Source organism: Pan troglodytes, chromosome 15 (genome assembly GCF_028858775.2).
Source record: "Pan troglodytes isolate AG18354 chromosome 15, NHGRI_mPanTro3-v2.0_pri, whole genome shotgun sequence".
Classification (NCBI taxonomy): Eukaryota; Metazoa; Chordata; class Mammalia; order Primates; family Hominidae; genus Pan; species Pan troglodytes.
Genome location: NC_072413.2, coordinates 6008691 through 6080779, shown reverse-complemented (window position 1 = coordinate 6080779; position 72089 = coordinate 6008691).

Below are 72089 nucleotides of genomic sequence, written 5' to 3'. Positions count from 1 at the left end.
AGAATATCAAAAATTACACCCAATGTATATTATATACTGTAAATATAATATCAAAAAGGACGGTAAATATATATGACACACCCCATGTAAAATATCAAAAACTACACCAAATATATATTATATAATTTACATAAAATATCAAAAGGACACCAAATATATCTTATATACTGTACATAAAATATCAAAAAGTACAGTAAATATATTTCATATATTGCACAAATAATATTAACTAAAGTACACCAAATACATTTTATATACAGTAAATAAAATAACAAAAAGTACAGTAAATATATATTACATACTGTACATAAAATATCAAAAAGTACACCAAATATGTGTTATATATACTGTAAACTCTCAAAACTACAGTAATTATATTTAATACACAGTACATAAAATATCAAAAATTACACCAAATGTATATTATGTACTGTAAATAAAATATCAAAAAGGACAGTAAATATATATGACACAATCCACGTAAAATATCAAAAACTACACCAAATATATATTATATAATTTACATAAAATATCAAAAGGGCACCAAATATATCTTATATACTGTACATAAAATATCAAAAAGTACAGTAAATATATTTCATATATTGTACATATAATATTAACTAAAAGTAGACCAAATACATTTTATATACTGTAAATAAAATATCAAAAATACAGTAAATATATATTACATACTGTACATAAAATATCAAAAGTACACCAAATATGTGTTATATATACTGTAAATAAACTATCAAAAACAACAGTAATTATATTTAATATACTGTAAATTGAATATCAAAAATTACACCCAATGTACATTATATACTGTAAATATAATATCAAAAAGGACGGTAAATATGTATGACACACCCCATGTAAAATATCAAAAACTACACCAAATATATATTATATAATTTACATAAAATATCAAAAGGACACCAAATATATCTTATATACTGTACATAAAATATCAAAAAGTACAGTAAATATATTTCATATATTGTACAAATAATATTAACTAAAGTACACCAAATACATTTTATATACAGTAAATAAAATATCAAAAAGTACAGTAAATATATATTACATACTGTACATAAAATATCAAAAAGTACACCAAATATGTGTTATATATACTGTAAACTCTCAAAACTACAGTAATTATATTTAATACACAGTACATAAAATATCAAAAACTACACCAAATGTATATTATGTACTGTAAATAAAATATCAAAAAGGACAGTAAATATATATGACACAATCCACGTAAAATATCAAAAACTACACCAAATATATATTATATAATTTACATAAAATATCAAAAGGGTACCAAATATATCTTATATACTGTACATAAAATATCAAAAAGTACAGTAAATATATTTCATATATTGTACATATAATATTAACTAAAAGTAGACCAAATACATTTTATATACTGTAAATAAAATATCAAAAATACAGTAAATATATATTACATACTGTACATAAAATATCAAAAGTACACCAAATATGTGTTATATATACTGTAAATAAACTATCAAAAACTACAGTAATTATATTTAACATACTGTAAACAGAATATCAAAAATTACACCAAATGTATATTATATACTGTAAATAAAATATCAAAAAGGACGGTAAAAATATATGACACACCCCATGTAAAATATAAAAAACTACACAAAATATATATTATATAATTTACATAAAATATCAAAAGGACACCAAATATATCTTATATACTGTACATAAAATATCAAAAAGTACAGTAAATATATGTCATATATTGTACATATAATATTAACTAAAAGTACACCAAATACAGTTTATATACTGTAAATAAAATACCAAAATACAGTAAATATATATTACATAGTCTACATAAAATATCAAAAGTACACCAAATATGTGTTATATATACTGTAAATAAACTATCAAAGACAACAGTAATTATATTTAATATACTGTATATAGAATATCAAAAATTACACCCAATGTATATTATATACTGTAAATATAATATCAAAAAGGACGGTAAATATATATGAAACACCCCATGTAAAATATCAAAAACTACACCAAATATATATTATATAATTTACATAAAATATCAAAAGGACACCAAATATATCTTATATACGGTACATAAAATATCAAAAAGTACAGTAAATATATTTCATATATTGTACAAATAATATTAACTAAACTACACCAAATACATTTTATATACAGTAAATAAAATATCAAAAAGTACAGTAAATATATATTACATACTCTACATAAAATATCAAAAGTACACCAAATATGTGTTATATATACTGTAAATAAACTATCAAAGACAACAGTAATTATATTTAATATACTGTAAATAGAATATCAAAAATTACACCCAATGTATATTATATACTGTAAATATAATATCAAAAAGGACGGTAAATATATATGACACACCCCATGTAAAATATCAAAAACTACACCAAATATATATTATATAATTTACATAAAATATCAAAAGGACACCAAATATATCTTATATACTGTACATAAAATATCAAAAAGTACAGTAAATATATTTCATATATTGTACAAATAATATTAACTAAAGTACACCAAATACATTTTATATACAGTAAATAAAATATCAAAAAGTACAGTAAATATATATTACATACTGTACATAAAATATCAAAAAGTACACCAAATATGTGTTATATATACTGTAAACTCTCAAAACTACAGTAATTATATTTAATACACAGTACATAAAATATCAAAAATTACACCAAATGTATATTATGTACTGTAAATAAAATATCAAAAAGGACAGTAAATATATATGACACAATCCACGTAAAATATCAAAAACTACACCAAATATATATTATATAATTTACATAAAATATCAAAAGGGCACCAAATATATCTTATATACTGTACATAAAATATCAAAAAGTACAGTAAATATATTTCATATATTGTACATATAATATTAACTAAAAGTAGACCAAATACATTTTATATACTGTAAATAAAATATCAAAAATACAGTAAATATATATTACATACTGTACATAAAATATCAAAAGTACACCAAATATGTGTTATATATACTGTAAATAAACTATCAAAAACAACAGTAATTATATTTAATATACTGTAAATTGAATATCAAAAATTACACCCAATGTACATTATATACTGTAAATATAATATCAAAAAGGACGGTAAATATGTATGACACACCCCATGTAAAATATCAAAAACTACACCAAATATATATTATATAATTTACATAAAATATCAAAAGGACACCAAATATATCTTATATACTGTACATAAAATATCAAAAAGTACAGTAAATATATTTCATATATTGTACAAATAATATTAACTAAAGTACACCAAATACATTTTATATACAGTAAATAAAATATCAAAAAGTACAGTAAATATATATTACATACTGTACATAAAATATCAAAAAGTACACCAAATATGTGTTATATATACTGTAAACTCTCAAAACTACAGTAATTATATTTAATACACAGGACATAAAATATCAAAAACTACACCAAATGTATATTATGTACTGTAAATAAAATATCAAAAAGGACAGTAAATATATATGACACAATCCACGTAAAATATCAAAAACTACACCAAATATATATTATATAATTTACATAAAATATCAAAAGGGCACCAAATATATCTTATATACTGTACATAAAATATCAAAAAGTACAGTAAATATATTTCATATATTGTACATATAATATTAACTAAAAGTAGACCAAATACATTTTATATACTGTAAATAAAATATCAAAAATACAGTAAATATATATTACATACTGTACATAAAATATCAAAAGTACACCAAATATGTGTTATATATACTGTAAATAAACTATCAAAAACTACAGTAATTATATTTAATATACTGTGCATAAAATATCAAAAATTACACCACATGTATACTATATACTGTAAATAAAACATCAAAAAAGACAGTAAATATATATGACACACCCCATGTAAAATATCAAAAACTACACAAAATATATATTATATTATTTACATAAAATATCAAAAGGACACCAAATATATCTTATATACTGTACATAAAATATCAAAAACTACAGTAAATATATTTCATATATTGTACATATAATATTAACTAAAAGTAGACCAAATACATTTTATATACTGTAAATAAAATATCAAAAATACAGTAAATATATATTACATACTCTACATAAAATATCAAAAGTACACCAAATATGTGTTATATATACTGTAAATAAACTATCAAAGACAACAGTAATTATATTTAATATACTGTAAATAGAATATCAAAAATTACACCCAATGTATATTATATACTGTAAATATAATATCAAAAAGGACGGTAAATATATATGACACACCCCATGTAAAATATCAAAAACTACACCAAATATATATTATATAATTTACATAAAATATCAAAAGGACACCAAATATATCTTATATACTGTACATAAAATATCAAAAAGTACAGTAAATATATTTCATATATTGTACAAATAATATTAACTAAAGTACACCAAATACATTTTATATACAGTAAATAAAATATCAAAAAGTACAGTAAATATATATTACATACTGTACATAAAATATCAAAAAGTACACCAAATATGTGTTATATATACTGTAAACTCTCTAAACTACAGTAATTATATTTAATACACTGTACATAAAATATCAAAAATTACACCAAATGTATATTATATACTGTAAATAAAATATCAAAAAGGACAGTAAATATATATGACACACCCCATGTAAAATATCAAAAACTACACCAAATATATATTATATAATTTACATAAAATATCAAAAGGACACCAAATATATCTTATATACTGTACATAAAATATCAAAAAGTACAGTAAATATGTTTCATATATTGTACATATAATATTAACTAAAAGTACACCAAATACATTTTATATACTGTAAATAAAATATCAAAAATACAGTAAATATATATTACATACTGAACGTAAAATATCAAAAAGTACACCAAATATGTGTTATATATACTGTAAATAAACTATCAAAACTACAGTAATTATATTTAATATACTGTACATAAAATATCAAAAATTACACCACGTGTATATTATATACTGTAAATAAAACATCAAAAACGACAGTAAATATATATGACACACCCCATGTAAAATATCAAAAACTAAACCAAATATATATTACATAATTTACATAAAATATCAAAAGGACACCAAATATATCTTATATACTGTACATAAAATATCAAAAAGTACAGTAAATATATTTCATATATTGTATATATAATATTAACTAAAAGTACACCAAATACATTTTATCTACTGTAAACAAAATATCAAAAATACAGTAAATATATATTACATACTGTACATAAAATATCAAAAAGTACACCAAATATGTGTTATATATACTGTAAATAAACTATCAAAAACAACAGTAATTATATTTAATATACTGTACATAAAATATCAAAAATTACACCACATGTATACTATATACTGTAAATAAAACATCAAAAAAGACAGTAAATATATATGACACACCCCATGTAAAATATCAAAAACTACAACAAATATATATTATATAATTTACATAAAATATCAAAAGGACACCAAATATATCTTATATACTGTACATAAAATATCAAAAACTACAGTAAATATATTTCATATATTGTACATATAATATTAACTAAAAGTAGACCAAATACATTTTATATACTGTAAATAAAATATCAAAAATACAGTAAATATATATTACATACTGTACATAAAATATAAAAGTACACCAAATATGTGTTATATATACTGTAAATAAACTATCAAAGACAACAGTAATTATATTTAATATACTGTAAATAGAATATCAAAAATTACACCCAATGTATATTATATACTGTAAATATAATATCAAAAAGGACGGTAAATATATATGACACACCCCATGTAAAATATCAAAAACTACACCAAATATATATTATATAATTTACATAAAATATCAAAAGGACACCAAATACATCTTATATACTGTACATAAAATATCAAAAAGTACAGTAAATATATTTCATATATTGTACAAATAATATTAACTAAAGTACACCAAATACATTTTATATACAGTAAATAAAATATCAAAAAGTACAGTAAATATATATTACATACTGTACATAAAATATCAAAAAGTACACCAAATATGTGTTATATATACTGTAAACTCTCTAAACTACAGTAATTATATTTAATACACTGTACATAAAATATCAAAAATTACACCAAATATATATTATATACTGTAAATAAAATATCAAAAAGGACAGTAAATATATATGACACACCCCATGTAAAATATCAAAAACTACACCTAATATATATTATATAATTTACATAAAATATCAAAAGGACACCAAATATATCTTATATACTGTACATAAAATATCAAAAAGTACAGTAAATATGTTTCATATATTGTACATACAATATTAACTAAAAGTACACCAAATACATTTTATATACTGTAAATAAAATATCAAAAATACAGTAAATATATATTACATACTGAACGTAAAATATCAAAAAGTACACCAAATATGTGTTATATATACTGTAAATAAACTATCAAAAAGTACAGTAATTATATTTAATATACTGTACATAAAATATCAAAAATTACACCACATGTATATTATATACTGTAAATAAAACATCAAAAACGACAGTAAATATATATGACACACCCCATGTAAAATATCAAAAACTACACCAAATATATATTATATAATTTACATAAAATATCAAAAGGACACCAAATATATCTTATATACTGTACATAAAATATCAAAAAGTACAGTAAATGTATTTCATATATTGTACATATAATATTAACTAAAAGTACACCAAATACATTTTATCTACTGTAAATTAAATATCAAAAATACAGTAAATCTATATTACATACTGTACATAAAATATCAAAAGTACACCAAATATGTGTTATATATACTGTAAATAAACTATCAAAAACTACAGTAATTATATTTAATATACTGTAAATAGAATATCAAAAATTACACGAAATGTATATTATATACTGTAAATAAAATATCAAAAAGGACAGTAAATACATATGACACACCCCATGTAAAATATCAAAAACTACACCAAATATATATTATATAATTTACATAAAATATCAAAAGGACACCAAATACATCTTATATACTGTACATAAAATATCAAAAAGTACAGTAAATATATTTCATATATTATACATATAATATTAACTAAAAGTACACCAAATACATTTTATCTACTGTAAATTAAATATCAAAAATACAGTAAATATATATTACATACTGTACATAAAATATCAAAAGTACACCAAATATGTGTTATATATACTGTAAACTATCAAAACTACAGTAATTATATTTAATATACTGTACATAAAATATCAAAAATTACACCACATATATATTATATACTGTAAATAAAACATCAAAAAGGACGGTAAATATATATGACAGACCCCATGTAAAATATCAAAAACTACACCAAATATATATTATATAATTTACATAAAATATCAAAAGGACACCAAATATATCTTATATACTGTACATAAAATATCAAAAAGTACAGTAAATGTATTTCATATATTGTACATATAATATTAACTAAAAGTACACCAAATACATTTTTTCTACTGTAAATTAAATATCAAAAATACAGTAAATATATATTACATACTGTACATAAAATATCAAAAGTACACCAAATATGTGTTATATATACTGTAAACTATCAAAACTACATTAATTACATTTAATATACTGTACATAAAATGTCAAAAATTACACCACATATATATTATATACTGTAAATAAAACATCAAAAAGGATGGTAAATATATATGACACACCCCATGTAAAATATCAAAAACTACACCAAATATATATTATATAATTTACATAAAATATCAAAAGGACACCAAATATATCTTATATACTGTACATAAAATATCAAAATGTACAGTAAATATGTTTCATATATTGTACATATAATATTAACTAAAAGTACACCAAATACATTTTATATACTGTAAATAAAATATCAAAAATACAGTAAATATATATTACATACTGAACGTAAAATATCAAAAAGTACACCAAATATGTGTTATATATACTGTAAATAAACTATCAAAAACTACAGTAATTATATTTAATATACTGTACATAAAATATCAAAAATTACACCACATGTATATTATATACTGTAAATAAAACATCAAAAACGACAGTAAATATATATGACAGACCCCATGTAAAATATCAAAAACTACACCAAATATATATTATATAATTTACATAAAATATCAAAAGGACACCAAATATATCTTATATACTGTACATAAAATATCAAAAATTACAGTAAATATATTTCATATATTGTACATATAATATTAACTAAAAGTACACCAAATACATTTTATCTACTGTAAATTAAATATCAAAAATACAGTAAATATATATTACATACTGTACATAAAATATCAAAAGTACACCAAATATGTGTTATATATACTGTAAATAAACTATCAAAAACTACAGTAATTATATTTAATATACTGTAAATAGAATATCAAAAATTACACCAAATGTATATTATATACGGTAAATAAAATATCAAAAAGGACAGTAAATATATATGACACACCCCATGTAAAATATCAAAAACTACACAAAATATATATTATATAATTTACATAAAATATCAAAAGGACACCAAATATATCTTATATACTGTACATAAAATATCAAAAAGTACAGTAAATATATTTCATATATTGTACAAATAATATTAACTAACGTACACCAAATACATTTTATATACAGTAAATAAAATATCAAAAAGTACAGTAAATATATATTACATACTGTACATAAAATATCAAAAAGTACACCAAATATGTGTTATATATACTGTAAACTCTCTAAACTACAGTAATTATATTTAATACACTGTACATAAAATATCAAAAATTACACCAAATGTATATTATATACTGTAAATAAAATATCAAAAAGGACAGTAAATATATATGACACACCCCATGTAAAATATCAAAAACTACACCAAATATATATTATATAATTTACATAAAATATCAAAAGGACACCAAATATATCTTATATACTGTACATAAAATATCAAAAAGTACAGTAAATATGTTTCATATATTGTACATACAATATTAACTAAAAGTACACCAAATACATTTTATATACTGTAAATAAAATATCAAAAATACAGTAAATATATATTACATACTGAACGTAAAATATCAAAAAGTACACCAAATATGTGTTATATATACTGTAAATAAACTATCAATAAGTACAGTAATTATATTTAATATACTGTACATAAAATATCAAAAATTACACCACATGTATATTATATACTGTAAATAAAACATCAAAAACGACAGTAAATATATATGACACACCCCATGTAAAATATCAAAAACTACACCAAATATATATTATATAATTTACATAAAATATCAAAAGGACACCAAATATATCTTATATACTGTACATAAAATATCAAAAAGTACAGTAAATGTATTTCATATATTGTACATATAATATTAACTAAAAGTACACCAAATACATTTTATCTACTGTAAATTAAATATCAAAAATACAGTAAATCTATATTACATACTGTACATAAAATATCAAAAGTACACCAAATATGTGTTATATATACTGTAAATAAACTATCAAAAACTACAGTAATTATATTTAATATACTGTAAATAGAATATCAAAAATTACACGAAATGTATATTATATACTGTAAATAAAATATCAAAAAGGACAGTAAATACATATGACACACCCCATGTAAAATATCAAAAACTACACCAAATATATATTATATAATTTACATAAAATATCTAAAGGACACCAAATACATCTTATATACTGTACATAAAATATCAAAAAGTACAGTAAATATATTTCATATATTATACATATAATATTAACTAAAAGTACACCAAATACATTTTATCTACTGTAAATTAAATATCAAAAATACAGTAAATATATATTACATACTGTACATAAAATATCAAAAGTACACCAAATATGTTATATATACTGTAAACTATCAAAACTACAGTAATTATATTTAATATACTGTACATAAAATATCAAAAATTACACCACATATATATTATATACTGTAAATAAAACATCAAAAAGGACGGTAAATATATATGACAGACCCCATGTAAAATATCAAAAACTACACCAAATATATATTATATAATTTACATAAAATATCAAAAGGACACCAAATATATCTTATATACTGTATATAAAATAAAAAGTACAGTAAATGTATTTCATATATTGTACATATAATATTTACTAAAAGTACACCAAATACATTTTATCTACTGTAAATTAAATATCAAAAATACAGTAAATATATATTACATACTGTACATAAAATATCAAAAGTACACCAAATATGTGTTATATATACTGTAAACTATCAAAACTACATTAATTACATTTAATATACTGTACACAAAATGTCAAAAATTACACCACATATATATTATATACTGTAGATAAAACATCAAAAAGGACGGTAAATATATATGACACACCCCATGTAAAATATCAAAAACTACACCAAATATATATTATATAATTTACATAAAATATCAAAAGGACACCAAATATATCTTATATACTGTACATAAAATATCAAAATGTACAGTAAATATGTTTCATATATTGTACATATAATATTAACTAAAAGTACACCAAATACATTTTATATACTGTAAATAAAATATCAAAAATACTGTAAATAAAATATCAATAATACAGTAAATATATATTACATACTGAACGTAAAATATCAAAAAGTACACCAAATATGTGTTATATATACTGTAAATAAACTATCAAAAACTACAGTAATTATATTTAATATACTGTACATAAAATATCAAAAATTACACCACATGTATATTATATACTGTAAATAAAACATCAAAAACGACAGTAAATATATATGACACACCCCATGTAAAATATCAAAAACTACACCAAATATATATTATATAATTTACATAAAATATCAAAAGGACACCAAATATATCTTATATACTGTACATAAAATATCAAAAAGTACAGTAAATATATTTCATATATTGTACATATAATATTAACTAAAAGTACACCAAATACATTTTATCTACTGTAAATTAAATATCAAAAATACAGTAAATATATATTACATACTGTACATAAAATATCAAAAGTACACCAAATATGTGTTATATATACTGTAAATAAACTATCAAAAACTACAGTAATTATATTTAATATACTGTAAATAGAATATCAAAAATTACACCAAATGTATATTATATACTGTAAATAAAATATCAAAAAGGACAGTAAATATATATGACACACCCCATGTAAAATATCAAAAACTACACAAAATATATATTATATAATTTACATAAAATATCAAAAGGACACCAAATACATCTTATATACTGTACATAAAATATCAAAAAGTACAGTAAATATATTTCATATATTGTACATATAATATTAACTAAAAGTAGACCAAATACATTTTATATACTGTAAATAAAATATCAAAAATACAGTAAATATATATTACATACTGTACATAAAATATCAAAAGTACACCAAATATGTGTTATATATACTGTAAATAAACTATCAAAGACAACAGTAATTATATTTAATATACTGTAAATAGAATATCAAAAATTACACCCAATGTATATTATATACTGTAAATATAATATCAAAAAGGACGGTAAATATATATGACACACCCCATGTAAAATATCAAAAGCTACACCAAATATATATTATATAATTTACATAAAATATCAAAAGGACACCAAATATATCTTATATACTGTACATAAAATATCAAAAAGTACAGTAAATATATTTCATATATTGTACAAATAATATTAACTAAAGTACACCAAATACATTTTATATACAGTAAATAAAATATCAAAAAGTACAGTAAATATATATTACATACTGTACATAAAATATCAAAAAGTACACCAAATATGTGTTATATATACTGTAAACTCTCTAAACTACAGTAATTATATTTAATACACTGTACATAAAATATCAAAAATTACACCAAATGTATATTATATACTGTAAATAAAATATCAAAAAGGACAGTAAATATATATGACACACCCCATGTAAAATATCAAAAACTACACCAAATATATATTATATAATTTACATAAAATATCAAAAGGACACCAAATATATCTTATATACTGTACATAAAATATCAAAAAGTACAGTAAATATGTTTCATATATTGTACATATAATATTAACTAAAAGTACACCAAATACATTTTATATACTGTAAATAAAATATCAAAAATACAGTAAATATATATTACATACTGAACGTAAAATATCAAAAAGTACACCAAATATGTGTTATATATACTGTAAATAAACTATCAAAAACTACAGTAATTATATTTAATATACTGTACATAAAATATCAAAAATTACACCACGTGTATATTATATACTGTAAATAAAACATCAAAAACGACAGTAAATATATATGACACACCCCATGTAAAATATCAAAAACTAAACCAAATATATATTATATAATTTACATAAAATATCAAAGGGACACCAAATACATCTTATATACTGTACATAAAATATCAAAAAGTACAGTAAATATATTTCATATATTATACATATAATATTAACTAAAAGTACACCAAATACATTTTATCTACTGTAAATTAAATATCAAAAATACAGTAAATATATATTACATACTGTACATAAAATAACAAAAGTACACCAAATATGTTATATATACTGTAAACTATCAAAACTACAGTAATTATATTTAATATACTGTACATAAAATATCAAAAATTACACCACATATATATTATATACTGTAAATAAAACATCAAAAAGGACGGTAAATATATATGACAGACCCCATGTAAAATATCAAAAACTACACCAAATATATATTATATAATTTACATAAAATATCAAAAGGACACCAAATATATCTTATATACTGTACATAAAATAAAAAGTACAGTAAATGTATTTCATATATTGTACATATAATATTAACTAAAAGTACACCAAATACATTTTATCTACTGTAAATTAAATATCAAAAATACAGTAAATATATATTACATACTGTACATAAAATATCAAAAGTACACCAAATATGTGTTATATATACTGTAAACTATCAAAACTACATTAATTACATTTAATATACTGTACACAAAATGTCAAAAATTACACCACATATATATTATATACTGTAGATAAAACATCAAAAAGGACGGTAAATATATATGACACACCCCATGTAAAATATCAAAAACTACACCAAATATATTTTATATAATTTACATAAAATATCAAAAGGACACCAAATATATCTTATATACTGTACATAAAATATCAAAATGTACAGTAAATATGTTTCATATATTGTACATATAATATTAACTAAAAGTACACCAAATACATTTTATATACTGTAAATAAAATATCAAAAATACAGTAAATATATATTACATACTGAACGTAAAATATCAAAAAGTACACCAAATATGTGTTATATATACTGTAAATAAACTATCAAAAACTACAGTAATTATATTTAATATACTGTACATAAAATATCAAAAATTACACCACATGTATATTATATACTGTAAATAAAACATCAAAAACGACAGTAAATATATATGACACACCCCATGTAAAATATCAAAAACTACACCAAATATATATTATATAATTTACATAAAATATCAAAAGGACACCAAATATATCTTATATACTGTACATAAAATATCAAAAAGTACAGTAAATATATTTCATATATTGTACATATAATATTAACTAAAAGTACACCAAATACATTTTATCTACTGTAAATTAAATATCAAAAATACAGTAAATATATATTACATACTGTACATAAAATATCAAAAGTACACCAAATATGTGTTATATATACTGTAAATAAACTATCAAAAACTACAGTAATTATATTTAATATACTGTACATAAAATATCAAAAATTACACCACGTGTATATTATATACTGTAAATAAAACATCAAAAACGACAGTAAATATATATGACACACCCCATGTAAAATATCAAAAACTAAACCAAATATATATTATATAATTTACATAAAATATCAAAAGGACACCAAATACATCTTATATACTGTACATAAAATATCAAAAAGTACAGTAAATATATTTCATATATTATACATATAATATTAACTAAAAGTACACCAAATACATTTTATCTACTGTAAATTAAATATCAAAAATACAGTAAATATATATTACATACTGTACATAAAATATCAAAAGTACACCAAATATGTTATATATACTGTAAACTATCAAAACTACAGTAATTATATTTAATATACTGTACATAAAATATCAAAAATTACACCACATATATATTATATACTGTAAATAAAACATCAAAAAGGACGGTAAATATATATGACAGACCCCATGTAAAATATCAAAAACTACACCAAATATATATTATATAATTTACATAAAATATCAAAAGGACACCAAATATATCTTATATACTGTACATAAAATAAAAAGTACAGTAAATGTATTTCATATATTGTACATATAATATTAACTAAAAGTACACCAAATACATTTTATCTACTGTAAATTAAATATAAAAAATACAGTAAATATATATTACATACTGTACATAAAATATCAAAAGTACACCAAATATGTGTTATATATACTGTAAATAAACTATCAAAAACTACAGTAATTATATTTAATATACAGTAAATAGAATATCAAAAATTACACCAAATGTATATTATATACAGTAAATAAAATATCAAAAAGGACAGTAAATATATATGACACACCCCATGTAAAATATCAAAAACTACACCAAATATATATTATATAATTTACATAAAATATCAAAACGACACCAAATATATCTTATATACTGTACATAAAATATCAAAAAGTACAGTAAATATGTTTCATATATTGTACATATAATATTAACTAAAAGTACACCAAATACATTTTATATACTGTAAATAAAATATCAAAAATACAGTAAATATATATTACATACTGAACGTAAAATATCAAAAAGTACACCAAATATGTGTTATATATACTGTAAATAAACTATCAAAAACTACAGTAATTATATTTAATATACTGTACATAAAATATCAAAAATTACACCACGTGTATATTATATACTGTAAATAAAACATCAAAAACGACAGTAAATATATATGACACACCCCATGTAAAATATCAAAAACTAAACCAAATATATATTATATAATTTACATAAAATATCAAAAGGACACCAAATACATCTTATATACTGTACATAAAATATCAAAAAGTACAGTAAATATATTTCATATATTATACATATAATATTAACTAAAAGTACACCAAATACATTTTATCTACTGTAAATTAAATATCAAAAATACAGTAAATATATATTACATACTGTACATAAAATATCAAAAGTACACCAAATATGTTATATATACTGTAAACTATCAAAACTACAGTAATTATATTTAATATACTGTACATAAAATATCAAAAATTACACCACATATATATTATATACTGTAAATAAAACATCAAAAAGGACGGTAAATATATATGACAGACCCCATGTAAAATATCAAAAACTACACCAAATATATATTATATAATTTACATAAAATATCAAAAGGACACCAAATATATCTTATATACTGTACATAAAATAAAAAGTACAGTAAATGTATTTCATATATTGTACATATAATATTAACTAAAAGTACACCAAATACATTTTATCTACTGTAAATTAAATATCAAAAATACAGTAAATATATATTACATACTGTACATAAAATATCAAAAGTACACCAAATATGTGTTATATATACTGTAAACTATCAAAACTACATTAATTACATTTAATATACTGTACACAAAATGTCAAAAATTACACCACATATATATTATATACTGTAGATAAAACATCAAAAAGGACGGTAAATATATATGACACACCCCATGTAAAATATCAAAAACTACACCAAATATATATTATATAATTTACATAAAATATCAAAAGGACACCAAATATATCTTATATACTGTACATAAAATATCAAAATGTACAGTAAATATGTTTCATATATTGTACATATAATATTAACTAAAAGTACACCAAATACATTTTATATACTGTAAATAAAATATCAAAAATACAGTAAATATATATTACATACTGAACGTAAAATATCAAAAAGTACACCAAATATGTGTTATATATACTGTAAATAAACTATCAAAAACTACAGTAATTATATTTAATATACTGTACATAAAATATCAAAAATTACACCACATGTATATTATATACTGTAAATAAAACATCAAAAACGACAGTAAATATATATGACACACCCCATGTAAAATATCAAAAACTACACCAAATATATATTATATAATTTACATAAAATATCAAAAGGACACCAAATATATCTTATATACTGTACATAAAATATCAAAAAGTACAGTAAATATATTTCATATATTGTACATATAATATTAACTAAAAGTACACCAAATACATTTTATCTACTGTAAATTAAATATCAAAAATACAGTAAATATATATTACATACTGTACATAAAATATCAAAAGTACACCAAATATGTGTTATATATACTGTAAATAAACTATCAAAAACTACAGTAATTATATTTAATATACTGTACATAAAATATCAAAAATTACACCACGTGTATATTATATACTGTAAATAAAACATCAAAAACGACAGTAAATATATATGACACACCCCATGTAAAATATCAAAAACTAAACCAAATATATATTATATAATTTACATAAAATATCAAAAGGACACCAAATACATCTTATATACTGTACATAAAATATCAAAAAGTACAGTAAATATATTTCATATATTATACATATAATATTAACTAAAAGTACACCAAATACATTTTATCTACTGTAAATTAAATATCAAAAATACAGTAAATATATATTACATACTGTACATAAAATATCAAAAGTACACCAAATATGTTATATATACTGTAAACTATCAAAACTACAGTAATTATATTTAATATACTGTACATAAAATATCAAAAATTACACCACATATATATTATATACTGTAAATAAAACATCAAAAAGGACGGTAAATATATATGACAGACCCCATGTAAAATATCAAAAACTACACCAAATATATATTATATAATTTACATAAAATATCAAAAGGACACCAAATATATCTTATATACTGTACATAAAGTAAAAAGTACAGTAAATGTATTTCATATATTGTACATATAATATTAACTAAAAGTACACCAAATACATTTTATCTACTGTAAATTAAATATAAAAAATACAGTAAATATATATTACATACTGTACATAAAATATCAAAAGTACACCAAATATGTGTTATATATACTGTAAATAAACTATCAAAAACTACAGTAATTATATTTAATATACAGTAAATAGAATATCAAAAATTACACCAAATGTATATTATATACAGTAAATAAAATATCAAAAAGGACAGTAAATATATATGACACACCCCATGTAAAATATCAAAAACTACACCAAATATATATTATATAATTTACATAAAATATCAAAACGACACCAAATATATCTTATATACTGTACATAAAATATCAAAAAGTACAGTAAATATATTTCATATATTGTACATATAATATTAACTAAAAGTACACCAAATACATTTTATCTACTGTAAATTAAATATCAAAAATACAGTAAATATATATTACATACTGTACATAAAATATCAAAAGTACACCAAATATGTGTTATATATACTGTAAATAAACTATCAAAAACTACAGTAATTATATTTACCATACTGTAAACAGAATATCAAAAATTACACCAAAAGTATATTATATACTGTAAATAAAATATCAAAAAGGACGATAAAAATCTATGACACACCCCATGTAAAATATCAAGAACTACACCAAATATATATTATATAATTTACATAAAATATCAAAACGACACCAAATATATCTTATATACTGTACATAAAATATCAAAAAGTACAGTAAATATATTTCATATATTGTACATATAACATTAACTAAAAGTACACCAAATACATTTTATCTACTGTAAATAAAATATCAAAAATACAGTAAGTATATATTACATACTGTACATAAAATATCAAAAAGTACACCAAATATGTGTTATATATACTGTAAATAAACTGTCAAAAACTACAGTAATTATATTTAACATACTGTAAACAGAATATCAAAAATTACACCAAATGTATATTATATAATGTAAATAAAATATCAAAAAGGACGGTAAAAATATATGACACACCCCATGTAAAATATCAAAAACTACACAAAATATATATTATATAATTTACATAAAATATCAAAACGACACCAAATATATCTTATATACTGTACATAAAATATCAAAAAGTACAGTAAATATATTTCATATATTGTACATATAATATTAACTAAAAGTACACCAAATACATTTTATCTACTGTAAATTAAATATCAAAAATACAGTAAATATATATTACATACTGTACATAAAATATCAAAAGTACACCAAATATGTGTTATATATACTGTAAAGAAACTATCAAAGACAACAGTAATTATATTTAATATACTGTAAATAGAATATCAAAAATTACAACCAATGTATATTATATACTGTAAATATAATATCAAAAAGGACGGTAAATATATATGACACACCCCATGTAAAATATCAAAAACTACACCAAATATATATTATATAATTTACATAAAATATCAAAAGGACACCAAATATATCTTATATACTGTACATAAAATATCAAAAAGTACAGTTAATATATTTCATATATTGTACAAATAATATTAAATAAGTACACCAAATACATTTTATATACAGTAAATAAAATATCAAAAAGTACAGTAAATATATATTACATACTGTACATAAAATATCAAAAAGTACACCAAATATGTGTTATATATACTGTAAACTCTCAAAACTACAGTAATTATATTTAATACACTGTACATAAAATATCAAAAATTACACCAAATGTATATTATATACTGTAAATAAAATATCAAAAACGACAGTAAATATATATGACACACCCCATGTAAAATATCAAAAACTACACCAAATATATATTATATAATTTACATAAAATATCAAAAGGACACCAAATATATCTTATATACTGTACATAAAATATCAAAAAGTACAGTAAATATATTTCATATATTGTATATATAATATTAACTAAAAGTACACCAAATACATTTTATCTACTGTAAATAAAATATCAAAAATACAGTAAATATATATTACATACTGTACATAAAATATCAAAAAGTACACCAAATATGTGTTATATATACTGTAAATAAACTATCAAAAACAACAGTAATTATATTTAATATACTGTGCATAAAATATCAAAAATTACACCACATGTATACTTTATACTGTAAATAAAACATCAAAAAAGACAGTAAATATATATGACACACCCCATGTAAAATATCAAAAACTACACCAAATATATATTATATTATTTACATAAAATATCAAAAGGACACCAAATATATCTTATATACTGTACATAAAATATCAAAAACTACAGTAAATATATTTCATATATTATACATATAATATTAACTAAAAGTAGACCAAATACATTTTATATACTGTAAATAAAATATCAAAAATACAGTAAATATATATTACATACTGTACATAAAATATCAAAAGTACACCAAATATGTGTTATATATACTGTAAATAAACTATCAAAGACAACAGTAATTATATTTAATATACTGTAAATAGAATATCAAAAATTACACCCAATGTATATTATATACTGTAAATATAATATCAAAAAGGACGGTAAATATATATGACACACCCCATGTAAAATATCAAAAACTACACCAAATATATATTATATAATTTACATAAAATATCAAAAGGACACCAAATATATCTTATATACTGTACATAAAATATCAAAAAGTACAGTAAATATATTTCATATATTGTACAAATAATATTAACTAAAGTACACCAAATACATTTTATATACAGTAAATAAAATATCAAAAAGTACAGTAAATATATATTACATACTGTACATAAAATATCAAAAAGTACACCAAATATGTGTTATATATACTGTAAACTCTCTAAACTACAGTAATTATATTTAATACACTGTACATAAAATATCAAAAATTACACCAAATGTATATTATATACTGTAAATAAAATATCAAAAAGGACAGTAAATATATATGACACACCCCATGTAAAATATCAAAAACTACACCAAATATATATTATATAATTTACATAAAATATCAAAAGGACACCAAATATATCTTATATACTGTACATAAAATATCAAAAAGTACAGTAAATATGTTTCATATATTGTACATATAATATTAACTAAAAGTACACCAAATACATTTTATATACTGTAAATAAAATATCAAAAATACAGTAAATATATATTACATACTGAACGTAAAATATCAAAAAGTACACCAAATATGTGTTATATATACTGTAAATAAAGTATCAAAAACTACAGTAATTATATTTAATATACTGTACATAAAATATCAAAAATTACACCACGTGTATATTATATACTGTAAATAAAACATCAAAAACGACAGTAAATATATATGACACACCCCATGTAAAATATCAAAAACTAAACCAAATATATATTATATAATTTACATAAAATATCAAAAGGACACCAAATATATCTTATATACTGTACATAAAATATCAAAAAGTACAGTAAATATATTTCATATATTGTATATATAATATTAACTAAAAGTACACCAAATACATTTTATCTACTGTAAATAAAATATCAAAAATACAGTAAATATATATTACATACTGTACATAAAATATCAAAAAGTACACCAAATATGTGTTATATATACTGTAAATAAACTATCAAAAACAACAGTAATTATATTTAATATACTGTACATAAAATATCAAAAATTACACCACATGTATACTATATACTGTAAATAAAACATCAAAAAAGACAGTAAATATATATGACACACCCCATGTAAAATATCAAAAACTACAACAAATATATATTATATAATTTACATAAAATATCAAAAGGACACCAAATATATCTTATATACTGTACATAAAATATCAAAAACTACAGTAAATATATTTCATATATTGTACATATAATATTAACTAAAAGTAGACCAAATACATTTTATATACTGTAAATAAAATATCAAAAATACAGTAAATATATATTACATACTGTACATAAAATATAAAAAGTACACCAAATATGTGTTATATATACTGTAAATAAACTATCAAAGACAACAGTAATTATATTTAATATACTGTAAATAGAATATCAAAAATTACACCCAATGTATATTATATACTGTAAATATAATATCAAAAAGGACGGTAAATATATATGACACACCCCATGTAAAATATCAAAAACTACACCAAATATATATTATATAATTTACATAAAATAACAAAAGGACACCAAATATATCTTATATACTGTACATAAAATATCAAAAAGTACAGTAAATATATTTCATATATTGTACAAATAATATTAACTAAAAGTACACCAAATACATTTTATATACAGTAAATAAAATATCAAAAAGTACAGTAAATATATATTACATACTGTACATAAAATATCAAAAAGTACACCAAATATGTGTTATATATACTGTAAACTCTCAAAACTACAGTAATTATATTTAATACACTGTACATAAAATATCAAAAATTACACCAAATGTATATTATGTACTGTAAATAAAATATCAAAAAGGACAGTAAATATATATGACACACCCCATGTAAAATATCAAAAACTACACCAAATATATATTATATAATTTTCATAAAATATCAAAAGGACACCAAATATATCTTATATACTGTACATAAAATATCAAAAAGTACAGTAAATATATTTCATATATTGTACATACAATATTAACTAAAAGTACACCAAATACATTTTATATACTGTAAATAAAATATCAAAAATACAGTAAATATATATTACATACTGAACGTAAAATATCAAAAAGTACACCAAATATGTGTTATATATACTGTAAATAAACTATCAAAAAGTACAGTAATTATATTTAATATACTGTACATAAAATATCAAAAATTACACCACATGTATATTATATACTGTAAATAAAACATCAAAAACGACAGTAAATATATATGACACACCCCATGTAAAATATCAAAAACTACACCAAATATATATTATATAATTTACATAAAATATCAAAAGGACACCAAATATATCTTATATACTGTACATAAAATTTCAAAAAGTACAGTAAATGTATTTCATATATTGTACATATAATATTAACTAAAAGTACACCAAATACATTTTATCTACTTTAAATTAAATATCAAAAATACAGTAAATCTATATTACATACTGTACATAAAATATCAAAAGTACACCAAATATGTGTTATATATACTGTAAATAAACTATCAAAAACTACAGTAATTATATTTAATATACTGTAAATAGAATATCAAAAATTACACGAAATGTATATTATATACTGTAAATAAAATATCAAAAAGGACAGTAAATACATATGACACACCCCATGTAAAATATCAAAAACTACACCAAATATATATTATATAATTTACATAAAATATCAAAAGGACACCAAATACATCTTATATACTGTACATAAAATATCAAAAAGTACAGTAAATATATTTCATATATTATACATATAATATTAACTAAAAGTACACCAAATACATTTTATCTACTGTAAATTAAATATCAAAAATACAGTAAATATATATTACATACTGTACATAAAATATCAAAAGTACACCAAATATGTGTTATATATACTGTAAACTATCAAAACTACAGTAATTATATTTAATATACTGTACATAAAATATCAAAAATTACACCACATATATATTATATACTGTAAATAAAACATCAAAAAGGACGGTAAATATATATGACAGACCCCATGTAAAATATCAAAAACTACACCAAATATATATTATATAATTTACATAAAATATCAAAAGGACACCAAATATATCTTATATACTGTACATAAAATAAAAAGTACAGTAAATGTATTTCATATATTGTACATATAATATTAACTAAAAGTACACCAAATACATTTTATCTACTGTAAATTAAATATCAAAAATACAGTAAATATATATTACATACTGTACATAAAATATCAAAAGTACACCAAATATGTGTTATATATACTGTAAACTATCAAAACTACATTAATTACATTTAATATACTGTACATAAAATGTCAAAAATTACACCACATATATATTATATACTGTAAATAAAACATCAAAAAGGACGGTAAATATATATGACACACCCCATGTAAAATATCAAAAACTACACCAAATATATATTATATAATTTACATAAAATATCAAAAGGACACCAAATATATCTTATATACTGTACATAAAATATCAAAATGTACAGTAAATATGTTTCATATATTGTACATACAATATTAACTAAAAGTACACCAAATACATTTTATATACTGTAAATTAAATATCAAAAATACAGTAAATATATATTACATACTGAACGTAAAATATCAAAAGTACACCAAATATGTGTTATATATACTGTAAACTACCAAAACTACAGTAATTACATTTAATATACTGTACATAAAATGTCAAAAATTACACCACATATATATTATATACTGTAAATAAAACATCAAAAAGGACGGTAAATATATATGACACACCCCATGTAAAATATCAAAAACTACACCAAATATATATTATATAATTTACATAAAATATCAAAAGGACACCAAATATATCTTATATACAGTACATAAAATATCAAAAAGTACAGTAAATGTATTTCATATATTGTACATATAATATTAACTAAAAGTACACCAAATACATTTTATCTACTGTGAATTAAATATAAAAAATACAGTAAATATATATTACATACTGTACATAAAATATCAAAAGTACACCAAATATGTGTTATATATACTGTAAATAAACTATCAAAAACTACAGTAATTATATTTAATATACAGTAGATAGAATATCAAAAATTACACCAAATGTATATTATATACAGTAAATAAAATATCAAAAAGGACAGTAAATATATATGACACACCCCATGTAAAATATCAAAAACTACACCAAATATATATTATATAATTTACATAAAATATCAAAAGGACACCAAATATATCTTATATACTGTACATAAAATATCAAAAAGTACAGTAAATATATTTCATATATTGTACATATAATATTAACTAAAAGTACACCAAATACATTTTATATACTGTAAATAAAATATCAAAAATACAGAAAATATATATTACATACTGTACGTAAAATATCAAAAAGTACACCAAATATGTGTTATATATACTGTAAATAAACTATCAAAAACTACAGTAATTATATTTAATATACTGTAAATACAATATCAAAAATTACACCACATGTATATTATATACTGTAAATAAAACATCAAAAACGACAGTAAATATATATGACACACCACATGTAAAATATCAAAATCTACACCAAATATATATTATATAATTTACATAAAATATCAAAAGGACACCAAATACCTCTTATATACTGTACATAAAATATCAAAAAGTACAGTAAATATATTTCATATATTGTACATATAATATTAACTAAATTACACCAAATACATTTTATCTACTGTAAATTAAATATCAAAAATACAGTAAATATATATTACATACTGTACATAAAATATCAAAAGTACACCAAATATGTGTTATATAGTGTAAACTATCAAAACTACAGTAATTATATTTAATATACTGTACATAAAATATCAAAAATTACACCACATGTATACTATATACTGTAAATAAAACATCAAAAAAGACAGTAAATATATATGACACACCCCATGTAAAATATCAAAAACTACAACAAATATATATTATATAATTTACATAAAATATCAAAAGGACACCAAATATATCTTATATACTGTACATAAAATATCAAAAAGTACAGTAAATATATTTCATATATTGTACATATAATATTAACTAAAAGTAGACCAAATACATTTTATATACTGTAAATAAAATATCAAAAATACAGTAAATATATATTACATACTGTACATAAAATATCAAAAGTACACCAAATATGTGTTATATATACTGCAAATAAACTATCAAAGACAACAGTAATTATATTTAATATACTGTAAATAGAATATCAAAAATTACACCCAATGTATATTATATACTGTAAATATAATATCAAAAAGGACGGTAAATATATATGACACACCCCATGTAAAATATCAAAAACTACACCAAATATATATTATATAATTTACATAAAATATCAAAAGGACACCAAATATATCTTATATACTGTACATAAAATATCAAAAAGTACAGTAAATATATTTCATATATTGTACAAATAATACTAACTAAAGTACACCAAATACATTTTATATACAGTAAATAAAATATCAAAAAGTACAGTAAATATATATTACATACTGTACATAAAATATCAAAAAGTACACCAAATATGTGTTATATATACTGTAAACTCTCAAAACCAAGGTAATTATATTTAATACACTGTACATAAAATATCAAAAATTACACCAAATGTATATTATATACTGTAAATAAAATATCAAAAAGGACAGTAAATATATATGACACACCCCATGTAAAATATCAAAAACTACACCAAATATATATTATATAATTTACATAAAATATCAAAAGGACACCAAATATATCTTATATACTGTACATAAAATATCAAAAAGTACAGTAAATATATTTCATATATTGTACATATAATATTAACTAAAAGTACACCAAATACATTTTATATACTGTAAATAAAATATCAAAAATACAGTAAATATATATTACATACTGTACGTAAAATATCAAAAAGTACACCAAAAATGTGTTATATATACTGTAAATAAACTATCAAAAACTACAGTAATTATATTTAATATACTGTACATAAAGTATCAAAAATTACACCACATGTATATTATATACTGTAAATAAAACATAAAAAACGACAGTAAATATATATGACACACCCCATGTAAAATATCAAAAACTACACCAAATATATATTATATAATTTACATAAAATATCAAAAGGACACCAAATATATCTTATATACTGTACATAAAATATCAAAATGTACAGTAAATATGTTTCATATATTGTACATACAATATTAACTAAAAGTACACCAAATACATTTTATATACTGTAAATTAAATATCAAAAATACAGTAAATATATATTACATACTGAACGTAAAATATCAAAAGTACACCAAATATGTGTTATATATACTGTAAACTATCAAAACTACAGTAATTACATTTAATATACTGTACATAAAATGTCAAAAATTACACCACATATATATTATATACTGTAAATAAAACATCAAAAAGGACGGTAAATATATATGACACACCCCATGTAAAATATCAAAAACTACACCAAATATATATTATATAATTTACATAAAATATCAAAAGGACACCAAATATATCTTATATACTGTACATAAAATATCAAAAAGTACAGTAAATGTATTTCATATATTGTACATATAATATTAACTAAAAGTACACCAAATACATTTTATCTACTGTGAATTAAATATAAAAAATACAGTAAATATATATTACATACTGTACATAAAATATCAAAAGTACACCAAATATGTGTTATATATACTGTAAATAAACTATCAAAAACTACAGTAATTATATTTAATATACAGTAGATAGAATATCAAAAATTACACCAAATGTATATTATATACAGTAAATAAAATATCAAAAAGGACAGTAAATATATATGACACACCCCATGTAAAATATCAAAAACTACACCAAATATATATTATATAATTTACATAAAATATCAAAAGGACACCAAATATATCTTATATACTGTACATAAAATATCAAAAAGTACAGTAAATATATTTCATATATTGTACATATAATATTAACTAAAAGTACACCAAATACATTTTATATACTGTAAATAAAATATCAAAAATACAGTAAATATATATTACATACTGTACGTAAAATATCAAAAAGTACACCAAATATGTGTTATATATACTGTAAATAAACTATCAAAAACTACAGTAATTATATTTAATATACTGTAAATACAATATCAAAAATTACACCACATGTATATTATATACTGTAAATAAAACATCAAAAACGACAGTAAATATATATGACACACCACATGTAAAATATCAAAATCTACACCAAAGATATATTATATAATTTACATAAAATATCAAAAGGACACCAAATACCTCTTATATACTGTACATAAAATATCAAAAAGTACAGTAAATATATTTCATATATTGTACATATAATATTAACTAAATTACACCAAATACATTTTATCTACTGTAAATTAAATATCAAAAATACAGTAAATATATATTACATACTGTACATAAAATATCAAAAGTACACCAAATATGTGTTATATAGTGTAAACTATCAAAACTACAGTAATTATATTTAATATACTGTACATAAAATATCAAAAATTACACCACATGTATACTATATACTGTAAATAAAACATCAAAAAAGACAGTAAATATATATGACACACCCCATGTAAAATATCAAAAACTACAACAAATATATATTATATAATTTACATAAAATATCAAAAGGACACCAAATATATCTTATATACTGTACATAAAATATCAAAAAGTACAGTAAATATATTGCATATATTGTACATATAATATTAACTAAAAGTAGACCAAATACATTTTATATACTGTAAATAAAATATCAAAAATACAGTAAATATATATTACATACTGTACATAAAATATCAAAAGTACACCAAATATGTGTTATATATACTGCAAATAAACTATCAAAGACAACAGTAATTATATTTAATATACTGTAAATAGAATATCAAAAATTACACCCAATGTATATTATATACTGTAAATATAATATCAAAAAGGACGGTAAATATATATGACACACCCCATGTAAAATATCAAAAACTACACCAAATATATATTATATAATTTACATAAAATATCAAAAGGACACCAAATATATCTTATATACTGTATATAAAATATCAAAAAGTACAGTAAATATATTTCATATATTGTACAAATAATACTAACTAAAGTACACCAAATACATTTTATATACAGTAAATAAAATATCAAAAAGTACAGTAAATATATATTACATACTGTACATAAAATATCAAAAAGTACACCAAATATGTGTTATATATACTGTAAACTCTCAAAACCAAGGTAATTATATTTAATACACTGTACATAAAATATCAAAAATTACACCAAATGTATATTATATACTGTAAATAAAATATCAAAAAGGACAGTAAATATGTATGACACACCCCATGTAAAATATCAAAAACTACACCAAATATATATTATATAATTTACATAAAATATCAAAAGGACACCAAATATATCTTATATACTGTACATAAAATATCAAAAAGTACAGTAAATATATTTCATATATTGTACATATAATATTAACTAAAAGTACACCAAATACATTTTATATACTGTAAATAAAATATCAAAAATACAGTAAATATATATTACATACTGTACGTAAAATATCAAAAAGTACACCAAAAATGTGTTATATATACTGTAAATAAACTATCAAAAACTACAGTAATTATATTTAATATACTGTACATAAAGTATCAAAAATTACACCACATGTATATTATATACTGTAAATAAAACATAAAAAACGACAGTAAATATATATGACACACCCCATGTAAAATATCAAAAACTACACCAAATATATATTATATAATTTACATAAAATATCAAAAGGACACCAAATATATCTTATATACTGTACATAAAATATCAAAAAGTACAGTAAATATATTTCATATATTGTACATAGAATATTAACTAAAAGTACACCAAATACATTTTATCTACTGTAAATTAAATATCAAAAATACAGAAAATATATATTACATACTGTACATAAAATATCAAAAGTACACCAAATATGTGTTATATATACTGTAAACTATCAAAACTACAGTAATTACATTTAATATACTGTACATAAAATGTCAAAAATTACACCACATATATATTATATACTGTAAATAAAACATCAAAAAGGACGGTAAATATATATGACACACCCCATGTAAAATATCAAAAACTACACCAAATATATATTATATAATTTACATAAAATATCAAAAGGACACCAAATATATCTTATATACTGTACATAAAATATCAAAAAGTACAGTAAATGTATTTCATATATTGTACATATAATATTAACTAAAAGTACACCAAATACATTTTATCTACTGTAAATTAAATATAAAAAATACAGTAAATATATATTACATACTGTACATAAAATATCAAAAGTACACCAAATATGTGTTATATATACTGTAAATAAACTATCAAAAACTACAGTAATTATATTTAATATACAGTAAATAGAATATCAAAAATTACACCAAATGTATATTATATACAGTAAATAAAATATCAAAAAGGACAGTAAATATATATGACACACCCCATGTAAAATATCAAAAACTACACCAAATATATATTATATAATTTACATAAAATATCAAAAGGACACCAAATATATCTTATATACTGTACATAAAATATCAAAAAGTACAGTAAATATATTTCATATATTGTACATATAATATTAACTGAAAGTACACCAAATACATTTTATATACTGTAAATAAAATATCAAAAATACAGTAAATATAGATTACATACTGTACGTAAAATATCAAAAAGTACACCAAATATGTGTTATATATACTGTAAATAAACTATCAAAAACTACAGTAATTATATTTAATATACTGTACATAAAATATCAAAAATTACACCAAATGTATATTATATACTGTAAATAAAATACCAAAAAGGATAGTAGATATAAATTATACACACTATGTAAAATATGAAAAACTACACCAATTATATATTATATAATTTACATAATATTTCAAAAGTACACCAAATATATATTATATACTGTACATAAAATAACAAAAAGTACAGCAAATATATTTCATGTATTGTACATATAATATTAACTAAAAGTGCACCAAATACATTTTATATACTGTAAAAAAAATCAAAAAGTACACTAAATATATATTACACACTGTACTTAAAATATCAAAAAGTACACCAAATATGTGTTATATATACTGTAAATAAACTGTCAAAAACTACAGTAATTATATTTAATATACTGTACATAAAATATCAAAAATTACACCAAATGTATATTATATACTGTAAATAAAATATCAAAAAGATAATACATACATGTTACACACTCTATGTAAAATATCAAAAACTACACCAATTATATATTATATAATTTACATAATATATCAAAAGTACACCAAATATATATTATATACTGTACAAAAAATGTCAAAAAGTACAGCAAATACATTTCATATATTGTACATATAATATTAACTAAAAGTACACCAAATACATTTTATATACTGTAAAAAAAATCAAAAAGTACAATAAATATATATTACACACTGTACTTAAAATATCAAAAAGTACACCAAATATGTGTTATATATACTGTAAATAAACTGTCAAAAACTACAGTAATTATATTTAATATACTGTACATAAAATATCAAAAATTACACCAAATGTATATTATATACTGTAAATAAAATATAAAAAAGGATAGTAGATATATATTACACACACTATGTAAAATATGACAAACTACACCAATTATATATTATATAATTTACATAATATATCAAAAGTACACCAAATATATATTATATAGTGTACATAAAATAACAAAAAGTACAGCAAATATATTTCATGTATTGTACATATAATATTAACTAAAAGTGCACCAAATACATTTTATATAGTGTAAAAAAAAATAAAAAAGTCACTAAATATATATTACACACTGTACTTAAAATATCAAAAAGTACACCAAATATGTGTTATATATACTGTAAATAAACTATCAAAAACTACAGTAATTATATTTAATATACTGTACATAAAATATCAAAAATTACACCAAATGTATATTATATACTGTAAATAAAATATCAAAAAGGATAGTAGATATATATTATACACACTATGTAAAATATGAAAAACTACACCAATTATATATTATATAATTTACATAATATTTCAAAAGTACACCAAATATATATTATATACTGTACATAAAATAACAAAAAGTACAGCAAATATATTTCATGTATTGTACATATAATATTAACTAAAAGTGCACCAAATACATTTTATATACTGTAATAAAAAATCAAAAACTACACTAAATATATATTACACACTGTACTTAAAATATCAAAAAGTACACCAAATATGTGTTATATATACTGTAAATAAACTATCAAAAACTACAGTAATTATATTTAATATACTGTACATAAAATATCAAAAATTACACCAAATGCATATTATATACTGTAAATAAAATATCAAAAAGGATAGTACATGTATATTACACACTCTATGTAAAATATCAAAAACTACACCAATTATATATTATATAATTTACATGATATATCAAAAGTACACCAAATATATATTATATACTATACATAAGATATCAAAAAGTACAGCAAATATATTTCATATATTGTACATATAATATTAACTAAAAGTACACCAAATACATTTTATATACTGTAAAAAAATCAAAAAGTACAGTAAATATATATTACACACTGTACTTAAAATATCAGAAAGTACACCAAATATGTGTTATATATACTGTAAATAAACTGTCAAAAACTACAGTAATTATGTTAAATATACTGTACATAAAATATCAAAAATTACACCAAATGTATATTATATACTGTAAATAAAATATCAAAAAGGATAGTAGATATATATTACACACACTATGTAAAATATGACAAACTACACCAATTATATATTATATAATTTACATAATATATCAAAAGTACACCAAATATATATTATATACTGTACAAAAAATGTCAAAAAGTACAGCAAATACATTTCATATATTGTACATATAATATTAACTAAAAGTACACCAAATACAGTTTATATACTGTAAATAAAATCAAAAAGTACAATAAATATATATTACACACTGTACTTAAAATATCAAAAAGTACACCAAATATGTGTTATATATACTGTAAATAAACTGTCAAAAACTACAGTAATTATATTTAATATACTGTACATAAAATATCAAAAATTACACCAAATGTATATTATATACTGTAAATAAAATATCAAAAAGGATAGTAGATATATATTACACACACTATGTAAAATATGACAAACTACACCAATTATATATTATATAATTCACATAATATATCAAAAGTACACCAAATATATATTATATAGTGTACATAAAATAACAAAAAGCACAGCAAATATATTTCATGTATTGTACATATAAGATTAACTAAAAGTGCACCAAATACCTTTTATATAGTGTAAAAAAAAATCAAAAAGTCACTAAATATATATTACACACTGTACTTAAAATATCAAAAAGTACACCAAATATGTGTTATATATACTGTAAATAAACTATCAAAAACTACAGTAATTATATTTAATATACTGTACATAAAATATCAAAAATTACACCAAATGCATATTATATACTGTAAATAAAATATCAAAAAGGATAGTACATGTATATTACACACTCTATGTAAAATATGAAAAACTACACCAATTATATATTATATAATTTACATGATATATCAAAAGTACACCAAATATATATTATATACTATACATGAGATATCAAAAAGTACAGCAAATATATTTCATATATTGTACATATAATATTAACTAAAAGTACACCAAATACATTTTATATACTGTAAAAACATCAAAAAGTACAGTAAATATATATTACACACTGTACTTAAAATATCAAAAAGTACACCAAATATGTGTTATATATACTGTAAATAAACTGTCAAAAACTACAGTAATTATATTTAATATGCTGTACATAAAATATCAAAAATTACACCAAATGTATATTATATACTGTAAATAAAATATCAAAAAGATAATACATACATATTACACACTCTATGTAAAATATCAAAAACTACACCAATTATATATTATATAATTTACATAATATATCAAAAGTACACCAAATATATATTATATAGTGTACATAAAATAACAAAAAGTACAGCAAATATATTTCATGTATTGTACATATAAGATTAACTAAAAGTGCACCAAATACATTTTATATAGTGTAAAAAAAATCAAAAAGTCACTAAATATATATTACACACTGTACTTAAAATATCAAAAAGTACACCAAATATGTGTTATATATACTGTAAATAAACTATCAAAAACTACAGTAATTATATTTAATATACTGTACATAAAATATCAAAAATTACACCAAATGTATATTATATACTGTAAATAAAATATCAAAAAGGATAGTAGATATATATTACACACACTATGTAAAATATGAAAAACTACACCAATTATATATTATATAGTTTACATAATATATCAAAAGTACACCAAATATATATTATATACTGTACATAAAATAACAAAAAGTACAGCAAATATATTTCATGTATTGTACATATAATATTAACTAAAAGTGCACCAAATACATTTTATATACTGTAAAAAAAATCAAAAACTACACTAAATATATATTACACACTGTACTTAAAATATCAAAAAGTACACCAAATATGTGTTATATATACTGTAAATAAACTATCAAAAACTACAGTAATTATATTTAATATACTGTACATAAAATATCAAAAATTACACCAAATGTATATTATATACTGTAAATAAAATATCAAAAAGGATAGTACATGTATATTACACACTCTATGTAAAATATCAAAAACTACACCAATTATATATTATATAATTTACATAATATATCAAAAGTACACCAAATATATATTATATACTGTACAAAAAATGTCAAAAAGTACAGCAAATACATTTCATATATTGTACATATAATATTAACTAAAAGTACACCAAATACAGTTTATATACTGTAAATAAAATCACAAAGTACAATAAATATATATTACACACTGTACTTAAAATATCAAAAAGTACACCAAATATGTGTTATATATACTGTAAATAAACTGTCAAAAACTACAGTAATTATATTTAATATACTGTACATAAAATATCAAAAATTACACCAAATGTATATTATATACTGTAAATAAAATATCAAAAAGGATAGTAGATACATATTACACACACTATGTAAAATATGACAAACTACACCAATTATATATTATATAATTTACATAATATATCAAAAGTACACCAAATATATATTATATAGTGTACATAAAATAACAAAAAGCACAGCAAATATATTTCATGTATTGTACATATAAGATTAACTAAAAGTGCACCAAATACATTTTATATAGTGTAAAAAAAAATCAAAAAGTCACTAAATATATATTACACACTGTACTTAAAATATCAAAAAGTACACCAAATATGTGTTATATATACTGTAAATAAACTATCAAAAACTACAGTAATTATATTTAATATACTGTACATAAAATATCAAAAATTACACCAAATGTATATTATATACTGTAAATAAAATATCAAAAAGGATAGTAGATATATATTATACACACTATGTAAAATATGAAAAACTACACCAATTATATACTATATAATTTACATAATATAGCAAAAGTACACCAAATATATATTACATACTGTACATAAAATAACAAAAAGTGCAGCAAATATATTTCATGTACTGTACATATAATATTAACTAAAAGTGCACCAAATACATTTTATATACTGTAAAAAAAAATCAAAAAGTACACTAAATATATATTACACACTGTACTTAAAATATCAAAAAGTACACCAAATATGTGTTATATATACTGTAAATAAACTATAAAAAACTACAGTAATTATATTTAATATACTGTACATAAAATATCAAAAATTACACCAAATGTATATTATATACTGTAAATAAAATATCAAAAAGGATAGTAGATATATATTATACACACTATGTAAAATATGAAAAACTACACCAATTTTATATTATATAATTTACATAATATAGCAAAAGTACACCAAATATATATTACATACTGTACATAAAATAACAAAAAGTACAGCAAATATATTTCATGTACTGTACATATAATATTAACTAAAAGTGCACCAAATATATTTTATATACTGTAAAAAAAAATGAAAAAGTACACTAAATATATATTACACACTGTACTTAAAATATCAAATGTACACCAAATATGTGTTATATATACTGTAAATAAACTATCAAAAACTACAGTAATTATATTTAATATACTGTACATAAAATATCAAAAATTACACCAAATGCATATTATATACTGTAAATAAAATATCAAAAAGGATAGTACATGTATATTACACACTCTATGTAAAATATCAAAAACTACACCAATTATATATTATATAATTTACATAATATATCAAAAGTACACCAAATATATATTATATACTATACATAAGATATCAAAAAGTACAGCAAATATATTTCATATATTTTGCATATAATATTAACTAAAAGTACACCAAATACATTTTATATACTGTAAAAAAATCAAAAAGTACAGTAAATATATATTACACACTGTACTTAAAATATCAGAAAGTACACCAAATATGTGTTATATATACTGTAAATAAACTGTCAAAAAGTACAGTAATTATATTTAATATACTGTACATAAAATATCAAAAATTACACCAAATGTATATTATATACTGTAAATAAAATATCAAAAAGGATAGTAGATATATATTACACACACTATGTAAAATATGAAAAACTACACCAATTATATATTATATAATTTACATAAAATATCAAAAGGACACCAAATATATATTATATACTGTACATAAAATAACAAAAAGTACAGCAAATATATTTCATGTATTGTACATATAATATTCACTAAAAGTGCACCAAATACATTTTATATAGTGTAAAAAACAATCAAAAAGTACACTAAATATATATTACACTCAGTACTTAAAATATCAAAAAGTACACCAAATATGTGTTATATATACTGTAAATAAACTATCAAAAACTACAGTAATTATATTTAATATACTGTACATAAAATATCAAAAATTACACCAAATGTATATTATATACTGTAAATAAAATATCAAAAAGGATAGTACATGTATATTACACACTCTATGTAAAATATCAAAAACTACACCAATTATATATTATATAATTTACATGATATATCAAAAGTACACCAAATATATATTATATACTATACATAAGATATCAAAAAGTACAGCAAATATATTTCATATATTGTACATATAATATTAACTAAAAGTACACCAAATACATTTTATATACTGTAAAAAAATCAAAAAGTACAGTAAATATATATTACACACTGTACTTAAAATATCAAAAAGTACACCAAATATGTGTTATATATACTGTAAATAAACTGTCAAAAACTACAGTAATTATATTTAATATACTGTACATAAAATATCAAAAATTACACCAAATGTATATTATATACTGTAAATAAAATATCAAAAAGGATAGTAGATATATATTACACACACTATGTAAAATATGAAAAACTACACCAATTATATATTATATAATTTACATAATATATCAAAAGTACACCAAATATATATTATATAGTGTACATAAAATAACAAAAAGTACAGCAAATATATTTCATGTATTGTACATATAATATTAACTAAAAGTGCACCAAATACATTTTATATACTGTAAAAAAAAATCAAAAAGTACACTAAATATATATTACACACTGTACTTAAAATATCAAAAAGTACACCAAATATGTGTTATATATAGTAAATAAACTATCAAAAACTACAGTAATTATATTTAATATACTGTACATAAAATATCAAAAATTACACCAAATGCATATTATATACTGTAAATAAAATATCAAAAAGGATAGTACATGTATATTACACACTCTATGTAAAATATCAAAAACTACACCAATTATATATTATATAATTTACATGATATATCAAAAGTACACCAAATATATATTATATACTATACATAAGATATCAAAAAGTACAGCAAATATATTTCATATATTGTACATAGAATATTAACTAAAAGTACACCAAATACATTTTATATACTGTAAAAATATCAAAAAGTACAGTAAATATATATTACACACTGTACTTAAAATATCAGAAAGTACACCAAATATGTGTTATATATACTGTAAATAAACTGTCAAAAACTACAGTAATTTTATTTAATATACTGTACATAAAATATCAAAAATTACACCAAATGTATATTATATACTGTAAATAAAATATCAAAAAGGATAGTAGATATATATTACACACACTATGTAAAATATGAAAAACTACACCAATGATATATTATATAATTTACATAATATATCAAAAGTACACCAAATATATATTATATACTGTACATAAAATAACAAAAAGTACAGCAAATATATTTCATGTATTGTACATATAATATTAACTAAAAGTGCACCAAATACATTTTATATAGTGTAAAAAAAAATCAAAAAGTACACTAAATATATATTACACACTGTACTTAAAATATCAAAAAGTACACCAAATATGTGTTATATATACTGTAAATAAACTATCAAAAACTACAGTAATTATATTTAATATACTGTACATAAAATATCAAAAATTACACCAAATGTATATTATATACTGTAAATAAAATATCAAAAAGGATAGTACATGTATATTACACACTCTATGTAAAATATCAAAAACTACACCAATTATATATTATATAATTTACATAATATATCAAAAGTACACCAAATATATATTATATACTATACATAAGATATCTAAAAGTACAGCAAATATATTTCATATATTGTACATAGAATATTAACTAAAAGTACACCAAATACCTTTTATATACTGTAAAAACATCAAAAAGTACAGTAAATATATATTACACACTGTACTTAAAATATCAAAAAGTACACCAAATATGTGTTATATATACTGTAAATAAACTGTCAAAAACTACAGTAATTATATTTAATATACTGTACATAAAATATAAAAAATTACACCAAATGTATATTATATACTGTAAATAAAATATCAAAAAGGATAGTACATACATATTACACACTCTATGTAAAATATCAAAAACTACACCAATTATATATTATATAATTTACATAATATATCGAAAGTACACAAAATATATATTATATACTGTACAAAAAATGTCAAAAAGTACAGCAAATACATTTCATATATTGTACATATAATATTAACTAAAAGTACACCAAATACATTTTATATACTGTAAATAAAATCAAAAAGTACAGTAAATATATATTACACACTGTACTTAAAATATCAAAAACTACACCAAATATGTGTTATATATACTGTAAAAAAACTGTCAAAAACTACAGTAATTATATTTAATATACTGTGCATAAAATATCAAAAATTACACCAAATGTATATTATATACTGTAAATAAAATATCAAAAAGATAATACATACATATTACACACTCTATGTAAAATATCAACAACTACACCAATTTTATATTATATAATTTACATAATATATCAAAAGTACACCAAATATATATTATATACTGTACAAAAAATGTCAAAAAGTACAGCAAATACATTTCATATATTGTACATATAATATTAACTAAAAGTACACCAAATACAGTTTATATACTGTAAATAAAATCAAAAAGTACAATAAATATATATTACACACTGTACGTAAAATATCAAAAAGTACACCAAATATGTGTTATATATACTGTAAATAAACTGTCAAAAACTACAGTAATTATATTTAATATACTGTACATAAAATATCAAAAATTACACCAAATGTATATTATATACTGTAAATAAAATATCAAAAAGGATAGTAGATATATATTACACACACTATGTAAAATATGAAAAACTACACCAATAATATATTATATAATTTACATAATATATCAAAAGTAAACCAAATATATATTATATAGTGTACATAAAATAACAAAAAGTACAGCAAATATATTTCATGTATTGTACATATAATATTAACTAAAAGTGCGCCAAATACATTTTATATAGTGTAAAAAAAAATCAAAAAGTCACTAAATATATATTACACACTGTACTTAAAATATCAAAAAGTACACCAAATATGTGTTATATATACTGTAAATAAACTATCAAAAACTACAGTAATTATATTTAATATACTGTACATAAAATATCAAAAATTACACCAAATGTATATTATATACTGTAAATAAAATATCAAAAAGGATAGTACATGTATATTACACACTCTATGTAAAATATCAAAAACTACACCAATTATATATTATATAATTTATATAATATATCAAAAGTACACCAAATATATATTATATACTATACATAAGATATCAAAAAGTACAGCAAATATATTTCATATATTGTACATATAATATTAACTAAAAGTACACCAAATACATTTTATATACTGTAAAAACATCAAAAAGTACAGTAAATATATATTACACACTGTACTTAAAATATCAAAAAGTACACCAAATATGTGTTATATATACTGTAAATAAACTGTCAAAAACTACAGTAATTATATTTAATATACTGTACATAAAATATCAAAAATTACACCAAATGTATATTATATACTGTAAATAAAATATCAAAAAGGATAGTAGATATATATTACACACACTATGTAAAATATGACAAACTACACCAAATATATATTATATAATTTACATAATATATCAAAAGTACACCAAATATATATTATATAGTGTACATAAAATAACAAAAAGTACAGCAAATACATTTCATATATTGTACATATAATATTAACTAAAAGTACACCAAATACATTTTATATACTGTAAAAAAATCAAAAAGTACAGTAAATATATATTACACACTGTACTTAAAATATCAAAAAGTACACCAAATATGTGTTATATATACTGTAAATAAACTGTCAAAAACTACAGTAATTATATTTAATATACTGTACATAAAATATCAAAAATTACACCAAATGTATATTGTATACTGTAAATAAAATATCAAAAAGATAATACATACATATTACACACTCTATGTAAAATATCAAAAACTACACCAATTATATATTATATAATTTACATAATATATCAAAAGTACACCAAATATATATTATATAGTGTACATAAAATAACAAAAAGTACAGCAAATATATTTCATGTATTGCACATATAATATTAACTAAAAGTGCACCAAATACATTTTATATAGTGTAAAAAAAAATAAAAAAGTCACTAAATATATATTACACACTGTACTTAAAATATCAAAAAGTACACCAAATATGTGTTATATATATTGTAAATAAACTATCAAAAACTACAGTAATTATATTTAATATACTGTACATAAAATATCAAAAATTACACCAAATGTATATTATATACTGTAAATAAAATATCAAAAAGGATAGTAGATATATATTACACACACTATGTAAAATATGAAAAACTACACCAATTATATATTATATAATTTACATAATATTTCAAAAGTACACCAAATATATCTTATATACTGTACATAAAATAACAAAAAGTACAGCAAATATATTTCATGTATTGTACATATAATATTAAATAAAAGTGCACCAAATACATTTTATATACTGTAAAAAAAAATCAAAAAGTACACTAAATATATATTACACACTGTACTTAAAATATCAAAAAGTACACCAAATATGTGTTATATATACTGTAAATAAACTATCAAAAACTACAGTAATTATATTTAATATACTGTACATAAAATATCAAAAATTACACCAAATGTATATTATATACTGTAAATAAAATATCAAAAAGGATAGTACATGTATATTACACACTCTATGTAAAATATCAAAAACTACACCAATTATATATTATATAATTTACATAATATATCAAAAGTACACCAAATATATATTATATACTATACATAAGATATCAAAAAGTACAGCAAATATATTTCATACATTGTACATATAATATTAACTAAAAGTACACCAAATACATTTTATATACTGTAAAAACATCAAAAAGTACAGTAAATATATATTACACACTGTACTTAAAATATCAAAAAGTACACCAAATATGTGTTATATATACTGTAAATAAACTGTCAAAAACTACAGTAATTATATTTAATATACTGTACATAAAATATCAAAAATTACACCAAATGTATATTATATACTGTAAATAAAATATCAAAAAGATAATACATACATTTTACACACTCTATGTAAAATATCAAAAACTACACCAATTATATATTATATAATTTACATAATATATCAAAAGTACACCAAATATATATTATATACTGTACAAAAAATGTCAAAAAGTACAGCAAATACATTTCATACATTGTACATATAATATTAACTAAAAGTACACCAAATACAGTTTATATACTGTAAATAAAATCAAAAAGTACAATAAATATATATTACACACTGTACTTAAAATATCAAAAAGTACACCAAATATGTGTTATATATACTGTAAATAAACTGTCAAAAACTACAGTAATTATATTTAATATACTGTACATAAAATATCAAAAATTACACCAAATGTATATTATATACTGTAAATAAAATATCAAAAAGATAATACATACATATTACACACTCCATGTAAAATATCAAAAACTACACCAATTATATATTATATAATTTACATAATATATCAAAAGTACACCAAATATATATTATATAGTGTACATAAAATAACAAAAAGTACAGCAAATATGTTTCATGTATTGTACATATAAGATTAACTAAAAGTGCACCAAATACATTTTATATAGTGTAAAAAAAAATCAAAAAGTCACTAAATATATATTACACACTGTACTTAAAATATCAAAAAGTACACCAAATATGTGTTATATATACTGTAAATAAACTATCAAAAACTACAGTAATTATATTTAATATACTGTACATAAAATATCAAAAATTACACCAAATGTATATTATATACTGTAAATAAAATATCAAAAAGGATAGTAGATATATATTATACACACTATGTAAAATATGAAAAACTACACCAATTATATATTATGTAATTTACATAATATTTCAAAAGTACACCAAATAAATATTATATACTGTACATAAAATAACAAAAAGTACAGCAAATATATTTCATGTATTGTACATATAATATTAACTAAAAGTGTACCAAATACATTTTATATACTGTAAAAAAAAATCAAAAAGTACACTAAATATATATTACACACTGTACTTAAAATATCAAAAAGTACACCAAATATGTGTTATATATACTGTAAATAAACTATCAAAAACTACAGTAATTATATTTAATATACTGTACATAAAATATCAAAAATTACACCAAATGTATATTATATACTGTAAATAAAATATCAAAAAGGATAGTACATGTATATTACACACTCTATGTAAAATATCAAAAACTACACCAATTATATATTATATAATTTACATAATATATCAAAAGTACACCAAATATATATTATATACTATACATAAGATATCAAAAAGTACAGCAAATATATTTCATATATTGTACATATAATATTAACTAAAAGTACACCAAATACATTTTATATACTGTAAAAAAATCAAAAAGTACAGTAAATATATATTACACACTGTACTTAAAATATCAAAAAGTACACCAAATTTGTGTTATATATACTGTAAATAAACTGTCAAAAACTACAGTAATTATATTTAATATACTATACATAAAATATCAAAAATTACACCAAATGTATATTATATACTGTAAATAAAATATCAAAAAGATAATACATACATATTACACACTCTTTGTAAAATATCAAAAACTACACCAATTATATAGTATATAATTTACATAATATATCAAAAGTACACCAAATATATATTATATACTGTACAAAAAATGTCAAAAAGTACAGCAAATACATTTCATATATAGTACATATAATATTAACTAAAAGTACACCAAATACAGTTTATATACTGTAAATAAAATCAAAAAGTACAATAAATATATATTACACACTGTACTTAAAATATCAAAAAGTACACCAAATATGTGTTATATATACTGTAAATAAACTGTCAAAAACTACAGTAATTATATTTAATATACTGTACATAAAATATCAAAAATTACACCAAATGTATATTATAAACTGTAAATAAAATATCAAACAGGATAGTAGATATATATTACACACACTATGTAAAATATGACAAACTACACCAATTATATATTATATAATTTACATAATATATCAAAAGTACACCAAATATATATTATATAGTGTACATAAAATAACAAAAAGTACAGCAAATATATTTCATGTATTGTACATATAAGATTAACTAAAAGTGCACCAAATACATTTTATATAGTGTAAAAAAAATCAAAAAGTACACTAAATATATATTACACACTGTACTTAAAATATCAAAAAGTACACCAAATATGTGTTATATATACTGTAAATAAACTGTCAAAAACTACAGTAATTATATTTAATATACTGTACATAAAATATCAAAAATTACACCAAATGTATATTATATACTGTAAATAAAATATCAAAAAATAATACATACATATTACACACTCTATGTAAAATATGACAAACTACACCAATTATATATTATATAATTTACATAATATATCAAAAGTACACCAAATATATATTATATACTGTACATAAAATAACAAAAAGTACAGCAAATATATTTCATGTATTGTACATATAATATTAACTAAAAGTGCACCAAATACATTTTATATACTGTAAAAAAAAATCAAAAAGTACACTAAATATATATTACACACTGTACTTAAAATATCAAAAAGTACACCAAATATGTGTTATATATACTGTAAATAAACTGTCAAAAACTACAGTAATTATATTTAATATACTGTACATAAAATATCAAAAATTACACCAAATGTATATTATATACTGTAAATAAAATATCAAAAAGGATAGTACATGTATATTACACACTCTATGTAAAATATCAAAAACTACACCAATTATATATTATATAATTTACATAATATATCAAAAGTACACCAAATATATATTATATTGTGTACATAAAATAACAAAAAGTACAGCAAATATATTTCATGTATTGTACATATAAGATTAACTAAAAGTGCACCAAATACATTTTATATAGTGTAAAAAAAATCAAAAAGTACACTAAATATATATTACACACTGTACTTAAAATATCAAAAAGTACACCAAATATGTGTTATATAAACTGTAAATAAACTGTCAAAAACTACAGTAATTATATTTAATATACTGTACATAAAATATCAAAAATTACACCAAATGTATATTATATACTGTAAATAAAATATCAAAAAAGATAGTACATACATATTACACACTCTATGTAAAATATCAAAAACTACACCAATTATATATTATATAATTTACATAATATATCGAAAGTACACCAAATATATATTATATACTGTACAAAAAATGTCAAAAAGTACAGCAAATACATTCCATATATTGTACATATAATATTAACTAAAAGTACACCAAATACATTTTATGTACTGTAAATAAAATCAAAAAGTACAGTAAATATATATTACACGCTGTACTTAAAATATCAAAAAGTACACCAAATATGTGTTATATATACTGTAAATAAACTGTCAAAAACTACAGTAATTATATTTAATATACTGTACATAAAATATCAAAAATTACACCAAATGTATATTATATACTGTAAATAAAATATCAAAAAGGATAGTAGATATATATTACACACACTATGTAAAATATGAAAAACTACACCAATTATATATTATATAATTTACATAATATATCAAAAGTACACCAAATATATATTATATACTGTACAAAAAATGTCAAAAACTACAGCAAATACATTTCATATATTGTACATATAATATTAACTAAAAGTACACCAAATACAGTTTATATACTGTAAATAAAATCAAAAAGTACAATAAATATATATTACACACTGTACTTAAAATATCAAAAAGTACACCAAATATGTGTTATATATACTGTAAATAAACTGTCAAAAACTACAGTAATTATATTTAATATACTGTACATAAAATATCAAAAATTACACCAAATGTATATTATATACTGTAAATAAAATATCAAAAAGGATAGTAGATATATATTACACACACTATGTAAAATATGAAAAACTACACCAATTATATATTATATAATTTACATAATATAGCAAAAGTACACCAAATATATATTATATACTGTACATAAAATAACAAAAAGTACAGCAAATATATTTCATGTATTGTACATATAATATTAACTAAAAGTGCACCAAATACATTTTATATACTGTAAAAAAAAATCAAAAAGTACACTAAATATATATTACACACTGTACTTAAAATATCAAAAAGTACACCAAATATGTGTTATATATACTGTAAATAAACTGTCAAAAACTACAGTAATTATATTTAATATACTGTACATAAAATATCAAAAATTACACCAAATGTATATTATATACTGTAAATAAAATGTCAAAAAGGATAGTAGATATATATTACACACACTATGTAAAATATGACAAACTACACCAATTATATATTATATAATTTACATAATATATCAAAAGTACACCAAATATATATTATATAGTGTACATAAAATAACAAAAAGTACAGCAAATATATTTCATGTATTGTACATATAAGATTAACTAAAAGTGCACCAAATACATTTTATATAGTATAAAAAAAATCAAAAAGTACACTAAATATATATTACACACTGTACTTAAAATATCAAAAAGTACACCAAATATGTGTTATATATACTGTAAATAAACTGTCAAAAACTACAGTAATTATATTTAATATACTGTACATAAAATATCAAAAATTACACCAAATGTATATTATATACTGTAAATAAAATATCAAAAAGGATAGTACATACATATTACACACTCTATGTAAAATATCAAAAACTACACCAATTATATATTATATAATTTACATAATATATCGAAAGTACACCAAATATATATTATATACTGTACAAAAAATGTCAAAAAGTACAGCAAATACATTTCATATATTGTACATATAATATTAACTAAAAGTACACCAAATACATTTTATATACTGTAAATAAAATCAAAAAGTACAGTAAATATATATTACACACTGTACTTAAAATATCAAAAAGTACACCAAATATGTGTTATATATACTGTAAATAAACTGTAAAAAACTACAGTAATTATATTTAATATACTGTACATAAAATATCAAAAATTACACCAAATGTATATTATATACTGTAAATAAAATATCAAAAAGATAATACATACATATTACACACTCTATGTAAAATATCAAAAACTACACCAATTATATATTATATAATTTACATAATATATCAAAAGTACACCAAATATATATTATATAGTGTACATAAAATAACAAAAAGTACAGCAAATATATTTCATGTATTGTACATATAATATTAACTAAAAGTGCACCAAATACATTTTATATACTGTAAAAAAAATCAAAAAGTACACTAAATATATATTACACACTGTACTTAAAATATCAAAAAGTACACCAAATATGTGTTATATATACTGTAAATAAACTATCAAAAACTACAGTAATTATATTTAATATACTGTACATAAAATATCAAAAATTACACCAAATGTATATTATATACTGTAAATAAAATATCAAAAAGATAGTACATGTATATTACACACTCTATGTAAAATATCAAAAACTACACCAATTATATATTATATAATTTACATAATATATCAAAAGTACACCAAATATATATTATATACTATACATAAGATATCAAAAAGTACAGCAAATATATTTCATATATTGTACATATAAGATTAACTAAAAGTGCACCAAATACATTTTATATAGTGTAAAAAAAATCAAAAAGTACACTAAATATATATTACACACTGTACTTAAAATATCAAAAAGTACACCAAATATGTGTTATATATACTGTAAATAAACTGTCAAAAACTACAGTAATTATATTTAATATACTGTACATAAAATATCAAAAATTACACCAAATGTATATTATATACTGTAAATAAAATATCAAAAAGGATAGTAGATATATATTACACACACTATGTAAAATATGAAAAACTACACCAATTATATATTATATAATTTACATAATATAGCAAAAGTACACCAAATATATATTATATACTGTACATAAAATAACAAAAAGTACAGCAAATATGTTTCATGTATTGTACATATAATATTAACTAAAAGTGCACCAAATACATTTTATATACTGTAAAAAAAATCAAAAAGTACACTAAATATATATTACACACTGTACTTAAAATATCAAAAAGTACACCAAATGTGTGTTATATATACTGTAAATAAACTATCAAAAACTACAGTAATTATATTTAATATACTGTACATAAAATATCAAAAATTACACCAAATGTACATTATATACTGTAAATAAAATATCAAAAAGGATAGTAGTTATATATTACACACACTATGTAAAATATGAAAAACTACACCAATTATATATTATATAATTTACATAATATAGCAAAAGTACACCAAATATATATTATATACTGTACATAAAATAACAAAAAGTACAGCAAATATATTTCATGTATTGTACATATATTAACTAAAAGTGCACCAAATACATTTTATATAGTGTAAAAAAACATCAAAAAGTACACTAAATATATATTGCACACTGTACTTAAAATATCAAAAAGTACACCAAATATGTGTTATATATACTGTAAATAAACTATCAAAAACTACAGTAATTATATTTAATATACTGTACATAAAATATCAAAAATTACACCAAATGTATATTATATACTGTAAATAAAATATCAAAAAGGATAGTACATGTATATTACACACTCTATGTAAAATATCAAAAACTACACCAATTATATATTATGTAATTTACATAATATATCAAAAGTACACCAAATATATATTATATACTGTACATAAGATATCAAAAAGTACAGCAAATATATTTCATATATTGTACATATAATATTAACTAAAAGTACACCAAATACATTTTATATACTGTAAAAACATCAAAAAGTACAGTAAATATATATTACACACTGTACTTAAAATATCAAAAAGTTCACCAAATATCTGTTATATATACTGTAAATAAACTGTCAAAAACTACAGTAATTATATTTAATATACTGTACATAAAATATCAAAAATTACACCAAATGTATATTATGTACTGTAAATAAAATATCAAAAAGATAATACATACATATTACACACTCTATGTAAAATATCAAAAACTACACCAATTATATATTATATAATTTACATAATATATCAAAAGTACACCAAAAATATATTATATACTGTACAAAAAATGTCAAAAAGTACAGCAAATTCATTTCATATATTGTACATATAATATTAACTAAAAGTACACCAAATACAGTTTATATACTGTAAATAAAATCAAAAAGTACAATAAATATATATTACACACTGTACTTAAAATATCAAAAAGTACACCAAATATGTGTTATATATACTGTAAACTGTCAAAAACTACAGTAATTATATTTAATATACTGTACATAAAATATCAAAAATTACACCGAATGTATATTATATACTGTAAATAAAATATCAAAAAGGATAGTAGATATATATTACACACACTATGTAAAATATGACAAACTACACCAATTATATATTATATAATTTACATAATATATCAAAAGTACACCAAATATATATTATATAGTGTACATAAAATAACAAAAAGTACAGCAAATATATTTCATGTATTGTACAAATAAGATTAACTAAAAGTGCACCAAATACATTTTATATAGTGTAAAAAAAAATCAAAAAGTACACTAAATATATATTACACACAGTACTTAAAATATCAAAAAGTACACCAAATATGTGTTATATATACTGTAAATAAACTGTCAAAAACTACAGTAATTATATTTAATATACTGTACATAAAATATCAAAAATTACACCAAATGTATATTATATACTGTAAATAAAATATCAAAAAGGATAGTAGATATATATTACACACAGTATGTAAAATATGACAAACTACACCAATTATATATTATATAATTTACATAATATATCAAAAGTACACCAAATATATATTATATAGTGTACATAAAATAACAAAAAGTACAGCAAATATATTTCATGTATTGTACATATAAGATTAACTAAAAGTGCACCAAATACATTTTATATAGTGTAAAAAAAAATCAAAAAGTACACTAAGTATATATTACACACTGTACTTAAAATATCAAAAAGTACACCAAATATGTGTTATATATACTGTAAATAAACTGTCAAAAACTACAGTAATTATATTTAATATACTGTACATAAAATATCAAAAATTACACCAAATGTATATTATATACTGTAAATAAAATATCAAAAAGGATAGTAGATATATATTACACACACTATGTAAAATATGACAAACTACACCAATTATATATTATATAATTTACATAATACATCAAAAGTACACCAAATATATATTATATAGTGTACATAAAACAACAAAAATTACAGCAAATATATTTCATGTATTGTACATATAATATTAACTAAAAGTGCACCAAATACATTTTATATAGTGTAAAAAAACATCAAAAAGTACACTAAATATATATTACACACTGTACTTAAAATATCAAAAAGTACACCAAATATGGGTTATATATACTGTAAATAAACTATCAAAAACTACAGTAATTATATTTCATATACTGTACATAAAATATCAAAAATTACACCAAATGTATATTATATACTGTAAATAAAATATCAAAAAGGATAGTAGATGTATATAACACACACTATGTAAAATATGGAAAACTACACCAATTATATATTATATAATTTACATAATATATCAAAAGTACACCAAATATATATTATATAGTGTACATAAAATAACAAAATGTACAGCAAATATATTTCATGTATTGTACATATAAGATTAACTAAAAGTGCACCAAATACATTTTATATAGTGTAAAAAAAAATCAAAAAGTACACTAAATATATATTACACACTGTACTTAAAGTATCAAAAAGTACACCAAATATGTGTTATATATACTGTAAATAAACTATCAAAAACTACAGTAATTATATTTCATATACTGTACATAAAATATCAAAAATTACACCAAATGTAAATTATATACTGTAAATAAAATATCAAAAAGGATAGTAGATATATATTACACACACTATGTAAAATATGAAAAACTACACCAATTATATATTACATAATTTACATAATATAGCAAAAGTACACCAAATATATATTATATACTGTACATAAAATAACAAAAAGTACAGCAAATATATTTCATGTATTGTACATATAAGATTAACTAAAAGTGCACCAAATACATTTTATATAGTGTAAAAAAATATCAAAATGTACACTAAATATATATTACACACTGTACTTAAAATATCAAAAAGTACACCAAATATGTGTTATATATACTGTAAATAAACTGTCAAAAACTACAGTAATTATATTTAATATACTGTACATAAAATATCAAAAATTACACCAAATGTATATTATATACTGTAAATAAAATATCAAAAAGGATAGTAGATATGTATTACACACACTATGTAAAATATGACAAACTACACCAATTATATATTATATAATTTACATAATCTATCAAAAGTACACCAAATATATATTATATAGTGTACATAAAATAACAAAAAGTACAGCAAATATATTTCATGTATTGTACATATAAGATTAACTAAAAGTGCACCAAATACATTTTATATAGTGTAAAAAAAAATCAAAAAGTACACTAAATATATATTACACACTGTACTTAAAATATGAAAAAGTACACCAAATATGTGTTATATATACTGTAAATAAACTGTCAAAAACTACAGTAATTATATTTAATATACTGTACATAAAATATCAAAAATTACACCAAATGTATATTATATACTGTAAATAAAATATCAAAAAGATAATACATACATATTACACACTCTATGTAAAATATCAAAAACTACACCAATTATATATTATATAATTTACATAATATATCAAAAGTACACCAAATATATATTATATACTGTACAAAAAATGTCAAAAAGTACAGCAAATACATTTCATATATTGTACATATAAGATTAAATAAAAGTGCACCAAATACATTTTATATAGTGTAAAAAAAAATCAAAAAGTACACTAAATATATATTACACACTGTACTTAAAATATCAAAAAGTACACCAAATATGTGTTATATATACTGTAAATAAACTGTCAAAAACTACAGTAATTATATTTAATATACTGTACATAAAATATCAAAAATTACTCCAAATGTATATTATATACTGTAAATAAAATATCAAAAAGGATAGTAGATATATATAACACAAACTATGTAAAATATGACAAACTACACCAATTATATATTATATAATTTACATAATATATCAAAAGTACACCAAATATATATTATATAGTGTACATAAAATAACAAAAAGTACAGCAAATATATTTCATGTATTGTACATATAAGATTAACTAAAAGTGCACCAAATACATTTTATACAGTGTAAAAAAAAATCAAAAAGTACACTAAATATATATTACACACTGTACTTAAAATATCAAAAAGTACACCAAATATGTGTTATATATACTGTAAATAAACTATCAAAAACTACAGTAATTATATTTAATATACTGTACATAAAATATCAAAAATTACACCAAATGTATATTATATACTGTAAATAAAATATCAAAAAGGATAGTAGATATATATTATACACACTATGTAAAATATGAAAAACTACACCAATTATATATTATATAATTTACATAATATAGCAAAAGTACACCAAATATATATTATATACTGTACATAAAATAACAAAAAGTACAGCAAATATATTTCATGTATTGTACATATAATATTAACTAAAAGTGCACCAAATACATTTTATATACTGTAAAAAAAAATCAAAAAGTACACTAAATATATATTACACACTGTACTTAAAATATCAAAAAGTACACCAAATATGTGTTATATATACTGTAAATAAACTGTCAAAAACTACAGTAATTATATTTAATATACTGTACATAAAATATCAAAAATTACACCAAATGTATATTATATACTGTAAATAAAATATCAAAAAGGATAGTAGATATATATTACACACACTATGTAAAATATGACAAACTACACAAATTATATATTATATAATTTACATAATATATCAAAAGTACACCAAATATATATTATATAGTGTACATAAAATAACAAAAAGTACAGCAAATATATTTCATGTATTGTACATATAAGATTAACTAAAAGTGCACCAAATACATTTTATATAGTGTAAAAAAAATCAAAAACTACACTAAATATATATTACACACTGTACTTAAAATATCAAAAAGTACACCAAATATGTGTTATATATACTGTAAATAAACTGTCAAAAACTACAGTAATTATATTTAATATACTGTACATAAAATATCAAAAATTACACCAAATGTATATTATATACTGTAAATAAAATATCAAAAAGGATAGTACATACATATTACACACTCTATGTAAAATATCAAAAACTACACCAATTATATATTATATAATTTACATAATATATCGAAAGTACACCAAATATATATTATATACTGTACAAAAAATGTCAAAAAGTACAGCAAATACATTTCGTATATTGTACATATAATATTAACTAAAAGTACACCAAATACATTTTATATACTGTAAATAAAATCAAAAAGTACAGTAAATATATATTACACACTGTACTTAAAATATCAAAAAGTACACCAAATATGTGTTATATATACTGTAAATAAACTATCAAAAACTACAGTAATTATATTTAATATACTGTACATAAAATATCAAAAATTACACCAAATGTATATTATATACTGTAAATAAAATATCAAAAAGATAATACATACATATTACACACTCTATGTAAAATATCAAAAACTACACCAATTATATATTATATAATTTACATAATATATCAAAAGTACACCAAATATATATTATATACTGTACAAAAAATGTCAAAAAGTACAGCAAATACATTTCATATATTGTACATATAATATTAACTAAAAGTACACCAAATACAGTTTATATACTGTAAATAAAATCAAAAAGTACAATAAATATATGTTACACACTGTACTTAAAATATCAAAAAGTACACCAAATATGTGTTATATATACTGTAAATAAACTGTCAAAAACTACAGTAATTATATTTAATATACTGTACATAAAATATCAAAAATTACACCAAATGTATATTATATATTGTAAATAAAATATCAAAAAGGATAGTAGATATATATTACACACACTATGTAAAATATGACAAACTACACCAATTATATATTATATAATTTACATAATATATCAAAAGTATACCATATATATTATATAGTGTACATAAAATAACAAAAAGTACAGCAAATATATTTCATGTATTGTACATATAAGATTAACTAAAAGTGCACCAAATACATTTTATATAGTGTAAAAAAAAATCAAAAAGTACACTAAATATATATTACACACTGTACTTAAAATATCAAAAAGTACACCAAATATGTGTTATATATACTGTAAATAAACTATCAAAAACTACAGTAATTATATTTAATATACTGTACATAAAATATCAAAAATTACACCAAATGTATATTATATACTGTAAATAAAATATCAAAAAGGATAGTAGATATATATTACACACACTATGTAAAATATGAAAAACTACACCAATTATATATTATATAATTTACATAATATAGCAAAAGTACACCAAATATATATTATATACTGTACATAAAATAACAAAAAGTACAGCAAATATATTTCATGTATTGTACATATAATATTAACTAAAAGTGCACCAAATACATTTTATATACTGTAAAAAAAAATCAAAAAGTACACTAAATATATATTACACACTGTACTTAAAATATCAAAAAGTACACCAAATATGTGTTATATATACTGTAAATAAACTATCAAAAACTACAGTAATTATATTTAATATACTGTACATTAAATATCAAAAATTACACCAAATGTATATTATATGCTGTAAATAAAATATCAAAAAGGATAGTAGATATATATTATACACACTATGTAAAATATGAAAAACTACACCAATTATATATTATATAATTTACATAATATATCAAAAGTACACCAAATATATATTATATAGTGTACATAAAATAACAAAAAGTACAGCAAATATATTTCATGTATTGTACATATAAGATTAACTAAAAGTGCACCAAATACATTTTATATAGTGTAAAAAAAATCAAAAAGTACACTAAATATATATTACACACTGTACTTAAAATATCAAAAAGTACACCAAATATGTGTTATATATACTGTAAATAAACTGTCAAAAACTACAGTAATTATATTTAATATACTGTACATAAAATATCAAAAATTACACCAAATGTATATTATATACTGTAAATAAAATATCAAAAAGGATAGTACATACATATTACACACTCTATGTAAAATATCAAAAACTACACCAATTATATATTATATAATTTACATAATATATCGAAAGTACACCAAATATATATTATATACTGTACAAAAAATGTCAAAAAGTACAGCAAATACATTTCATATATTGTACATATAATATTAACTAAAAGTACACCAAATACATTTTATATACTGTAAATAAAATCAAAAAGTACAGTAAATATATATTACACACTGTACTTAAAATATCAAAAAGTACACCAAATATGTGTTATATATACTGTAAATAAACTATCAAAAACTACAGTAATTATATTTAATATACTGTACATAAAATATCAAAAATTACACCAAATGTATATTATATACTGTAAATAAAATATCAAAAAGATAATACATACATATTACACACTCTATGTAAAATATCAAAAACTACACCAATTATATATTATATAATTTACATAATATATCAAAAGTACACCAAATATATATTATATACTGTACAAAAAATGTCAAAAAGTACAGCAAATACATTTCATATATTGTACATATAATATTAACTAAAAGTACACCAAATACAGTTTATATACTGTAAATAAAATCAAAAAGTACAATAAATATATATTACACACTGTACTTAAAATATCAAAAAGTACACCAAATATGTGTTATATATACTGTAAATAAACTGTCAAAAACTACAGTAATTATATTTAATATACTGTACATAAAATATCAAAAATTACACCAAATGTATATTATATATTGTAAATAAAATATCAAAAAGGATAGTAGATATATATTACACACACTATGTAAAATATGACAAACTACACCAATTATATATTATATAATTTACATAATATATCAAAAGTATACCATATATATTATATAGTGTACATAAAATAACAAAAAGTACAGCAAATATATTTCATGTATTGTACATATAAGATTAACTAAAAGTGCACCAAATACATTTTATATAGTGTAAAAAAAAATCAAAAAGTACACTAAATATATATTACACACTGTACTTAAAATATCAAAAAGTACACCAAATATGTGTTATATATACTGTAAATAAACTATCAAAAACTACAGTAATTATATTTAATATACTGTACATAAAATATCAAAAATTACACCAAATGTATATTATATACTGTAAATAAAATATCAAAAAGGATAGTAGATATATATTACACACACTATGTAAAATATGAAAAACTACACCAATTATATATTATATAATTTACATAATATAGCAAAAGTACACCAAATATATATTATATACTGTACATAAAATAACAAAAAGTACAGCAAATATATTTCATGTATTGTACATATAATATTAACTAAAAGTGCACCAAATACATTTTATATACTGTAAAAAAAAATCAAAAAGTACACTAAATATATATTACACACTGTACTTAAAATATCAAAAAGTACACCAAATATGTGTTATATATACTGTAAATAAACTATCAAAAACTACAGTAATTATATTTAATATACTGTACATTAAATATCAAAAATTACACCAAATGTATATTATATACTGTAAATAAAATATCAAAAAGGATAGTAGATATATATTATACACACTATGTAAAATATGAAAAACTACACCAATTATATATTATATAATTTACATAATATGTCAAAAGTACACCAAATATATATTATATAGTGTACATAAAATAACAAAAAGTACAGCAAATATATTTCATGTATTGTACATATAATATTAACTAAAAGTGCACCAAATACATTTTATATACTGTAAAAAAAAATCAAAAAGTACACTAAATATATATTACACACTGTACTTAAAATATCAAAAAGTACACCAAATATGTGTTATATATACTGTAAATAAACTATCAAAAACTACAGTAATTATATTTAATATACTGTACATAAAATATCAAAAATTACACCAAATGTATATTATATACTGTAAATAAAATATCAAAAAGATAGTACATGTATATTACACACTCTATGTAAAATATCAAAAACTACACCAATTATATATTATATAATTTACATAATATATCAAAAGTACACCAAATATATATTATATACTATACATAAGATATCAAAAAGTACAGCAAATATATTTCATATATTGTACATATAATATTTACTAAAAGTACACCAAATACATTTTATATACTGTAAATAAAATCAAAAAGTACAGTAAATATATATTACACACTGTACTTAAAATATCAAAAAGTACACCAAATATGTGTTATATATACTGTAAATAAACTATCAAAAACTACAGTAATTATATTTCATATACTGTACATAAAATATCAAAAATTACACCAAATGTATATTATATACTGTAAATAAAATATCAAAAAGGATAGTAGATGTATATAACACACACTATGTAAAATATGGAAAACTACACCAATTATATATTATATAATTTACATAATATATCAAAAGTACACCAAATATATATTATATAGTGTACATAAAATAACAAAATGTACAGCAAATATATTTCATGTATTGTACATATAAGATTAACTAAAAGTGCACCAAATACATTTTATATAGTGTAAAAAAAAATCAAAAAGTACACTAAATATATATTACACACTGTACTTAAAGTATCAAAAAGTACACGAAATATGTGTTATATATACTGTAAATAAACTATCAAAAACTACAGTAATTATATTTCATATACTGTACATAAAATATCAAAAATTACACCAAATGTAAATTATATACTGTAAAGAAAATATCAAAAAGGATAGTAGATATATATTACACACACTATGTAAAATATGAAAAACTACACCAATTATATATTACATAATTTACATAATATAGGAAAAGTACACCAAATATATATTATATACTGTACATAAAATAACAAAAAGTACAGCAAATATATTTCATGTATTGTACATATAAGATTAACTAAAAGTGCACCAAATACATTTTATATAGTGTAAAAAAATATCAAAATGTACACTAAATATATATTACACACTGTACTTAAAATATCAAAAAGTACACCAAATATGTGTTATATATACTGTAAATAAACTGTCAAAAACTACAGTAATTATATTTAATATACTGTACATAAAATATCAAAAATTACACCAAATGTATATTATATACTGTAAATAAAATATCAAAAAGGATAGTAGATATGTATTACACACACTATGTAAAATATGACAAACTACACCAATTATATATTATATAATTTACATAATCTATCAAAAGTACACCAAATATATATTATATAGTGTACATAAAATAACAAAAAGTACAGCAAATATATTTCATGTATTGTACATATAAGATTAACTAAAAGTGCACCAAATACATTTTATATAGTGTAAAAAAAAATCAAAAAGTACACTAAATATATATTACACACTGTACTTAAAATATGAAAAAGTACACCAAATATGTGTTATATATACTGTAAATAAACTGTCAAAAACTACAGTAATTATATTTAATATACTGTACATAAAATATCAAAAATTACACCAAATGTATATTATATACTGTAAATAAAATATCAAAAAGATAATACATACATATTACACACTCTATGTAAAATATCAAAAACTACACCAATTATATATTATATAATTTACATAATATATCAAAAGTACACCAAATATATATTATATAGTGTACATAAAATAACAAAAAGTACAGCAAATATATTTCATGTATTGTACATATAAGATTAACTAAAAGTGCACCAAATACATTTTATATAGTGTAAAAAAAATCAAAAAGTACACTAAATATATATTACACACTGTACTTAAAATATCAAAAAGTACACCAAATATGTGTTATATATACTGTAAATAAACTGTCAAAAACTACAGTAATTATATTTAATATACTGTACATAAAATATCAAAAATTACACCAAATGTATATTATATACTGTAAATAAAATATCAAAAAGGATAGTACATACATATTACACACTCTATGTAAAATATCAAAAACTACACCAATTATATATTATATAATTTACATAATATATCGAAAGTACACCAAATATATATTATATACTGTACAAAAAATGTCAAAAAGTACAGCAAATACATTTCATATATTGTACATATAATATTAACTAAAAGTACACCAAATACATTTTATATACTGTAAATAAAATCAAAAAGTACAGTAAATATATATTACACACTGTACTTAAAATATCAAAAAGTACACCAAATATGTGTTATATATACTGTAAATAAACTATCAAAAACTACAGTAATTATATTTAATATACTGTACATAAAATATCAAAAATTACACCAAATGTATATTATATACTGTAAATAAAATATCAAAAAGATAATACATACATATTACACACTCTATGTAAAATATCAAAAACTACACCAATTATATATTATATAATTTACATAATATATCAAAAGTACACCAAATATATATTATATACTGTACAAAAAATGTCAAAAAGTACAGCAAATACATTTCATATATTGTACATATAATATTAACTAAAAGTACACCAAATACAGTTTATATACTGTAAATAAAATCAAAAAGTACAATAAATATATATTACACACTGTACTTAAAATATCAAAAAGTACACCAAATATGTGTTATATATACTGTAAATAAACTGTCAAAAACTACAGTAATTATATTTAATATACTGTACATAAAATATCAAAAATTACACCAAATGTATATTATATATTGTAAATAAAATATCAAAAAGGATAGTAGATATATATTACACACACTATGTAAAATATGACAAACTACACCAATTATATATTATATAATTTACATAATATATCAAAAGTATACCATATATATTATATAGTGTACATAAAATAACAAAAAGTACAGCAAATATATTTCATGTATTGTACATATAAGATTAACTAAAAGTGCACCAAATACATTTTATATAGTGTAAAAAAAAATCAAAAAGTACACTAAATATATATTACACACTGTACTTAAAATATCAAAAAGTACACCAAATATGTGTTATATATACTGTAAATAAACTATCAAAAACTACAGTAATTATATTTAATATACTGTACATAAAATATCAAAAATTACACCAAATGTATATTATATACTGTAAATAAAATATCAAAAAGGATAGTAGATATATATTACACACACTATGTAAAATATGAAAAACTACACCAATTATATATTATATAATTTACATAATATAGCAAAAGTACACCAAATATATATTATATACTGTACATAAAATAACAAAAAGTACAGCAAATATATTTCATGTATTGTACATATAATATTAACTAAAAGTGCACCAAATACATTTTATATACTGTAAAAAAAAATCAAAAAGTACACTAAATATATATTACACACTGTACTTAAAATATCAAAAAGTACACCAAATATGTGTTATATATACTGTAAATAAACTATCAAAAACTACAGTAATTATATTTAATATACTGTACATTAAATATCAAAAATTACACCAAATGTATATTATATACTGTAAATAAAATATCAAAAAGGATAGTAGATATATATTATACACACTATGTAAAATATGAAAAACTACACCAATTATATATTATATAATTTACATAATATGTCAAAAGTACACCAAATATATATTATATAGTGTACATAAAATAACAAAAAGTACAGCAAATATATTTCATGTATTGTACATATAATATTAACTAAAAGTGCACCAAATACATTTTATATACTGTAAAAAAAAATCAAAAAGTACACTAAATATATATTACACACTGTACTTAAAATATCAAAAAGTACACCAAATATGTGTTATATATACTGTAAATAAACTATCAAAAACTACAGTAATTATATTTAATATACTGTACATAAAATATCAAAAATTACACCAAATGTATATTATATACTGTAAATAAAATATCAAAAAGATAGTACATGTATATTACACACTCTATGTAAAATATCAAAAACTACACCAATTATATATTATATAATTTACATAATATATCAAAAGTACACCAAATATATATTATATACTATACATAAGATATCAAAAAGTACAGCAAATATATTTCATATATTGTACATATAATATTTACTAAAAGTACACCAAATACATTTTATATACTGTAAATAAAATCAAAAAGTACAGTAAATATATATTACACACTGTACTTAAAATATCAAAAAGTACACCAAATATGTGTTATATATACTGTAAATAAACTATCAAAAACTACAGTAATTATATTTCATATACTGTACATAAAATATCAAAAATTACACCAAATGTATATTATATACTGTAAATAAAATATCAAAAAGGATAGTAGATGTATATAACACACACTATGTAAAATATGGAAAACTACACCAATTATATATTATATAATTTACATAATATATCAAAAGTACACCAAATATATATTATATAGTGTACATAAAATAACAAAATGTACAGCAAATATATTTCATGTATTGTACATATAAGATTAACTAAAAGTGCACCAAATACATTTTATATAGTGTAAAAAAAAATCAAAAAGTACACTAAATATATATTACACACTGTACTTAAAGTATCAAAAAGTACACGAAATATGTGTTATATATACTGTAAATAAACTATCAAAAACTACAGTAATTATATTTCATATACTGTACATAAAATATCAAAAATTACACCAAATGTAAATTATATACTGTAAATAAAATATCAAAAAGGATAGTAGATATATATTACACACACTATGTAAAATATGAAAAACTACACCAATTATATATTACATAATTTACATAATATAGGAAAAGTACACCAAATATATATTATATACTGTACATAAAATAACAAAAAGTACAGCAAATATATTTCATGTATTGTACATATAAGATTAACTAAAAGTGCACCAAATACATTTTATATAGTGTAAAAAAATATCAAAATGTACACTAAATATATATTACACACTGTACTTAAAATATCAAAAAGTACACCAAATATGTGTTATATATACTGTAAATAAACTGTCAAAAACTACAGTAATTATATTTAATATACTGTACATAAAATATCAAAAATTACACCAAATGTATATTATATACTGTAAATAAAATATCAAAAAGGATAGTAGATATGTATTACACACACTATGTAAAATATGACAAACTACACCAATTATATATTATATAATTTACATAATCTATCAAAAGTACACCAAATATATATTATATAGTGTACATAAAATAACAAAAAGTACAGCAAATATATTTCATGTATTGTACATATAAGATTAACTAAAAGTGCACCAAATACATTTTATATAGTGTAAAAAAAAATCAAAAAGTACACTAAATATATATTACACACTGTACTTAAAATATGAAAAAGTACACCAAATATGTGTTATATATACTGTAAATAAACTGTCAAAAACTACAGTAATTATATTTAATATACTGTACATAAAATATCAAAAATTACACCAAATGTATATTATATACTGTAAATAAAATATCAAAAAGATAATACATACATATTACACACTCTATGTAAAATATCAAAAACTACACCAATTATATATTATATAATTTACATAATATATCAAAAGTACACCAAATATATATTATATACTGTACAAAAAATGTCAAAAAGTACAGCAAATACATTTCATATATTGTACATATAAGATTAAATAAAAGTGCACCAAATACATTTTATATAGTGTAAAAAAAAATCAAAAAGTACACTAAATATATATTACACACTGTACTTAAAATATCAAAAAGTACACCAAATATGTGTTATATATACTGTAAATAAACTGTCAAAAACTACAGTAATTATATTTAATATACTGTACATAAAATATCAAAAATTACTCCAAATGTATATTATATACTGTAAATAAAATATCAAAAAGGATAGTAGATATATATAACACAAACTATGTAAAATATGACAAACTACACCAATTATATATTATATAATTTACATAATATATCAAAAGTACACCAAATATATATTATATAGTGTACATAAAATAACAAAAAGTACAGCAAATATATTTCATGTATTGTACATATAAGATTAACTAAAAGTGCACCAAATACATTTTATACAGTGTAAAAAAAAATCAAAAAGTACACTAAATATATATTACACACTGTACTTAAAATATCAAAAAGTACACCAAATATGTGTTATATATACTGTAAATAAACTATCAAAAACTACAGTAATTATATTTAATATACTGTACATAAAATATCAAAAATTACACCAAATGTATATTATATACTGTAAATAAAATATCAAAAAGGATAGTAGATATATATTATACACACTATGTAAAATATGAAAAACTACACCAATTATATATTATATAATTTACATAATATAGCAGAAGTACACCAAATATATATTATATACTGTACATAAAATAACAAAAAGTACAGCAAATATATTTCATGTATTGTACATATAATATTAACTAAAAGTGCACCAAATACATTTTATATACTGTAAAAAAAAATCAAAAATACACTAAATATATATTACACACTGTACTTAAAATATCAAAAAGTACACCAAATATGTGTTATATATACTGTAAATAAACTATCAAATACTACAGTAATTATATTTAATATACTGTACATAAAATATCAAAAATTACACCAAATGTATATTATATACTGTAAATAAAATATCAAAAAGGATAGTAGATATATATTACACACACTATGTAAAATATGAAAAACTACACCAATTATATATTATATAATTTACATAATATAGCAAAAGTACACCAAATATATATTATATACTGTACATAAAATAACAAAAAGTACAGCAAATATATTTCATGTATTGTACATATAATATTAACTAAAAGTGCACCAAATACATTTTATATACTGTAAAAAAAAATCAAAAAGTACACTAAATATATATTACACACTGTACTTAAAATATCAAAAAGTACACCAAATATGTGTTATATATACTGTAAATAAACTGTCAAAAACTACAGTAATTATATTTAATATACTGTACATAAAATATCAAAAATTACACCAAATGTATATTATATACTGTAAATAAAATATCAAAAAGGATAGTAGATATATATTACACACACTATGTAAAATATGACAAACTACACCAATTATATATTATATAATTTACATAATATATCAAAAGTACACCAAATATATATTATATAGTGTACATAAAATAACAAAAAGTACAGCAAATATATTTCATGTATTGTACATATAAGATTAACTAAAAGTGCACCAAATACATTTTATATAGTGTAAACAAAATCAAAAAGTACACTAAATATATATTACACACTGTACTTAAAATATCAAAAAGTACACCAAATATGTGTTATATATACTGTAAATAAACTGTCAAAAACTACAGTAATTATATTTAATATACTGTACATAAAATATCAAAAATTACACCAAATGTATATTATATACTGTAAATAAAATATCAAAAAGGATAGTACATACATATTACACACTCTATGTAAAATATCAAAAACTACACCAATTATATATTATATAATTTACATAATATATCGAAAGTACACCAAATATATATTATATACTGTACAAAAAATGTCAAAAAGTACAGCAAATACATTTCATATATTGTACATATAATATTAACTAAAAGTACACCAAATACATTTTATATACTGTAAATAAAATCAAAAAGTACAGTAAATATATATTACACACTGTACTTAAAATATCAAAAAGTACACCAAATATGTGTTATATATACTGTAAATAAACTATCAAAAACTACAGTAATTATATTTAATATACTGTACATAAAATATCAAAAATTACACCAAATGTATATTATATACTGTAAATAAAATATCAAAAAGATAATACATACATATTACACACTCTATGTAAAATATCAAAAACTACACCAATTATATATTATATAATTTACATAATATATCAAAAGTACACCAAATATATATTATATACTGTACAAAAAATGTCAAAAAGTACAGCAAATACATTTCATATATTGTACATATAATATTAACTAAAAGTACACCAAATACAGTTTATATACTGTAAATAAAAACAAAAAGTACAATAAATATATATTACTCACTGTACTTAAAATATCAAAAAGTACACCAAATATGTGTTATATATACTGTAAATAAACTGTCAAAAACTACAGTAATTATATTTAATATACTGTACATAAAATATCAAAAATTACACCAAATGTATATTATATATTGTAAATAAAATATCAAAAAGGATAGTAGATATATATTACACACACTATGTAAAATATGACAAACTACACCAATTATATATTATATAATTTACATAATATATCAAAAGTATACCATATATATTATATAGTGTACATAAAATAACAAAAAGTACAGCAAATATATTTCATGTATTGTACATATAAGATTAACTAAAAGTGCACCAAATACATTTTATATAGTGTAAAAAAAAATCAAAAAGTACACTAAATATATATTACACACTGTACTTAAAATATCAAAAAGTACACCAAATATGTGTTATATATACTGTAAATAAACTATCAAAAACTACAGTAATTATATTTAATATACTGTACATAAAATATCAAAAATTACACCAAATGTATATTATATACTGTAAATAAAATATCAAAAAGGATAGTAGATATATATTACACACACTATGTAAAATATGAAAAACTACACCAATTATATATTATATAATTTACATAATATAGCAAAAGTACACCAAATATATATTATATACTGTACATAAAATAACAAAAAGTACAGCAAATATATTTCATGTATTGTACATATAATATTAACTAAAAGTGCACCAAATACATTTTATATACTGTAAAAAAAATCAAAAAGTACACTAAATATATATTACACACTGTACTTAAAATATCAAAAAGTACACCAAATATGTGTTATATATACTGTAAATAAACTATCAAAAACTACAGTAATTATATTTAATATACTGTACATTAAATATCAAAAATTACACCAAATGTATATTATATGCTGTAAATAAAATATCAAAAAGGATAGTAGATATATATTATACACACTATGTAAAATATGAAAAACTACACCAATTATATATTATATAATTTACATAATATATCAAAAGTACACCAAATATATATTATATAGTGTACATAAAATAACAAAAAGTACAGCAAATATATTTCATGTATTGTACATATAAGATTAACTAAAAGTGCACCAAATACATTTTATATAGTGTAAAAAAAATCAAAAAGTACACTAAATATATATTACACACTGTACTTAAAATATCAAAAAGTACACCAAATATGTGTTATATATACTGTAAATAAACTGTCAAAAACTACAGTAATTATATTTAATATACTGTACATAAAATATCAAAAATTACACCAAATGTATATTATATACTGTAAATAAAATATCAAAAAGGATAGTACATACATATTACACACTCTATGTAAAATATCAAAAACTACACCAATTATATATTATATAATTTACATAATATATCGAAAGTACACCAAATATATATTATATACTGTACAAAAAATGTCAAAAAGTACAGCAAATACATTTCATATATTGTACATATAATATTAACTAAAAGTACACCAAATACATTTTATATACTGTAAATAAAATCAAAAAGTACAGTAAATATATATTACACACTGTACTTAAAATATCAAAAAGTACACCAAATATGTGTTATATATACTGTAAATAAACTATCAAAAACTACAGTAATTATATTTAATATACTGTACATAAAATATCAAAAATTACACCAAATGTATATTATATACTGTAAATAAAATATCAAAAAGATAATACATACATATTACACACTCTATGTAAAATATCAAAAACTACACCAATTATATATTATATAATTTACATAATATATCAAAAGTACACCAAATATATATTATATACTGTACAAAAAATGTCAAAAAGTACAGCAAATACATTTCATATATTGTACATATAATATTAACTAAAAGTACACCAAATACAGTTTATATACTGTAAATAAAATCAAAAAGTACAATAAATATATATTACACACTGTACTTAAAATATCAAAAAGTACACCAAATATGTGTTATATATACTGTAAATAAACTGTCAAAAACTACAGTAATTATATTTAATATACTGTACATAAAATATCAAAAATGACACCAAATGTATATTATATATTGTAAATAAAATATCAAAAAGGATAGTAGATATATATTACACACACTATGTAAAATATGACAAACTACACCAATTATATATTATATAATTTACATAATATATCAAAAGTATACCATATATATTATATAGTGTACATAAAATAACAAAAAGTACAGCAAATATATTTCATGTATTGTACATATAAGATTAACTAAAAGTGCACCAAATACATTTTATATAGTGTAAAAAAAAATCAAAAAGTACACTAAATATATATTACACACTGTACTTAAAATATCAAAAAGTACACCAAATATGTGTTATATATACTGTAAATAAACTATCAAAAACTACAGTAATTATATTTAATATACTGTACATAAAATATCAAAAATTACACCAAATGTATATTATATACTGTAAATAAAATATCAAAAAGGATAGTAGATATATATTACACACACTATGTAAAATATGAAAAACTACACCAATTATATATTATATAATTTACATAATATAGCAAAAGTACACCAAATATATATTATATACTGTACATAAAATAACAAAAAGTACAGCAAATATATTTCATGTATTGTACATATAATATTAACTAAAAGTGCACCAAATACATTTTATATACTGTAAAAAAAAATCAAAAAGTACACTAAATATATATTACACACTGTACTTAAAATATCAAAAAGTACACCAAATATGTGTTATATATACTGTAAATAAACTATCAAAAACTACAGTAATTATATTTAATATACTGTACATTAAATATCAAAAATTACACCAAATGTATATTATATACTGTAAATAAAATATCAAAAAGGATAGTAGATATATATTATACACACTATGTAAAATATGAAAAACTACACCAATTATATATTATATAATTTACATAATATGTCAAAAGTACACCAAATATATATTATATAGTGTACATAAAATAACAAAAAGTACAGCAAATATATTTCATGTATTGTACATATAATATTAACTAAAAGTGCACCAAATACATTTTATATACTGTAAAAAAAAATCAAAAAGTACACTAAATATATATTACACACTGTACTTAAAATATCAAAAAGTACACCAAATATGTGTTATATATACTGTAAATAAACTATCAAAAACTACAGTAATTATATTTAATATACTGTACATAAAATATCAAAAATTACACCAAATGTATATTATATACTGTAAATAAAATATCAAAAAGATAGTACATGTATATTACACACTCTATGTAAAATATCAAAAACTACACCAATTATATATTATATAATTTACATAATATATCAAAAGTACACCAAATATATATTATATACTATACATAAGATATCAAAAAGTACAGCAAATATATTTCATATATTGTACATATAATATTTACTAAAAGTACACCAAATACATTTTATATACTGTAAATAAAATCAAAAAGTACACTAAATATATATTACACACTGTACTTAAAATATCAAAAAGTACACCAAATATGTGTTATATATACTGTAAATAAACTGTCAAAAACTACAGTAATTATATTTAATATACTGTACATAAAATATCAAAAATTACACCAAATGTATATTATATACTGTAAATAAAATATCAAAAAGGATAGTAGATATATATTACACACACTATGTAAAATATGACAAACTACACCAATTATATATTATATAATTTACATAATATATCAAAAGTACACCAAATATATATTATATAGTGTACATAAAATAACAAAAAGTACAGCAAATATATTTCATGTATTGTACATATAAGATTAACTAAAAGTGCACCAAATACATTTTATATAGTGTAAAAAAAATCAAAAAGTACACTAAATATATATTACACACTGTACTTAAAATATCAAAAAGTACACCAAATATGTGTTATATATACTGTAAATAAACTGTCAAAAACTACAGTAATTATATTTAATATACTGTACATAAAATATCAAAAATTACACCAAATGTATATTATATACTGTAAATAAAATATCAAAAAGGATAGTACATACATATTACACACTCTATGTAAAATATCAAAAACTACACCAATTATATATTATATAATTTACATAATATATCGAAAGTACACCAAATATATATTATATACTGTACAAAAAATGTCAAAAAGTACAGCAAATACATTTCATATATTGTACATATAATATTAACTAAAAGTACACCAAATACATTTTATATACTGTAAATAAAATCAAAAAGTACAGTAAATATATATTACACACTGTACTTAAAATATCAAAAAGTACACCAAATATGTGTTATATATACTGTAAATAAACTATCAAAAACTACAGTAATTATATTTAATATACTGTACATAAAATATCAAAAATTACACCAAATGTATATTATATACTGTAAATAAAATATCAAAAAGATAATACATACATATTACACACTCTATGTAAAATATCAAAAACTACACCAATTATATATTATATAATTTACATAATATATCAAAAGTACACCAAATATATATTATATACTGTACAAAAAATGTCAAAAAGTACAGCAAATACATTTCATATATTGTACATATAATATTAACTAAAAGTACACCAAATACAGTTTATATACTGTAAATAAAATCAAAAAGTACAATAAATATATATTACACACTGTACTTAAAATATCAAAAAGTACACCAAATATGTGTTATATATACTGTAAATAAACTGTCAAAAACTACAGTAATTATATTTAATATACTGTACATAAAATATCAAAAATGACACCAAATGTATATTATATATTGTAAATAAAATATCAAAAAGGATAGTAGATATATATTACACACACTATGTAAAATATGACAAACTACACCAATTATATATTATATAATTTACATAATATATCAAAAGTATACCATATATATTATATAGTGTACATAAAATAACAAAAAGTACAGCAAATATATTTCATGTATTGTACATATAAGATTAACTAAAAGTGCACCAAATACATTTTATATAGTGTAAAAAAAAATCAAAAAGTACACTAAATATATATTACACACTGTACTTAAAATATCAAAAAGTACACCAAATATGTGTTATATATACTGTAAATAAACTATCAAAAACTACAGTAATTATATTTAATATACTGTACATAAAATATCAAAAATTACACCAAATGTATATTATATACTGTAAATAAAATATCAAAAAGGATAGTAGATATATATTACACACACTATATAAAATATGAAAAACTACACCAATTATATATTATATAATTTACATAATATAGCAAAAGTACACCAAATATATATTATATACTGTACATAAAATAACAAAAAGTACAGCAAATATATTTCATGTATTGTACATATAATATTAACTAAAAGTGCACCAAATACATTTTATATACTGTAAAAAAAAATCAAAAAGTACACTAAATATATATTACACACTGTACTTAAAATATCAAAAAGTACACCAAATATGTGTTATATATACTGTAAATAAACTATCAAAAACTACAGTAATTATATTTAATATACTGTACATTAAATATCAAAAATTACACCAAATGTATATTATATACTGTAAATAAAATATCAAAAAGGATAGTAGATATATATTATACACACTATGTAAAATATGAAAAACTACACCAATTATATATTATATAATTTACATAATATGTCAAAAGTACACCAAATATATATTATATAGTGTACATAAAATAACAAAAAGTACAGCAAATATATTTCATGTATTGTACATATAATATTAACTAAAAGTGCACCAAATACATTTTATATACTGTAAAAAAAAATCAAAAAGTACACTAAATATATATTACACACTGTACTTAAAATATCAAAAAGTACACCAAATATGTGTTATATATACTGTAAATAAACTATCAAAAACTACAGTAATTATATTTAATATACTGTACATAAAATATCAAAAATTACACCAAATGTATATTATATACTGTAAATAAAATATCAAAAAGATGGTACATGTATATTACACACTCTATGTAAAATATCAAAAACTACACCAATTATATATTATATAATTTACATAATATATCAAAAGTACACCAAATATATATTATATACTATACATAAGATATCAAAAAGTACAGCAA